Source organism: Nelumbo nucifera, chromosome 2 (assembly GCF_055504915.1).
Source record: "Nelumbo nucifera cultivar China Antique chromosome 2, China Antique-T2T, whole genome shotgun sequence".
Classification (NCBI taxonomy): Eukaryota; Viridiplantae; Streptophyta; class Magnoliopsida; order Proteales; family Nelumbonaceae; genus Nelumbo; species Nelumbo nucifera.
The window spans coordinates 27,879,656-27,951,519 of NC_142650.1; the positions used below are offsets into that span (position 1 = coordinate 27,879,656).

General features: G+C 36.4%; 5 protein-coding genes across 8 annotated transcripts; 2 read left to right on the top strand and 3 right to left on the bottom strand.

The window, feature by feature from the left end:
- Positions 1-5,700: 5,700 nt before the first annotated feature.
- Positions 5,701-11,070, top strand: LOC104586124 (Protein kinase superfamily protein). 2 transcript variants are annotated; one of them, XM_010243259.2, is made up of 6 exons: positions 5,701-5,824; positions 5,911-6,018; positions 6,798-7,171; positions 7,286-7,377; positions 7,527-8,000; positions 9,774-11,070. In XM_010243259.2, exons 3-6 carry the CDS (start codon positions 6,806-6,808, stop codon positions 10,732-10,734), a joined length of 1,893 nt encoding a protein of 630 aa, XP_010241561.1. In that variant the 5' UTR covers positions 5,701-5,824; positions 5,911-6,018; positions 6,798-6,805; the 3' UTR covers positions 10,735-11,070. The 2 variants fall into 2 exon arrangements, with proteins under 2 accessions (XP_010241561.1, XP_019056183.1); XM_019200638.2 differs by lacking the exon at positions 5,701-5,824 and having other exon boundaries at positions 5,878-6,018.
- Positions 11,071-22,014: 10,944 nt separating this feature from the next.
- LOC104586125 (uncharacterized) lies at positions 22,015-28,388 on the bottom strand. 2 transcript variants are annotated; one of them, XM_010243261.2, is made up of 5 exons: positions 27,820-28,388; positions 25,362-25,512; positions 23,485-23,705; positions 23,211-23,384; positions 22,015-22,390 (listed from the first exon to the last, which is right to left on the bottom strand). In XM_010243261.2, the coding sequence occupies exons 1-5, from the start codon at positions 28,039-28,041 to the stop codon at positions 22,304-22,306; spliced, it is 855 nt and encodes a 284-aa protein (XP_010241563.1). In that variant the 5' UTR covers positions 28,042-28,388; the 3' UTR covers positions 22,015-22,303. The 2 variants fall into 2 exon arrangements, with proteins under 2 accessions (XP_010241563.1, XP_088754888.1); XM_088898762.1 differs by having other exon boundaries at positions 23,485-23,708; positions 27,820-28,378.
- Positions 28,389-34,114: 5,726 nt separating this feature from the next.
- On the top strand, positions 34,115-40,127 carry LOC104586126 (uncharacterized). The gene is made up of 3 exons (XM_010243262.3): positions 34,115-34,387; positions 39,594-39,693; positions 39,763-40,127. The coding sequence occupies exons 2-3, from the start codon at positions 39,600-39,602 to the stop codon at positions 39,909-39,911; spliced, it is 243 nt and encodes an 80-aa protein (XP_010241564.1). The 5' UTR covers positions 34,115-34,387; positions 39,594-39,599; the 3' UTR covers positions 39,912-40,127.
- Positions 40,128-42,289: 2,162 nt separating this feature from the next.
- On the bottom strand, positions 42,290-47,946 carry LOC104586127 (adenine phosphoribosyltransferase 5-like). Of its 2 annotated transcripts, none has more exons than XM_010243264.3 (7): positions 47,596-47,946; positions 47,356-47,466; positions 45,961-46,053; positions 44,773-44,892; positions 44,573-44,631; positions 43,050-43,116; positions 42,290-42,567 (listed from the first exon to the last, which is right to left on the bottom strand). In XM_010243264.3, the coding sequence occupies exons 1-6, from the start codon at positions 47,684-47,686 to the stop codon at positions 43,051-43,053; spliced, it is 540 nt and encodes a 179-aa protein (XP_010241566.1). In that variant the 5' UTR covers positions 47,687-47,946; the 3' UTR covers positions 42,290-42,567; position 43,050. The 2 variants fall into 2 exon arrangements, with proteins under 2 accessions (XP_010241566.1, XP_010241565.1); XM_010243263.3 differs by having other exon boundaries at positions 44,773-44,922; positions 47,596-47,943.
- An 18,536-nt stretch (positions 47,947-66,482) lies between these two features.
- On the bottom strand, positions 66,483-68,321 carry LOC104586167 (seed dormancy control protein). Its single transcript, XM_088896964.1, has 4 exons — positions 68,246-68,321; positions 68,042-68,169; positions 67,159-67,657; positions 66,483-66,999 (listed from the first exon to the last, which is right to left on the bottom strand). The coding sequence occupies exons 1-4, from the start codon at positions 68,272-68,274 to the stop codon at positions 66,834-66,836; spliced, it is 822 nt and encodes a 273-aa protein (XP_088753090.1). The 5' UTR covers positions 68,275-68,321; the 3' UTR covers positions 66,483-66,833.
- Positions 68,322-71,864: the final 3,543 nt, after the last annotated feature.

Sequence of the window (71,864 nt, forward strand, 5' to 3'; positions counted from 1 at the left end):
CCTTCCAAGAAGTAGGGAAGGACCACCCTTCGGGGTTGCGGACCAAAAAATAATCTCGCTTCAAGGTGGGGATTTTCTTCGGGAGCACATGCAAGAGCTTGTAACCATGGCGGGGAGAGAAGTAGTAGAGACGCCTTTCCGGCGAGGCCCCGGGAGTGGCATTCTTTATATAGAGGATAGCGGAGAAGATGTCCAGACTCAAGGGAAGACAGTATTCCCAACACAAGGATATCGTCCCAACCAAGTTTCTGATGGCATTGGGATGGAGCTGGTCAATAGTGACATTGAAGTGGTTTAACACCTCCACTATCAAGGGGTGCAGGGGGAGACGCAGGCCAGCCTCGAGCTGCTCCTGGTAAATGACTATATCGTTGGAGCCATGCTCCCACGGAAAGTTACCAGTGGGGATGCAGTAGAGAAGGTCCCTAGGGAGGTGGAAATAGCTAATCAGAGACCTAAGTCTCCCCTTTGTCATGGAGGAATGACCGAAAGTATCGGGCTCCCTTCCCCGCGAAGTAGAAGCTCCTTCGCCGGAGACCTCCCTGGTCCCCGGACCCTGCTCCCAAGCTCCACCCGAGCTCGAGAGAGCATCACCATCCTAGTCACCGCCCTGGTGATGGACATGGTACGGGTATCCCGACATGACTGACAATAAGTAAGACTCATCGAAAGGGGACGGAATGAGATAAGTTGAGGAGCTCGAGTAGACTTGACAGGTGCGCGACCTCAGAATCCATGGATAGCAAGATGGCGTGAAGGGAAATGAGGACCAGAGGGCCCCCCCTATTTATAGCCCCCACGTCTCCGAATCGATAGCCTAGATCAAAGCAGATCCAACGGCTCGCAGGCGCACTGACCGCACACCTTCTGAAAACTGAAGGTGATTGGCGGCATGTCTCCCGCGATTAAGGCAATAAAGGCTGCACGACGCTCGAAATTAAGAGCCACTTCAACATATTTTGGGAATTCAAAAAGTCAGAAAAGTCAAGAAATCTCTCGATTCCAACGAATGCATTTAATGTGAGTAGTCAATCAAGTTTGAATTTCGGTCAAATTAGTCTATCACACTTCATGAACTCCTCGCACTAAGGCAATGCTCTCAGCTCAAGGAGTGGGGGCCAATTGATGGAGGACGATTTGACCCGACCTATGAAACAATGACACGTGGACGCTGACTCAGCATTGTAGCCTAGTGCGACCAAGTGACGGGCCCATAAAGCAGCTCGCTACATCGTAGCTCACAAAAGGAGAAGCTCGCCACAACGCGAGCTCCGGGTTCCCCGAGCTACCTTTGAAGGGATACTCCGAGGCAACTTTAGCTCGCGAGCTAGGGGAACTAACTTGCCCGAGCTCCCAAGCAGACAAGTCATTCCAAGGACCAATTCTGTTAAAGGTAATCCTGAAGTATTCCGAGCTTGCCACATAGTAGCTCGGGAATGAGCCGCATGGGCACTCCTCAAGAAGATTCTACCAGATAGGAACACACCAATTTGCCTATAGATACCCCGAGGTGAAGACACCTCGGGCTAGACAGCTCGGCTTAGCTTGCCACAGGTAGCTCGTCGCTTACAAGATAGCCCGGCACAGGGTAACTCGCGGAAGGGTAGCTCGGCATATCGCAGACGGATCTCTTGCCCGACCACCGTACCCGACAAATCTGGGGACAACAGCCATATCCCTCGTCAAACAGCGTCGTGCCTGCCACCTTTAGAGGGTGCCTTACACCCTGAGAGGCACGTACCCTGCGGTGACGGCCCCGCGTGTGCTACCTCAGCCCAGCCAGTAATGGCTGCGGCGGGTTGATAGTGGCGGTTATACCTGCCCTGTCAGAGGCCAGTGGACCTGATACAACGAATTTCTGTTATAAGGAGCTAGTATCAAGGAACGGAGGTATGATCTTCTACTCTCGCGCTATCTGCACTCTTAGCCTTCATCTTCTCCTTGCTTCTCCTACAGAATACTAACTTAAGCGTCGGAGTGTTCCTGCCGGGCAACCCCCCGGGGACTCCTCTTCTTCTCCATCTCAGGTACCTTCCAAGAGCCACGTAAATGCCAAATAAGAGTGACCGGATTGCACACCATCAGGTTCTTTCTTCTAGATACTTGGTAGTTGACAGAGAGGTATTGAGAAACTTTCTAGGTTCTGCCTAGATTTGATATTTTGGTTGTTTAAATTCTGGGTTTTTTTTTTCTTGCTAGATTAACTTAATAATGGTAGTTTCAAGGAACTCTGGGTGTGGGAATACGTCATCCAGAAACCAAACCAAAAGGAAGTAGGATGAAATTTGTCAAGGGTAGAGAGGGAGAAGGACGGTTCGGTTTTAGTTGGTACTTGGTAACAAAAATATTTACTTTTTGAGTCCACCTGAATGAACGGATGTTAATAGAGTTTGTTAATTTTTGAATTGATGAACATATATACACATGGGCAATTTTCGTGAAAGTGGTGTTGCTCGAGTGAGGGCAATTTTGGAAATTAAAAAATGATGCCCAAATGATTAATTAGGGGTAATTTTATAAATTTATACATTTTCCGTTTGGATTAGTGATGGAAGAGAGGTTTTTGTTAAATAAAAAAATTCAGGTAGATATTTATAAAAAATAAAACTAAAGGATAGCTTTTTATGATAATCAAAAATTTCAGAGAAGGTTTTATATTTTATTAGGGGTGTTCACGGTTCGGTTAACCGAACCATGGACCTTTTTTTATAAACTGAACCGGTGGTACCGGTTTTCAATTTTGTCAAACCAAAATCGAATTAGTACCACCGGTTTCGATTTTTGATTGGTTCGGCTCTTCAATTTTTCAGTTTTTTATATTTATAATATATATTACATAAATATATATATAATATTATATTATAAATAATAAATGATATACAATATATTATAAATATTTAAAAATATATAATATATAATATATTTATAAATATATCATTATAAATATAATATAAGTATATATATTTATATATAATAAATAGAAAATATATGACATATTAAAAAAATATATAAAATATACTTATAAATATATATACTGGTCAATTCAGTTAACTGTCGGTTTTTTTAGTTAACCAAAAACCAAACTGGTCCTTCAATTTTTTAAGAATTCCGAACTAAAACCGAACCAATCGGTTCAGTTAATTGAATTTTGTGATTCGATTTTCTCGATTCAGTTCGGTTTTTCGATTTTTTATAAACACCCCTATATTTTACCCTTGTAAGTTATTTATTACCATCAATGGATTAAACAAGCTATTATCATTTATCACATCATTTGAATGGATGAATTAGAGATGATGATGGGCTGGCCTAGGTTGAACTTATTAGGGAATATAGCCTAGTAGGAATGGATCTTGATTTTTTTATGGAATTTTCAGTTTCACGAATCTTGATTTGCGAAGATAGAGGATATAATTTGACTTATTACTAAGTTCAAATTTGTATTTGTGCTGAATTTGCATGTAAATAAATTGAACATTTTAATTTAAATTTAAGATTGCATTTGTTTGCAGTGTAAATGTGTATATATATATATATATATATATATATACAAAATTACTAAGTTCAATTGTGCTAACATTCGAAAAGAAACATTTGTGTATTAAAAAATAACAGTTATTACAACTTCTAAGAAATATTTGCATTCAAAACGATACAATTTTGCACTTAGGTTGCATTTGTGTTTGGGTAAATGTATTTGTTCGGACAAGTGTTTATTATGAAACACTTATTCAGATAAAAGCATTTATTGTTGTTCTTTTATTATCTAGGTAAAGGTGTACAGTGACTGATTTATTCCAAAAACTGACATTAGAAGGAATAATATCCTTCCATCACCTATTAACAATTTTTAGCATGCATGGACAAGTAATTTATCCAAGTTTGAGTGGAATATTACTTCCCCAGGTAAATGAATCACTCGGGAAATGTTCTTTTCAACAGAACTTACTAATACCGAAAAATGTATGCAGATTTATTTCTTTTGTGTGAGACCTACCAACTTATCCTTCCCTATTTCTTGGAAAACCAAGGTTTTAAAAACGAACTAGACAACAAACTGTTCAGGGGTCCTGGTTCCTGGGTTGAACGGTCCAACTGTTTGAACCGAACAAATGGCCTGTTTTGACAAAAAATAAAAAATGGCCAAAAACCGTTGGATGGTTCGAACGGTTTGACTACCTGAGTCAGTGGTTTATTGACCAAATCAATGGTTTTTGGTCAAAAGACAGTTCTAAGGTAAAACAGAACTGGTTAAGTGACTGCTTCCCGATTTTTCTGGTCCAACCATCCGGTCCGATCCAATTTTGAAAACGTTGCGAAAAACGAATGAGGCTACAATATAATTTGTGTTTTACTCATCAAAATCAAAAGCCCTTTAACTTCAAAGTAAAGCTAAACCAAGATTGCATTTTTCATGAACCTACATATTTATCGAACATATTTGTATTTACAATACAAATGCACCCTAAAGATGAGTCTCCCCACCATCCTATGCTTTGAATGCTTAGACCTTTGGTCAGTCCCAAATCGGCCAACATTAAACCTCTAGTGCTTAGGGATGATCATTTTCTAGCTGACTCGCATGCTCAACACAGCCCAGCCTACAAATATACGGGCTTAGTCTTGGATTTTGTGTTCAGGCCTTAGGCCCACAAATTTCCGGGCCGGGCCTGGGCCCTACAGAACCTCTGTGTTGAAAAACCCATGAACGGTTCTTTTTTATTGGAAAGATGAACGATTCTTACCATACCTCTTACGGGGGGGTTCAGGACTGAGACCTGTTCCCATAAACGTCCTGCAGCACATCCCAATCGTATATTGACAACATCTTCTAAGAAAAATGCTCTCAATACACGCTGAGATGTGCATGTGGGACGTTTTTGGGGCGCGTTCTGTTGGAGAGATGCGAACTCAATTTACATTACGTCATACGTTAGAAAAGAATTTCAATACAACTTGAACTCGTTAGAAAACACCAAAGAGATAGTGGAAGTGGACTGTGGACCCATCCGTCGGATCATGTCCATTGTCACGCTGATTTTTCTTTCTACTTTTCCTCAAATAAGGTAATAGCGGGCCCCATCCCCAATGTTTGGTTCTGATCGGCTGATCCACTCATCATCAACGCTTGGCAAAGTATTGGGCCCCAGACCTACGAGTCTTGTTCTAGTCTCCGACTCTCTGTAGCTCTGCCTTCCAGGAAAGAAACTGCTCTCAAAGTCTCAACGGAACAAACCAGCCGGTAACTTGAATCCGAAGTCCTAACTTCCAAAGCTTCGTAAATCGTAACAGCAACGCCTTCCCAATTTCCCATGGAGGGAGTACGTGTGTGTCTAAAGACTTGCCACGTGTCTACTGCGAACAACTTGCACGCCTTCCCATGAAAACTTGGGTGACGTGTAAGCAAATGGACAGCAAATCACTATTTGTGTACCGCGAGACTATTTAAACGGGTGGTTTCATGTTCTTGTCCAACACTCTAAGCAACCAAATCTTATCCGTTTTCAACGGCCGGATTTATAAACTAAAATGTCAACAGATATGGACAAAATGGACCACCGAGGCACACTTGGTCAATGAGTTGATTGGACGGTCTAGATTTGATGACCCAATAATAATAGTATAAGAACGGTAGTATCAGATGATATGATATTTCACCAAATAATTATATAATAATAATAGAATAAAAAGCATTTATTTCTGTTTTAATATAAAAGCAAATTATTTAACATTTTCGGTTTTTCTTTTTCTGTATATAGCAGTGGTCTGTACTTCTGATATCTTTCCTCTCTCTCAGATTCTTAACTGTGAATCGTTCTGAAGGGTCTTCTTCTTCTTCTTCCAGTTCTTTTTTTTTGTTTTTCTTGTTTTGGGTTAATCTATTGTTTGCTGAACCATTTGTTCTGGCAGGTTTAAGGCAGATGAATCCATAGAAAAGTAGTCTCTATATTTCAACTTGAATTCGTCGACATCTCTGATTATAATTGAAGCAGAGTTTCAGAACCTATCTCTGAATCGGTGAGTTTTACTACTTCTTCCAATCTAAAATTCGTTTTTTTTAATCTGCTTCATGCTTAATTTATTATGGTATCTACTGTTTTAGTTTTATTTTCATATTTTGGTACCTACTGTTTCTACCTTTTCTTCACAGTTCTTAGTATTTGGGGTAGATTAAGGATTGAAATTTTCTACCGTAGAGAATGAAATAATCGATCACCAAAAACGAACTGCTTGCTGCTTGGTAATTATGGTAGATAAATCTCTAGATGTTGAGCTCCACTCGCTGTGAGACCGAGATGATGTTGCAACGAGATGACCCAGAGAGTTATAGAGTTAAAGTTTCATATACTGGAGTTTGTTCTATCTAAAGCTAGGATATTTAATTCTAAAGGAGCATTGATTGTTGTAACTTCGTGATTTGAGGTAGCTTCTTTTCTCTATAGAAAGTTAGTTTTTGGGTGCCTGCACTGCCAAATTGATCAAAATATGACCCAAAAGTGGATAAGTGGTTCTGAAGAGGCAAAAATTAGTATTAGCAACCTCTGTGTTGATAAACACATATAGGAAATCAGACATTTTCTCTGGTTTCTGCTTTGATCAGTAAATTCTCCAGATAAGAAAAGCTAAAAAGTACTTGTTTAGTTTTTTCAAATTCAATTCCAAGGTTTATTGTTTCTCTCAAATAAATGAGAGTGGACAACATTCAAAGTTAGTTTTTTTCTTGGTGCCTCATGATATTTCCTGAAGCTTTGTTAGTGATATTCAGATTAGTTACATTGTTTGTTATGCTATTCCAGTAGGACAAATGGCTGGACAAATTGGTACCACTAAACCAGCAGTCTCTTTTGAGTATGAGCTTCTTGAGGAAGACACTGAACAAGTCAGAACTGTTGTAGCTACACCAAATCAGATTAGCCCATTGATTGACCCTGCAGCATTGAAACTAAAGCACAGGATTGGGCGAGGACCCTTTGGTGATGTTTGGTTAGCAACTCATCACCAGTCCACTGAAGAATATGACGAGTATCATGAAGTGGCTGTCAAAATGTTGCATCCAATCAAGGAGGATCACATGCAGGAATTTTTGAATAAATTTGAAGATTTGTTTTTTAGGTGCCAAGCATTAAAGGGTGTTTGTTGGCTTCATGGTATCTCTATTAAATGTGGAAGAGTAAGTGTTTTCTTTTAAATTGGTAATTTTCATTCATAAAAAAAAAATGGTAATTTTCGTGGGCCTACTTGCTGATAGAATTACATGATTGCTTTGTTTATAATATCTTGACAGATTTGCATTGCTATTAAGTTCTATGAGGGATCAGTTGGAGATAAAATGGCTCGTCTAAAAGGAAACAAGCTTCCTTTGCCTGATGTTTTGAGGTGATGTAGTGAATTGGACTCTGAGATACATGGAGGATATGGTCTTTTTCTTTTCCAATTCTTTTTCTGGACTTCCAAATTCCAACATATAAAATTGTTACTTATGGAAGGCCAGGTATACAGTCCTCAAATTATGCTAATGTCCACAGGTATGGGATTGAATTGGCTCAGGGAATTATGGAACTGCACTCGAAGGGAATCCTCGTTTTGAACCTGAAGCCTTGCAACTTCCTCCTTAATGAGCATGACCAAGCTGTTTTGGGAGATTTTGGGATTCCTTTTCTACTTCTTGGAATTCCATTACCCAGTTCAGATATGGTTCTCAGATTTGGAACTCCAAATTATATGGCTCCTGAGCAATGGCAACCAGAAGTAAGAGGCCCAATATCCTTTGAAGCCGATTCATGGGGGTTTGGATGCAGCATCCTGGAGATGTTAACTGGGACTCAACCCTGGTTTGGGAGATCAATAGATGAGATTTATCACTTAGTTGTAACAAAGCAAGAGAAACCGCATATTCCTACTGGTTTGCCTCCTGCAGTTGAGAATGTTATTAGTGGTTGCTTTGAGTATGACTTTCGAAGTCGGCCTTTGATGTCAGACATTTTACATGCGTTTAAAAGGTAGCTTTTAATTTTGTCATTCTATATTATAAATGATTCATGGTAAATTTATATTTTAAGGAAAGACACCCTGATACTGACACCACATGAAATATGCTAAAGGTTTTCCAGTTTTGAATCTACGCTACCTACGTCCCGGTAATAGTCATGTTAAACACTCAGTAGTAGGTGCCTTTTTGAAAGAGGAAAGGTAATGGACAGAAGTTGTTAATCAGATCTTGAATAGGATAAGTACTAGGGGAAAGGAAAAATGGATTCAATCAATGTTTTCAATCCACTATTCATCAAAAAATGTTTTCAATCCACTGTTAACCCAGAAGATCTGACAGGTTAACATGCTACCTGATGACAATTCTGGTTTGGTCCAACCTATAACCTGCTTAGTCAATGAACCATTGACATGGAAACTTGAATCGTTGACCCATTTAGTGGGTTACCGTTTTTATAATGATGATAATCATCTAAGTGTTTTCCCAACTGTATGGGGTTGGTTACTTTATATGATACTTTATCTCTTTTAATTTTACATTGTTTTATGAGATCATGAGTTCATCTATCGGCCCAAATGGTGGAACCACTGATCCATTGACCTGGAGGTAAAAGTGGTTCAGCCTCAGGGGTTGGGTTCTAGACAATGGATTCACTTGGTATAATGTGTGTGACATAGTCAGTGTGCTGGTAGTCTTCATGTAGCTGATCCCATATAGTTGGGACAAGGCTTGGATGATGATGATGAGTGTGTTGATAGGCAACCTAAGGAGAACATGCATTTCAGATTCTATAACTTCCATTTCTTTGTTGCTCCATATAGTCTTTCCTTCTTGTCTTCTTCACTACATATACAAGCTCCAATTGTTGCTAATTATGATGTCTTGATTTTCATTTAATTGGTTAACCTTGACAAAACTCTGCATCTTATTCTGGAGTTTCTCTTCAGTTACATGTTTATTTTTGTGCATGCACATTGGGGGGGTTTCTAAAAATAGGACCACCTTCTGAAAATGATTCTTCTTCATCTTGATTTAATCCCTTTTAACAGTGGGCAGTCCTTTTTTTTGTTGATATTCTGTTATTTCCTTCATGTTCTTCTCAAGTTAGAAGTTTTTTCTTTTTTATTTTTTATTTTTGATCAGTAATCAATATTCAATTCATTAAATTACTGAAGTTCCAGCATTACAAGTTGTATTCAAGGCCTTTGATAGTGGAGGTAACTACCTCTGTACAATAAAACTGCTATGAGAATAGATACTTTTTCCTGAAAGGAGAGATAGCCATGCGGCTTACAAAGAAGCTCTTTAGTCTGAGGGCTATAATTTAAAATATTGAAGTAACAGAAACATTTAGGGTGATTTAAGAACTTGGCTAGCATGAAAATTGCTGTAATATTCACATATTATGGTCCTATAGTATTCCTAGTTTTAGCATTGAGAATAGAGGCCCCCAATTTTTTTAAACACCCTCCTGCTCCACGTATTTCAATCAGGCCATCTTCTCATGGCAGTTATCGTCATATTTGATACTTTATTTTCACTAACTTTGTTATTTTTTCTTCTTTAGGCTCCCTTCTTCTCCTGTTTGCTTTTCATTTTACTGTATATTCCTAACTGATATATTAGAAGTTAGGAATGTTGCTGGACATACATGCAAAGCCCCCTACCTGTGCTTGCCCGGCACACACAAGTAGAACCCACTCATTGCAGGCCCACTGTTAGTAATATTTCATCCATTATGCGTGTATTTATTTTACATAGTAACTTGTGATCAAATCTGCAGCTCTCAGAGTGCAGTCTACACCGATGGCAGCTGGATTGGTCTTGGAAACAGGACACTGACAGATAAAACAGTTGTTAATGGTTGCACTGAGTGGTTCCTCTCAAAGGATCATCTCCAAGTAGGTGATACAGTGCGTTCCAGGAAGTCCTCAAACTCATGCAAACACGAAAGCATGCATATTCCAGAAGGAACAGTAGTTGGTTTGGAAACCGATACCGACAAAGATGGATTCATTTTGGTGAGAGTGCATGGAATCCATGATCCTCTGAGAGTTCACACATCAACAGTGGAGCGGGTCACCTCTGGCTTGGCAGCAGGGGACTGGGTAAGGGTGAAGGAGGAAGACAAGAAGCACTCACCTGTGGGCATTCTTCACTCCATCCAGCGAGATGGCAGTGTAGCAGTTGGCTTTATTGGACTAGAAACTCTTTTGAAGGGAAGGTTTTCAGAGCTTCAGATGGCTGAATCATACTGCGTGGGACAATTTGTGAGGCTCAAGGCAAGTGTGTTCAGCCCCAGGTTTGAGTGGCCTCGCAAAAGGGGAGGGGAATGGGCCACTGGGAGGATTTCACGGGTTCTACCAAATGGATGCCTTGTAGTTGGCTTTCCAGGCAGACTGGTGTTCAACAATTCGTGCAACAGCTTCTTAGCAGACCCAGCACAGGTGGAAGTGGTGTCTTTCGAAACAAGCCCTGGGGTGGTAAAGAAGTATCAACACCTTGAGGACTTTCACTGGGCTGTTAGGCCACTTGTAATTGCACTAGGTCTGTTTACAGCCATGAAACTAGGCTTCTTTGTTGGCAAGAGCTTGGGGAGAGGCAGGGGGAAGAAGGGTCGGGGGACTTTGATACAAGGTGATGGCCAACATTTGGATGGCCAGACAGGGGGCAACACTGCATGGATTCCTTCTTCAGTGGCAAATATGCTTTTCAGGGAAGGAGTTGCTACGACTGCTAGGTAGTCCAGTATTTCCTCGGGTCCTGGTTTGCAAATTTGCTGAGGCGCTCAGAGAATTGATCCAGTGAACAAGTTTGCTATTTCAAGGCCTATGTACAATTTTACTGTATATGTGGTAGGAAGCTGGAACACTGATAGAGTGGCTACCCACCTTTAAGTACAAAAGTATGGTTATTTGTACATAAATCTAAAGACAGGTGATTATACATGGTTATTTACAGACTGGTGCTATAACTTGTATGTGGTTGCTGTATATTCTTTCTCTGAAGGATCTGCACACCCTTGTAACAAAGAAACTAATCAATTTCTATGAACAAGTTGTGGTTGAAGGTTGACGGCAGATTCTATAGGTGATCTCTCTCTCTTTCTCTCTCTCTCTGTCTCTCTCTCTCTCTCCATCATCAGAGTAGTTTAGTCATTGGTGGTAAGCAAAAGGTGTTATATGTATGGTAAACGGTCTTAAATTGATGGCCTGAAAGACCCATTTTATTGTGTTCTTCAATAAGCTTTTAGATTTAAATGGATAAGCGTATATCATACAATCAGAGCAGTAGCTTTCTGAACAATTGCGTGTCTTTGGTATTTATCAGACCCCAAAATTTATGCAACGCTGGGCATCAAAGCTAGTTGGTTGCTTTTTTGACATCTCTGAATTTACATGGTTTCAAGGTGTGTTTGGTTTGATGGCCTTTATGGGAAGAAATGCATATCAAGCGCCCCCAAATTTGCTGTGATCTCATCTATATAGTACATCTTTTAAATCATCCCTCAAAGCACTGCTCTTGGAGAGAGAAGATATACAGGGATGAAATTATGGACTTCCTCAAATATTTTGTGATACGCCATATCACATTTGTAAATAGAAGTCTGAATGATCTAGCTGATAGGCTAGCTTATAAAGTCTGTAAGGAGGGAATGGATTTGCAATATCAATTACCTTCTCAAGGTTTGGATGTAAATATTTTCAGAAATATCCTTCAATGAAGTTTTCTTTGGTTTATTTTTGCTTACAAAAGAAAAAAAAAAAAAAAAGAAAGAAAAGTCCTTAAGGCTGTGCTTGGTTTGAAGGAAAAAGGTAGGGAAAGGAAGGGACACCTGTACAAACCTTGTATAAAGTTTCCCTACTTATTCCTTTCTTTGTCTTTTCTTTCAAACCAAACACAGCCTAAGTGTGAGGCTGCCAAGATTGGCACCCCACAGAGCATGCCCCAGGTGTGCTCCACAGCACATCCCGACCATATATCAAGAACATCTGTCCATAACAAGTATGTGAGATGTTTCCAATGCACGTTGAAATGTGCATGTGGGGTGCGTTCTGTGGACTCCGGATCTACTGCCCATGTCTATTCACAACACACTACCCTCATGAATTGGGAACATCTCCCCCTACAATAACACTATGTAGGAGGATGAGATGTTCTCCTTGTGTGGCTGCAATGTTTAATATCCTACTTTCAGTTTTGTTAAAATTATTTTATCAAAATGAAGTTCTAAGTTGTTACTATAATTGTTTCAGTTCTGGGTATCTTTTATATATATATATATATATATATATATATATATATACACACACACACGAAAGGGGTGGTCTCCCATTTCGCCAAATGGCAGTAATTAGTGATTATAATTACTGATTATTACAGTAATTTAATAAATACTGTTATTAAATATATAATTAGTGATTATATACTCCCCTTTTAATTACTGTCATTACCGATTATAATACTGTTATCTATTTATTTTGACCCGGTTTTAATAATTACTGATTATTACAGTAATTTAATAACTATATAATTAGTGATTATAATTAATAATTATTGTTAATAAACAGATATTACTTTAATTTTACTTTAAATTAAAATTATAAATACTGTTAATAAATTTAGTAACCCAGTTTTAATAATTACTGATTATTACTGTAATTTAATAAATATATAATTAGTTATTATAATTAATAATTACTGTTATTATAAATATTGTTAATAAATAGATATTTACTTTAACTTTACTTTAAATTAAAATTATAAATACTGTTAATAAATTTAGTAACTATTGTTATATTAAAAATAATTAAAAATGTTATTAAAAGTATTGTTATTGATTATTTAATAAAATATTATAATTACTGACTATTACTGATAAATACTTAATTTAATTTAATATTGGTAATTATTAATTTAATTAATATTGTTAATAAATCCTATTCATAAATTTAATAATTACTGTTATGTTAAAAATAAATAAAGAATATTATTAAAACTATCATTACTAACTATTTAATAAAATAGTATAATTACTTACTATTATTGATAAATGTTGTTAATAATTAAATATTTAATAAATAATGTTAACAAAAATCAGCAAAAATAGTGTTATTGAATTTCTTTGGTTTAAATTTTTGGGTTTTGTGCTTTGAAGATTGTTATATAATGTTAGTTAAAAATGATATTTGCATTTAGCTTAATGAATTGCTTCAAGGTTCTAAATATCGACACGGGCCGATACGCTCTATGTTGGTGCTTTTTTTATGTTTTACTTATTTTTTGGAAATTGGTTCAAGGCCTGGTTACCCTTTGAACCAGTGGCTGACCCAAAATAACCCCTATAGGGGTGTATCGGGAAGCCATTGACACAATATGTATTGGCCATATGGGCCGATATGTGCGATACTTTGAACCTTGAATTGCTTTGGTTTACATTTATAGATTTTGTGCTTTGAAGATTGCTACATATTGTAAGTTAAAAATATTGCTATTTGATTTTTTTTTTGAAATTTGATAATTGTTATACCTATAATTGTCAAATAATTATAAAAATTATCAAATATAAATTAAAAGAAATTACCATTATTAGACATAAACTACCAATATTTATAAAAAATTTACTAAAAATAAATCAAAAGAAATTATCACAAATTAGAAGACTTTAGGATGATAATTATTTGAAATTTTCATATATTATAATCCTAAATACATTAAAATGATTTGCCAAAAATTATCATAAATTAGTAGAAATGTCCAAAATAGCCACTAAATTACATAAAATTGATAAATTACTATAATTTACCAATAAACTATCATATAATAAATATAATATATTAGTATATATTTACCAATAAATTAGTATATAATAGAAATTACCAGAAATTAGTAGAAATTATATAATAGGGCTAATTTCCACTAATTACCAGAAATTACCAAGAATTACATAAATTATTATATAATAGAAATTACCAGAAATTAGTAGAACTTAGGATGATAATTACTTCAAATTATTAAATAATATGAACCTAAATAAATTACAATAATTTGTCAAAAATATTATGCTGATTACTAATTAGGTTGGGAGTTGGGACCGGTACACTCTGGGTCAAGCCAGATCCGACCCATTGACATCTCTAACTCAAACTCAGGATGGGCCGGGCTAGGCCAGACCTATTTATCTTATGCTCCCCATCGGTCCATCCCTGCGCTATACCCTGCCCTAAAGTAAAGCAGAGCAAAGCTGTGATTTTAATAGTTGAGGACTTTGGTTGGTTGAGTCCTACTACACTACTACTACTACTCTGGATCAAGAAACAAGAAGTCAAGAATGCGGTAAAGACTTGATTACTTAACTTGAACGACAAGTTAAAAGGATGAGATCCAGACTTGGATTGCTTATATATATATATATATAGTTGCAGGGGTTGGGTTTCTGTCATCGGTTTCATGTGTTTTTGGAATGAGGAAGGAAGTGGGGCGAGTGTAGACTGAGCAAGAAGATGACGCATGTATGCAGCCGGTCTCATCAGTGTTTAAGGCCTTTGAAGCCTCTGTGGAGCAGCACTAGTGTCCATCACTCCATCCAATCCACAGATGCTTCAAAGGTCTTAACGTTGATGAAGATTCTGCTTCTACCTTCCATTCTGATGAGGGCAGATTTGGCCCTCCAATGATATTGTAATACATGGTACTTCAGAACAATTAGGTGACACCCGGAACCACTTAGGCAACAATTTGTCTTAGTCAAGTTGATGGTGTCCCACCTGACGACCTGACCCGGGTGTGAATTGGCGGCCTGGCAGCCTGGCCCTGGCGCGACTTGGTGGCCTGGCACAGGCGCCGACCTAGCGATCTACGAGACATGTTCGTCGATAAATTTAGTATGCATATCCTAACACTCCCACGATCCTTGGAAGTTGGCTCACGTGTCGAACGATCCGGAGGGTGGTCAACGTGCATGGCGGTTGCCTCAGGGAATCTTAGACCACTTAGACGACTTCTTGGAAATCTCAGATGCGGTGCGTGAAGCCCACGTCAAACTATGCCTATATAAATGCACCAACCCCAATGACATGGGGGGGGGGGCAAGTAAGCATATTCTAGCTCTCATACTTTGTGATTTTTAGCTTGCAGTCTACTATGATAGTACTGACTTAAGCATCGAAGCGACCTCGCCGGGTTAGCCACCCCGGGTTCTCTGACATTGATTCCTTGCAGGTCTCTAAAGAACTACGAAGCTCAACAATCAATCCAGCTCGCCACAAGGCAGCTCGGCCCTCTGGTCAGCTCGGCAACTAATAGGCAGCTAGTCCCTCTGGTCAGCTCATCACCTAACCTGCCTAGCTCGGCCCAGTCAGTTCGGCACCTAACCTACCCAGCTCGGCCCAGTCAGTTCGGCACCTAACCTGCCCAGCTCGGCCCAATTAACTCGGCACCTAATCTTCCCCCAGCTCAGCTTGGTCAGCTCGGCATCCAGGTCCTCATCCAGCAAAAGTTCATTTCAGCCTCTGAATCATCGGCCACTTGAAAGCAGACCTAATAACAATGTACTTAACACAAAAAATTGATACATCACTAAAAATTGATTCATCACATTCTTTTTTCTTACCGCTTACCATATTCTCTATTGATTCCATTCCGACCGGTAAGAACATCTTTCTATATTATTACTGTTAGATTTTCTTTTTCCGAGAAATACATCATATGTTTTTATGCATATTTGGACCGATTTGATCACCTCAGAGAACTGGATAAATTTTTCAAGAAGTAGGCTGGTTGGAGTGAATTAATGGCGGAATTTATATCCTGCTGGAACTAGTACTAGTAGCATCACAACTAGTTGCAATTATTTTTTTTCCTCATTGACATGCATTAACAATTCAAATCTCCAACTTTCTTTATATATAAAATTTGTCCTGCTTTTATCTATAACTAGTTACAATGGAAAGATTGATTTTATGATTGCCGAAACAACATAAGACCAGGACTAAGATGAATTGTTTATTCACCTTTTCGGTGTTGCATTGATTTTAATATTTGAGCACTTGTATGAGCTTCATACCAAACAATCTAATGACCACCAGATGTGCCCAGTTATTCTTTTCAAGCAATTTAATGCAAGAGAACAGCCATTTATCCATTTGATCCAAGGGTTAATGGATCTCAGTCTTTCTACCCTTGTCCAAAATCAATCGACAGACGAAGGCCGTTACAATTTGGGGCTAGAATTCATTGAACTAATTGGAAGAGACATTATGGAAGCTGCGAATTAGACACCCGGTCCGGCCAGGCCCACAGAAGGAGCACTCAATTCTACTCATACTTTAATCTACTGCGCCCCATTGTGGTGTAAACTGTAAAGTTGTCACAAAGATAATGATAAGAGTCCTATTCAAATTAAATTATTTATAAATCCACAAGAAAGAAAGAACCAATTAAAACAAAGCGGTCAACAAATTTTTTTTTTATTTTTTTATTTTTTTGTTCTATCTCAATTTTCAACAAACAATGAGATATACTTTCTCAATAACCTAAATCATGGTTTTCAAAACCGGGTCGGATCGGATGGTCGGACCAGGAACTGGTCAGGTGACCGGTTCCATTTTCCCCAAAAACCAGATTTCCACCCAAAACTGTTGAATTTGGTCAGCGAACCGCTGAACTGGGTGGTTAACCGTTCGAACGGTTTTGACCGTTTTTTTCTTTCTTTTTATTTTTTGTTAGAACGGGCCGAGCGTTCAGTTCAAACGGTTAGATCGTTCGACCCGGTAACCGGACCCCTAACCGGTTCGATCACCGGGTCGGTTTTAAAAACCATGACCTAAATAATCTCTTCTCCTAAAATTTCTCCTAAACTACCTCCCCCACTTTCTCCAAAATTATCTCTAATTTCTATTTATCCTTTAAATTATCCCTAATTCCTATTTATCTCCAAAATGATCTCTAATTTAGTAGGGAGTTTCTCTTCTAAATTATCTTTTTCCTATTTATCCTCTCCCCTACTTTTTATCTATATCTATCTAAAGAAAGTTTGGATTAAAAATTTTAATTATTTAAATATTCTAATAAATTTATATAATAACTTTAAAATACTATTAAAAACACAAAAAATATTTTATATTTTTACAAAATATATCACGAAATCATGTACTAACAATTTAAATTATGTTTTTCCAGATTATTAATTTAAATGTTTTTTAAATATTTAATAATATGTAATAAACTTGTATAAATAAAATTCAAATAACAAAAAATAAATATTTTATAGATTATTTAAATATTTAAATAACTAAATATTTATTATAATTAAAATTTTAATAGTTAAAATAACAAAATTATGTAATAAATTTAAAAAGTTTATTCAAAGTAGAAAAATAATTATAACATAATATTGAAATTAATAATAATTTAATATATTGCAAAATTAATAATGAGATTATGTAATAGTATAAATTAAGATTTTATGGATAATTAAATTCAATAAATAATTAATATTTTACATATTATTTACGTATTTAAATAACTAAATATTTTAAGTAACAAAATAATTAACATAACTAGATTTTAAATGATTAAAATAAATAAATTATGTAATAAATTTAAAAATATATATAAAAAAAGTAGAAAAACAATTATAACATAATAATTTAATATTTTTACATAAAATTGTAAATAAATAATTTCACCTATATCAAGTAATAATTCGAGAAAATAAATTTCAAAAAAATAATATTTATTAATAATAATTTTAAACTCTTAATCTGTATTTATTATATAATTATATATACTAAAATTAATATTTATTGTCTTTTGTGATAAATATATTTTCAATTATTATGTATAAATTTATTTTGTTTTGTTATTTGACAGAAAACTTTCAATAATTATTGGAGATTAGATTACTATTATTGAAATTTTTAAATTTAATTTATTGTACGTATTGTATTTATTGTATTTTTGTTATAAGTTATTGATTAATATTTATTAGAGATTAAACTATCATTTGAGATTATACTATTTATTGACTAAGTTAATATATTTTTGGTACTTACTATATTTTTGTAATTTATGTATTTATTGTATTCCTTTATTATCAATTTATTTTCAATAATTGTGTATTTTTGCTATAATTTTTCAATAATTATTGGAGATTAAACTATTGTTATTTATCAGAGATAAGACTATTAATTTAACTAAAATAATGAATGTTCATGAGTTGGTTCGGTTTGGTCGTAGGCTATTTGGCCAACCAAATTGACCAAGTTAGGTTAGGGAGTTGGTCACCTGAAACCGACTAATCTTTTTGAAAACCGACCCACTCAAGTTGTATCGATTTGGGTCGATTTTTTGGTTTGGTCAGTCTATTCAAAAGATTTGAACTTAAAAATTTAATTTAATTTTAAAAATTACAGTGCAATTATTAAAAAATAAATTTCAAAATTATATTTATGATATAAAACATTTTAGACTAAGAAATATGGGAAAATTCCCACTTTTCCATATTAAAAATTATATTTAAAATATAAGATATTAATATACATCCAAGGTGAGGTCGTTTGATTTTGGTCGATCTACAAATGGCCAATGTGAAACTGATCCAACTTGGTCGAATTGGAAAGTTTTTGAACGAAAGCCAACTTAAAATACTAGAAAACCGACCAATTCGGGTCGAGTTAATCGGGTTGGTCGATTTAATTAGTTTGATAAATAAACCTAAGTGAAATTAATTATTGTTATTTTTGTATTATAAAAATTTTATTAAAAGTAGTATATAAAATATGAATAATTATTAATTATTTAAAAAGTAGAAAATATAAAACAATAGTATATTGTCATGTGTTTCTATTAGGGTCATTTATTAAAACACACTTTTAGGGATGGCAATTTTCCCCGTGCTCGACAAGGACCTAACTTCCCCGACCTGATGGGGATTGTTTTGGCGGGGCGGGGGTGGGGACAGGGATTAATAGGAATCCCCGGTCGAGGTTGGGGTCGGGGTCGAGGTCAAGAATGGGGATTGAGGTCCCCACCCTACCCCGACCCAGATTATATATATTATCAAAACATATTTAAAACATTATTTATAATTTAAAATTTTTATTTATTTTAAATAAATTTATTTAAAAAATACTATTATCTGAAAACATTTTGGGGATTTGGGTCCCCATAGGGAACCCATCCCCGTCGAGGATCGGGGATGGGGGTTAATTTCAGAATCGGGGTTAGGGACGGGGAATATGACCCTCGCCCCGTTGCCATTCCTAGACACCTTATAGTTTTACATATTTACTTAAACCTACCTTATAGTTTTCATTTTACTAAAACATCCCATATATTTTACAACTTATTTACTTAATCATCCTTTCATTAAAGAGTCTTTGTTTTGCCAATAGGCCCATGACTTTTTATTCCAAAAATACCCTTAACATTTTTTTGTATAAAAAACAAAATTGTCCAAATATAGCCAATAGAGTGGTTGCCCGTGTCTTATTAAGGGCAAAAATGATATTTATATTTTTATTTTCTTCTGCTTAAATTTATTTAAATGAACAATAGGGTCAACATTGTCATTTTCCACTGTCATCTAATGGAAGATTGGTTAAATCCATTGCAAATTATAAGTGGTGTTTTAGTAAAATGCTAACTATATGGTAGATTTTTAGTAAATCCATGAAAGTATAAGGGTTATTTTAATATATGACCCTTTCTATTATTTAGCTTTCTCTTAATAAATCCTGTTCACCGCATGTGTCCCTGCTAGTATATATATTAAAACAAAGCGATCAAGAAATTTTCTCTTTTTTTTATTTTTTTATTTTTTTATTCCATGTCATTTTCAAAACAACCAATGAGATGCACCTTCCCAATAATCTAAATAATCTCTTCTCTTAAAATTTCTCCTAAACTACCATCCCCACTTTCTCCAAAATTATCTCTAATTCCCATTTATCTTCTAAATTATCTCTAATTCCTATTTATCTCCAAAATTATCTCTAATTTAGTAGAGAGTTTCTCTCCTAAATTATCTATAATACTCTCCCCTAATTTTTATCTATATATATCTAGAGAAAGTTTTGATTAAAAATTTAATAATTATTTAAATATTATAACAAAATTATATAATAAATTTAAAATATTTATTAAAAATACAAAAAAATAATTTTATATTGTTACAAAATATATCACGAAATAATGTACTAACAATTTAAATTTTGTTTTTCTGGATTATCAATTTAAATGTTATTCAAATATTTAATAATATGTAATAGCTTTAAATAAATAAAATTCAAATAAAAAAATTAAATATTTTATAGATCATTTAAATATTTAAATTACTAAATATTTATCATAACTATATTTTAAATAGTTAAAATAAAAAAAAATATGTAATAAATTTTAAAATTTTTTTCAAAGTAGAAAAATATTTATAACATAATATTGAAATTAATAATAATTTAATATTTTACAAAATTAATGATGAAATTATGTAATAATAGTACAAATTATGATTTTATGGATAAATAATTTCAATAAATAATTAATATTTTAAAATTTAAATACTTTACATATTATTTAAGTATTTAAATAATAATTTAATATTTTTACATAGTATTGTAAATAACTAATTTCACTTATATGAAGTAATCATTGGAGAAAATAGCATTCAAAAAAAATAATATCTATTAATAATAATTTTAAACTCTTAATCTATATTTATTATATATTTATTTTATTTTAGTACTTATTTATTGTTTTTTGTGATAAGTGTATTTTCAATGATTATGTATAAATTTATTTTATTTTGTTATCTAACAGAAAACTTTCAATAATAATTGAAGATTAAATTACTATTATTGAAAATTTTAAATTTATTAATATTTATTAGAGATTAAACTATTGTTTGAGATTATACAATTTATTGGCTAAGTTAATATATTTTTAGTACTTATTGTATTTTTTTTATTATCAATATATTTTCAATAATTGTGTATTTTTGCTATAAATTTTGAATAATTATTGGAGATTAAACTATTATTATTTATCAAAGATGAGGCTATTAATTTAGATGAAATTATAAATGTTCATGAGTTGGTTCAGTTTGGTCATAGGTTATTTGGCCAACCAAATTAACCTGGTCAGGTTGGGGAGTTGGTCAATTGAAATCGACTGACCTTTTGTAAAAATCGACCCACTGAAGTTGTATCAATTTGGGTCGATTATTTGGTTTGGTCAGTCAGTTCAAAAGATTTAAATATAAAAATTAAATTAAATTTTAAAAATTATAGTACAATTATTAAAAAATAAATTTAAAAATTAGATTTATAATATAAAACTTTTTAGACATAAAAAATATAGAAAATTTCCCATTTTTCCATATTAAAAATTATATTTAAAATATAAAATGTTAATATATATCCATGGATAGGTCATTTGATTTTGATTGGTTTACAAATGGCCAAAGTGAAATTGATCCAACTTGATCAAATTGGAAAATTTTTGAACCAAAGCCAAACTAAAATACTAGAAAACCAACTAAAATCGAGTTGATTAGATTGATCAGTTTGATGAATAAACCTAACTGAAATTAAGTATTATTATTTTTGTATTATAAAAAATTTATTAAAAATAATATATAAAATATCAATAATTATTAATTATTTAAAAAATTAAAAATATAAAATAATTGTATAAAAACTACCTTTAACACTTTTTTTTGCACTAAAAACAAAATTAACCAAATATAACTAATAGAATAATTGCCCTTGTCTTATAAAAGGCAAAAATGATATTCTATTTTTATTTTTTAATTAAATTTATATAAATGAATATTAAAGTCAAAACTGTCATTTTCGCTATCATTTAATGAATAATTGATTAAATCCATTACAAATTATAAGTCATATTTTAATAAAATTTTAATTATAAAATAAATATTAATAAATCCATAAAACTATATGAAGTATTTTAGTAAATGACCCTTTCTATTATTGTGCTTTCCTTGATATATATGCCACACAATATGCTGACTTCTAATTGTGTGTTAAAATTGTATTTTCCTTCATTTTCTTTGTTTTTTTACCAAAAAAATAAACAAACATTTTTATACAAAGCTAAAATCCAATTGAGAATGTAAAAATATGAACTTTTTATAACCTGCCTTCACATAAAACCTAAAAGCAGCATCAAATAGCAATGACCACTACGCCTATTTTTTAATACAAATGGATATTCACACACTTGATCCTTTCCCAAACAATAAAACGTTAACTAAAATTAGGAACCGGAATTCTTCCAGGTTCTATTTCTTTATTAAAATACGTCGGGATGGAAACGCCCTGGAATGGAACTGCTCTGCTGAGCCTGCCTCAGATGCATTGTCAACGCATAGTTATTTATCTGCCATGACAAGGAAACAACCCTAGATGTCATAAATCAGCAATAAAGGTAGCCAGGGAACATGCACACATATGAAAATGCAAGAATGCAGTAAGGGGGAACATTTTCCCCCTTCCACCTTTTGAATTCTCTTACAAAGGCTTGTGAGTAGGGGTGTCAATGGACCAGTAAGACATTGGATTGGACCTAGTCCGTCCCTAATGAATTTATATTGGTTTGAGCCAATATCTGATCCATTGATAGAAAGATAAGAACACAGGTGTCAATGGACCAGGTTTAAGTTGGAACCAATCTAAATTAACATGAATTTGAACAGATTGGACGATTCAGTCTCAGACATTGAACTGGACCGGTCCAAAATGGTACAAAATATTCATTGGACTGGATTGGACCAGGTCCATTTGTAATGGACTCGCATTGGACAGGATCGGATTGGACCAAATCCAGGTTTAAGTAGATATTTGATGTGACAAGTCAGGAAAGCAACGCAGAACACCCAGGTAATGGAGTCATGGGCATGGAACAAATATCGAATTAATACTATTGCCTTTTTTTTTTAATTTTTTCTTGTTTTTATCAAGCATGAGAGGGATGCCTTCTATCATCCCTAACTTTAAAAACCCTCCGATCTGGCGTTGGTGGTCATGGGCCCATGACCACCAACGCAGATATTTTGATCCTTGACCATTGGCTGGTCTACAAGTTGTCTCAAATAGAAGACCTATGACCAGCCTCTCTTGTATTTGATTCAGGACTTCTGGAGGAACTATAAATCATAAAATTCCAAGATAATCATTCTAATTTGATTGAATATCCTGACCTCAAGCGTCTTTAACTGCTCCTGGCACTGACACACCAGCTGCTTCAGATGCTGCAACTCCTGGTTTCGATCATCGAACTCTTTCTGACGTTCATGCTGGATAGCCACTGCTCGCTTGAGAATGTTGTTCTCTCGAATCAATACTTCCATCTGTTCCTTCACCATCATATTTTCCTAACAACAGCACACTATATAAGTACAATATGCCTTGGAAAATAAAGTAAAGCATTTAACAGCAAAAGTTTTGAAAGGTATGGACACGACAAATAACTACCTTTTGAAAACTTTGTACTGCCTCAGAACCCACACGGGCATATATATTCTTCTCCAAAACCTCAAGCACTCTAGAGGCCCGGGCCCGGGCATCATCTATATTAGAAGCACTCATCATTTCTTTAACAAACAGCTCCACCCACTCAGCGCCATCCATTAGGAGGTTGTTTGAAGGCAGTGGCTCCTCAGAAGATACAATATCTTCAGCAGTACTCAATACACCTGCTAAATTATATTATTCCTCGGTCAAAAGTAAAAAAATGCAAATCCTAAACAGTGAATGCATTAAATGATCTGGTTCTAATATTTAAAGGCACTTTGAAGAAGAAGCTCATCGCATCAGTTTCAATATCCAAAAAACCTAGGTCACCAAAATCCTTATGTTTGCAGATTTAACTCAACTACTAGATTATATTTCTTAGAGTCTAATTCTTCCTATAAGACGTTCCTCTTTCAAGCTTTGCAAGCATCAAAATAAGGAAAGGAAATAATGGAAAGGCTAAAGGGAGTAATTTGGATGAACAGGAGTAGGACAACCATTCATCTTGGTTCTTGGTCATTATATAAGATGCAGGTCAGTATAAGTGTTCATACCTTAAAGGATTCCCAAGTTGAGAACAAATACTCCTGATCAATTGCAAGTTGAATTACCATGATTTAATAGTTAACATCAACTTTTAATATGATTTTTTTTTATTAACCAGATCAAGGAGAATGAATTTACTCAAGTACTCTGGATATACAATCATCATCTAAGCACTTCATAAATGAGGACTAAACAGGTTAAGGATTGTTAACAAGGTTTATCTCAAAATTTCCCATAAAGATTCTTCTGGATATAGTTTAGACACATCAACTTCTTTCATTAACCAGGTCATGGAGAATCAATTTACTCAAGTATTCTGGATATACAATCATCTAACCACCACATAGATGAGATGAGAACTAAACAGGTTAAGGATTGTAAACAAGGTTTATCTCGAAGCTTCCCATAAAGATCCTTCTGTAATCCTGGCAAATATGCATATTGTTAAACACGCCTTACAAAGATACTATTTGGACAGAAATATATTGATTAGCATTGTTTTCTATAGTTTCTTCATCTTGCTCTGAAACTTTCAATGCACAAATTTGAATGGGAGACTGAGGCATACTGATTAATTTAATGATATCTTGCATTGCTAGGATATCTGACATCATATTTTTTTAGTAAATAACCTATGATACCTGGATACCTGTACAAGTGTGTGTCATCATGTCAGATACTTCAACTTCAAGTATAAATTTTGTATCCAATACCATATCCTCACCACATTTGAGTAACATAGTAATTAATATGTTGAAAAGATCACTAAAAGTTTCTTATCTAAGTAAAGCACCTCAAATATGAGACATTCCTTTTCTCATTTGAAATTAAATTGAAAACATGTAGGTGGCAAAATAGCTACCAGATAACAATTGCAAAATAAGATCTTAATGGGAATTTTACGTGCTTGGTCAAATTCCTTCAGATCATGGATGATAAAAATCAATTGAAAGTTAGAAACAAAAGGGCCAGAAAATCAAAATAGTTCAACTGAAAACCATAACAACAACAAATGAACTCAATGAATCCATCACCGTACACTTAGGGTGAAAATTTTTTTGTTCTTCCTAACTTGATAAAAACCCCATTAAGAAAAACTTTTGTTTTCCATATAAGCACAAATGGGGCTAAATAGGCAAATAAATGTCAAAGTCTCCTCACACTTGATTGTTACAAACCAAAAACCAATGTCCAGCAGGGAAGTGTAAAAGATTTATGTAGAAGAAAAGCCTACAATCAAAAAATTATGTTCAATTGAGATACTTAATTATACCAAACTATCATTTGCATACCTTGTGGTGATAATTGAGCATTTTCAATATTTCCATCAGGCTCAGCAGCAGCACCCAAATTGCCATCCCCGGACTCTAAATGAAGTTCATGCAGACTCCTGATAGCAGAATCTAGATCATTTCCACATTGCTCCAGTGCTTTTTCAAGAAGCTGTAAATGGATATTAAATGATTAGTTATTCAAACCAAGCACCCAAATATTTGCAGACTAGCACAGTAAATTCGCATGTCATATATTCTCTCCATGAGTTCATGACAATTCCATTTTCAAAGAAAGAAAAGAAGAACTAAATCATGCTACCTAACACAGAGAAAGCCTTCAGAAAAGTGATATCACCCTTGTAATTATCTCACATTTTCCAAACTACAGGGACATTTCCCTTTTCTCACAAAACGACAACATTCAAAAACAATATTTGTCTACCGAAAGATCTTAAAGGATTAAACCACCAGAATTTTTTTTCTCAAGAGACTAACAGCTAGATGAAAGGCAAGAAAATACTTAGAACATAATTGCTGTTATTATCATTAATTCATCACCATGAAGATTGAGAAATTTCAAAACATTGAGAAGGTTCTTTTTTACCCTCATAAAAGTTCAGTATATTTAACATAACATAGCTAAATCTAATCAGTGCAGTTGAAGAATCAATTAGGTATCTAATATGTAATTGCCTAGGCATTTTGGAGCCCTTTCAATTAGGCAACCAACTACAAGTATATTGTGGATGTAAGCATCTTAATGGAGGGAAATAGTTAATTACACTATGTTCATGTATTGATGCGAGTATGTGTAACCCATTTCCAGCCAATAAGAGTGAATGCAAGGAAAAAGCTTGATGCTCATAGTTCTTATGTTTATAATAATGTGCTTTCCTTTAAACCGGAAAGATTATTAAAAAAACCTTGTCATTATTTATGAAAAAAAAAACAGAGTAAGTTGACATCTCATCATTTATTAATTTAAGTTGTAGTTTAATAGTTTATAATTAACAAGAAATTCCATAATGTTTATACATGGTTATATGCATGCCTTTTTTATAAAGCATATTTGTAAAATAAGTATACAATTATATATCCACTTTTTTTGATAAATTATATATCCACGTTTTCACCTAAACATCTACTCACCTTGCAGGCCAAAATAACAAAGCGCTACCTAGTTACCTTAACTACAGGAATCGAATCACAAAACAAAAATAAATAAATAAATAAATTGAGCCATCCCCAATCACAAAGCAGCTCCAGCTGCCAAGTCGGAAATCATCAAAACTTAACTTCATGAATCTTCTTGAGAAGAGAGAGAGCTCAAACTTATTTGAAAGAGTGAGGAAGACAATATTAGTTCTTCTTAACCCTCTTGATGCTACAACATCTAACAAACATTGGACCCCTCTAAAGCAAGAACCATTAAGAAACACCACATCCCCCTCCCCCTAAATACAAAAGGCACCAGGATATTAAACTTCAAACCTTCTATCCGTTCTCATCTTCAAGTGACTCATAGATAATAAGAGAAATTAACATTTCTGAAAGATATACCACAATTCCAAGATATAGTCCATTGTAATTGGACAACCAAAGCAATAAACAAGAAGGGAACAAGTATATTTATAGAACCAACTCTAATTTGCTACTCCCTAGCCTAGCGACCAATCACTTGATAATGAGGTGATCCACTGGTTGTATTTCTTCGCAGACATTGCCATCATTGGAGAAAGCACCCCCCCCGCTTCACCACTTTTTTTTATCAGCAACACAAAATTGATTCATTAGATTAAAAATAGAGATACAACAAAGAGTTGTGGGCACAAAAACAAAGTACACCCAGAAACTATTCACTAATTACAGCTTCACCACTTTCCTGAATAAAAACTAAAAAGGCGAGTTAACTTTCAAGCGCCATCACCCACATAAAGCCATCGCGAAGCAAACAGGCTTCCAAAGGGTCTTAATGTCTCCAGAATTGTTTTCCCTCAATAACTCTCTTAATTAAATTCATTTCTACGGGATAATTATCAGAAGAGCATGACAAACCTCAGAACCCTGGAAATATTAGCGCATCATGTCTAAACAGAGGTCTAAAAAGATCATAAGCACCAATTTTCTTCCTCAGGAAATCTAAATACAAGTAGAAGCAGCCAAGCAGGAGGAAAATTGCAAAAAAAACATTTTTATTGGATTTCAAAAAATATATATAAATATTTTCTATCATTTCTATCATACTGGGGGAAAACCCTTTTTTCGTCATCAACAATTCATACGAAAAATTTTAAACTTTAAACATTGAAAAGACCTTATAAGGCTCTTTTTTTCCTCGAAAATAATCAAACGCCGGAACGAACGCAATAAAAAATAAATCAAATAAAATAAAAAGCTACAAACCCCGAGCAATCAGAACTGACATTCAAAAAAAAAATGAATATAAAGAAAGATAGAGATTAAACAAATAAGCAACCTGATCATCCATGCCAGGGAAAATAGCTCTGAGATGATTGAGCAGAGGCGTAGAATCAGCCGACGAAGGAGACGACGACAAAGCAGCAGAGATGGGCCTAGGGGGAGAGAATCGAATCGGAGAAGTAGAAGAGGAGCAACGGATTCTCTTAGAAGAAGAAACAGGGGTCGTTGTTGGCAGGTCCTCAAAGAAAGATCTCTTGCCGCACACTATGGCAGACATGTTGCTATAGTCTGCTCGTCTTCTGAACTCGCAGCGAATCCTTCGCTCCCCCCCCCCTATAACCGTCTCCCCTCGTCCATGCAGATTCACAGTCGATGATCCCTCCCTCCTCTTCCTCCGACTTTTATTCTCAATCTTTGAATACCACGACGAAGACGATGACGATCGGGGAGGGTAGGGGGTGTTAGGGTTTCTGAGCAGCTGCTTCTTAACTCTTCTTCTTCGTTTGGTCCGTCGAGTTAAATGCGATTCAAAGCTTTTTGGTTCGTCAGAATCAAAGTTTGGTTTCTCAACTTTTTCTTCTCTCCAGGTTTTGCTTTCGCTTTCGCCCTCTGTCTCTCTCTCCTTGAACGGATGCCTTCCATATTTATAGGCGATAAACACCTAAGCGGTGCCTTGTCAGGGGTTAATTCGACTCGATAGTCAACTCAATACTGAGTTACTGAGAAACGTTTTAACTTGTCATCAATCTGGACTATTAGGTTTTGGTCAACAACAGAAATTCAATTGATTGGACGGCTTCGATTGATTATGAATTTCAAATAAATCTAGGTCTAATGCATAATGAGTAGAGATGGGTTTGGGCTTCTGGGCCCAAATTTGCCGCCTATCATTCTTTGTTTGGTGTAGATGCCAATACCTAATTGGGGTGTTTTTGTTCCGGTCCGGTCTAGATGGGCCGTGTAAGTCCAAATAAAGTATCATATATGGTTCGGTCCATTTTGGCGGTCTATACCATATTACCATATAATGAATACAAAATTTGTCTCATTTAAATTTGATGATGCACAATCTGGCCGGTCTTAGCTATCGATGATCTTGCCTCTAAACTGAGTAACAGGGACCTGAAACGGAAGGAGAAGAGAAGCTCCGGGGAGAACCCGGCGTAAGGGCTCCGAAGCTCAAGTTAGAATCCTTCAAAGGCAAGATAAACCAGATAGCGCGAAAGTTAGCATACCTCGTTCCTGGGGGGGTAGAAGCCTTTTATAACCACCTCGCGCACTCACTTCCAGGCCTCCGTCAGGTCGGGCATGATTACTTCTGAACTCCTGCCAGTTCGGGTGTCATTTCCTCTGGCCGAACAGAACCGCCACTGTTCCTTTTGTCGGAGTCGTCTTTGCGGCTAGTGACGACGGTTGCAGGTGGCGGTGGCAGGAAGCCGTTTGAAATGCGGCTGTCAGGCGTCAGATCCCAAATCAGTCAGGTGCGTCGCCCTTGGATACGGACGTCCTTGGTGTCTGGTACGTTTGGCTGGCCTGGTGCTTTGGAAGTGAAGTGTTGGAGTGGCGAGCGAGGTGTCTTGAGTTCGGTTTGGAGTGTTTCGAGCTACCGTGGGCCAGCTCGGGTCAGCTTTGTGAGGCTTGGGGCCCAGTATAGTTCGGGCTCCTTGCAGGGAGCTCGGGTTCTCAGTAGGGAGCTCGCTCTTAATAGGGAGCTCGCTCTTAACAGGGAGCTCGGGCTCATAGTAGGGATCTCGCTCTTAATAGAGAGCTCGGACTCCTAGTAGGGAGCTTGTTCTTAATAGGGAGCTTGGACCCTTTACAGGGAGCTTGCTCTTAACAGGGAGCTCGGGCTCCTAGTAGGGAGCTCGGACTTAGGGAGCTCGGACCTTTAACAGGGAGCTCGGGCTCCTAGTAGGGAGCTTGGACTTAGGGAGCTCGGGTTCTTAGGGAGCTCGCTCTTAATAAGGAGCTCGGGCTCCTAGTAGGGAGCTTGCTCTTAATAGGGAGCTCGCACCCTTAACAGGAAGCTCGCTCTCAACAAGGAGCTCGGACTAAGTACAGCGGTCTGGAGTTCGGGTTCGGTAGTGAGCTTGGACTTGCTTCCGATGTTCGCTTTGGGCGCTCTACTGTCCCGAGCTGCTTGCCTTTGCCACGTGTCGGGTGATCGCGAGGTCGGGCCAAATTTCCCTTCATCAAAATTCATTGGTAATACAAATTTTGCATCTCAAGAATTAATGCAAAATTTGTCCCCACTCTCATGTAGTGGGGTAGCTAACCCGGCCATTTCCTATTTGTCCCCACTCTCATCCTCTTGCCCTCCATGTCCTATTTTATTTCCCACAAACAAATAAGATAAAAGCAAAATAAACCAGAATTTGCATTCAACCATTTACACTCGTTTGCATTTACACCACTACAAGCAAATTAAGCCTAATGCAAAACCTTATATTTTGTATTATTTTCTATGTATTTGCATTATATATATTTATATTTGTACTCTTTCCAAACTGAGCTTAGTAAAAAAAAGTAATTGGATAAGTGTTTTAAAATTAAGACTATGAGGCTGAATGCCTCCATGTTGCAATCAATGGTTTAACCAACCATGTCAAACTATGACATGTCAGCATATATACATAGATACAAACATATATGTATATATTCTACACATAATATATGTATCATTTTATGTTTAATTTATATTTATATTTTATTTTTATTTTTTATTTATAAAAATGTTAAATTTTGGGATTTGAGACCAAAAAAGGGAGATCGTTGGAATGCATATATCTTGAAAAGTTACTCCAAATCGATATAAAGATTAGCTAAACCATACAATTGAGTGCAAAGCTATGGCCTCAAAAAGTTTGAACATATATTGGGTACGCAACCTGTGACCTAGTGAATGGATTAAACAGATCAATGGCTCTATCACCAAGGTCAGACAGTTTAAGACCATGTCAACGATTTTTTATTAAACCTCAGGTTTAGGGAAACTAAACCAAAATAAATAGTCAGATTATGACCATATCAACGATTTTTTATCAAACCCCTGATTTAGGGAAACTAAACTAATGGAGCGCAATCCGGCCGGTCCTAGCTGTCAACGATCTTGCCTCTGGCTGAAGCGAAAGGTGCCTGAAACGGAGAAGAAAGCGAGTAATCTCCGGGGAGGAACCCGGTGAGAGTGCTCCGAAGCTCAAGTTAGTATTTCCTCAAAGGCAAGATAAAAAACCAGATGGCGCAAAGGTATCACCTACCCCCTTCTTGGGGGGAAGAAAACCTTTTATAACCACTTCGCGCACTCACTCCCAAGCTCTTGTCAGGCCGGGTATCATTACCTCTACACTTCTGCCAGTTCGGGTGTCATCACCTCTGCTGGGGCAGACAACCGCCACTACTCTCTTTGTCGGAGCCGTTTCTGTGACTGGAGGTGGCGGTGGCAGGGGACCGTTGAAGTGTGGTTGTCAAGCGTCAGACCCTAAGTCAGTCAGGTGCGCCGCCTCAGGATACAGACTCCTTTGGTGTCAGGTCAGGTACGGTTGTTTAGTTCGGCGGCCTGGAGACAAAGTGTTGGATTGGTGTGCGAGGTGAAGTCTTGAGTTCGGACAGAGGTGTGGCCCAAACTACCCTGGGGTGGGCCAGTTCGGGTTATTGCCCTTTGCGCTCCTCGTAAGGCTCGGGGTCAAAGGGAGAGTTCGGTCTCCTTTTGGGGAGCTCGGACCGCTGGTTCCTCCTCTCGGAGCTCGCGCCTTGAACGTACTGCCGTGCCGAGTTGTTACTTCTGCCACGTGTTGAGTGGTCAAGAGGTCGGGCCAAATCCTCCTTCATCATAAACCAAAATAAATAGCAGGTAGTTCAAACAATTTCAACCATTTGAGTCAAGGACAAGTTGAAAGCACTAGTATCAAGTTTTTTTTTTTTTTTGGTAGATGAAGGAAATACTTATATCATAGGTAAGAAAATATGATCTAATACAAGAGGAAGCTGTATCAAGTTAGGTTCTATGAAAATTCAAAGTATATGTAAATTTTGTATCTGATTTAAATTTACACGAGTGTTTGTAAATATGATTTGAACCCTTGTCTATGCATAATTTGCACCTTTTGTTTCATTTGCATGGATAGAATTGCAAATATTGCACTTCAAAAACTAATGTAAAACTTGCACCGCCTTCCTCCGGTTGAAAAAGTAGAACCACATCAATTTACGTCCCATTCTACTCATTTCGTACAAACAACCTTCCTTATATATTCATTTACCCTCATATAAGGTGGGGATCACATCATTTTCTTTCAATTGTATTCCTCCAAAACAAACAAAAGAAACTATGTATAACCTAAAACAAAAATAGAGCACAATTTAAGTGAACTTATTTGCACGAGTACAGAAATTTGCATGGTAAACAAACAAAAATTAAGATTTAATACTATTTTCAAATATCAAAAAACCGTTATGGGGTGTTTAACAACATGGTTGGTCTTGTTTTTGTTGCTTCGAACCTTTAAGGTAGGATATGGTACTAGGCTAAACCTGACCCTTCCCAACCCACATATTGTTGGAAGGCATATGAACTTATGTACTATATGCTGACTATAATAATATTTTGAATTTTATGTAAAGGATAATTAATAGTTTACGTATTTTTACATGTTTAATTAAATAATTGTGAATTTTGATGTTTGTCCATGCTATTTTATTTGTTTATTTCTTATATATAACAAGAAACAATAAAAAATTAGATGCAGGTTGCCAAGTTCTAGACTCAACCTGCCAATCTGATCCACCCCACACTCTCTATGGGAGGGTGGTCAGGAAGGGTTTTGCATTTTCATATGCAAAGAGGATTTGGATTCTCAAAATCTAACATGCTATGAGTTTTGGGAAGGGTACGGATTGGGAGGTTTAGAGAGACGGGTGGAGTCTAGAATTTACAAAACTCTCCATGAACTTGCCCTATTGCCATCCCTATATGCCAAGGTGGGGAAAGTGCCAATGAATAGGTATAAGTGCATAAGAGAGCCATACCCTCTCTCCCTTTGCATATGATTATTGAATGTAAGCTGAGAGACTCAATAACATCTTCCCATATTGTCCGAGCTAGCACCTTGTGGTCAAACATCACTCTAACATTTTTTTTTTTTGAAAACACCCTTAGGCAAATCTATTCAACAAATTACTCAGTTACGTCATATTCCAGTTGGGAATCAAGAAGCCATGAGGTAGAGACCAAGTTACACAAGAAGAACAGGAAATTTCTATTATTCCCTTCGAGGTCTGTAAAATGTCGATAGTATCCTTAGAGATGCACCACGTGGCATCTTCTCATTGGCATGGGAGATTTGATTGTATCAAATTTGTAAACAAAAACAACTGTCACATCAGTTTTTGCTAATGCAACAGTTGTTTTTATTTTCAAATACAAAACCAACCATGTTATCAAACACCCCGTTAGTTGCTACTTGTCAAAAAAAAAAGAGGAAATATTGAAGATAAAGCTAATGTGATAGATTTAACGATGATTCATTTAGAAAAAAACAACTAGCGTGCGAGGCCTTGCTATGCATATGCAGGGCGAGTGTTATATGGAAAGCTATGGGCGCAATCTTGGATGATTCTTGATTGAATATTTGGGAGATTAAAAATGAAGGAAAAAATTAATATAAGTAATTAAAAAACTAATTGAATTTCTAGCATCTATTAGCATATGATTCAAAAAAAAAAATACTGATAATGTATCTGTTCATTAATGGAAAACTAAATACAGTTTTAAAATCTGATGCTTAAACCCTTTAAAATTGATAAATCAATATGCTCTTTTCTACTCAAGAGAGAAACACCAAGAGGAAGAAAGCAGCACAATTGGAAATCGATATCACTCATCAAATGCTATCTAAGATCTATAATCTAACATTGCAACTAATAACATATCCATAATGTCCTTCAATACTACAACAACAAATCATTAAAATATCTTTATTACAACATCTCTTCCCTACCCAAAGTAGAGAAAAAAAGTGATCAAGTTCTAAGAACCATTCAAGCACTTCATTGATTAAAAGGAAGAGAAAAAGTTGTATTTCAGTCGTTTCTTATGGGAAATGAACATTGTACGTTTTTGTAATATGTCAAAAAAAAAAAAAAAATTTGCAATGTAACATGCAACACTCATCCTCACTTAATTTGCTTACATGGGTTAAAGCTATAAGAAAAACTTTTCAGCCATTTCAACAGGTTTTAAGAGGCTCCATTTTTTTACATATTGCCCTTTCTCACCTCATTTTCTTATTCTCCAGGTTTTGCAGGAATCGTGGCAGATGTGAACATCAACCACTCTCACTGAATTGGGATCTTCTCCTCACACACATCCCACCCTGCATTGGGAACGGTGAGATGTGTATGTGAGGTCGGTGTACGGCGCCGTGAGTGAGGAGCATATACGGCTTCCCACTCAGTACTCTCAGTCATATTTTTACACGTGTTAAAGCCGCAGCCACGTAGCTATATTTATGGAAGAAATTTGTGATATTTTAAAAAGAAAAAAAAAAAAGTAGGGTTTCACTGTGGTTTTTCATCGAATTTCTTCCGTAGCCAAGAAGCTTGGGAATCCCATTGATCCAAACTTGGTAAGGAACTTTCTTCCTTCTTCTTCTCTGCAAACGGATAAGGCGACGCAACCCTCTTTCATTTTATTTTGCAACCAGAAGTGGCTCCGGCCCTTTCATTTTTCTTTTCGTTTCTGCTAATGGAAACTGGGTCCTGAGCTGTTCCTTTGTTTCCTTTAGCAAAGGCTTTGAAGCGGAGAGATTAGGGATTGGACTTCTCTCTTCGACTCTTCCTATATCATTTGTCTTTTCACTTTATGTTTTGATTTAAAATTTCTGTAATTCCTACTGTATCTTTTGAGCTTCCAATTGACTTAGCTGTTCAATTCTTATGATATAAGAAACTCAAGTCAAGTCTTATTGGAATCCAATTAAGCAGATTGAAAGAAAAATCATAATATACTAAACATGTAATTGTATCAAATTTTGGTTCTAGGTATACCATTCTGAATTTGACCCGTTTACAGCTTATCCCCCTAATTCCCCCTCCCCCAACCCAAACACGAGATAAAAAAATGTAGACATATAGATTGTCCTTTATTCTAGGTTTCTTGTGGGGCCAAATGGCCCTGCTATGTCAGTAGTTTGTAATTGGCTGCTGGATGTATTTTTCTTTTGGATTTATCTATCGTTAAAATCTACATCAATGGGTTCTTGTGTTGTGTTTAAGCCATGTCTTAAGACTCCCCCCCCTCTGACTGTGGGTGGCATTTTTTTGTTGCTTCAATTGGGCAACTCCTTGTAGATGTATTCCATTTTATTAAACTAGTGCAAGGGCATGTGCTATGCACGCGTGCAAGTAAAGGGTAAAGATATGTTATCAGATTTAATTTTTATGAACTGCACAAAAACCACAGCAAGTATCCCCTTTATATATTATAGATAGATGCACTCGTATACACAGACATATACACACACACTATAGCCAGTTACCCTTTTTTTTATGAATGAATATAATATATTAAACCAGAAATATGAGGCAATACAGGAGACCCTAGAGGAGGCACGAGTTGTTACCTCTTCCAGCAAGTATTACATCAATTTAAAAACAGAAATAACCAGAAATAGAATTACAGAGCAGTCCAAAATAAACATTCCCTACAAGCCCCTTGCTTAGCTAGCCCATCCGCTAAGGTATTTGTTGGTCTTCCCACCCAAAGAGAGGTAACAGTCATGTTTCTTATGAGCCAGTTGACTTTCCTTAACAGGTCTCTGTGTCGCCACATAGTTGAAGTTGGGTCTGTCAGCCATCCCACAACAATCTTAGAGTCCCCTTCAACGACCAAGTGCTGAACTCCTAATTGTTCTGTAATCTGAATACCTTGTACCGCCGTTAACATCTCTGCTCTATTTGAGTCTCCTATTCCCACGGGGCCTGAAAACAATTCTAATATTTTGCTCTCCTTATCTCTCAGCACCCCTCCTATCCCCTATGGGCCTGGGTTTCCTTGGCCGCTTCCATCAAAGTTCAGCATTGCCCATCCTTTAGGCGGAGGCATCCACACTACAGATTCCCTGTCCTTCCTTGTATGGCTGTTAGCCACCACTATCCAGTTTCTCAAAAAATCATCAAAGGAGAATGTATGAAATAAGTCCATAGTTCTTAACCAATGAATGGCCCTAGTCAAGATACTGTCCTCAACAGCCTGAATGCTTTTTTCCTTTTCCTTGAATACCCTTGCATTCCTTTCTTCCCAGATTGTCCACAAGGCAGCTTCTCTAATACATCTCCACATTATTTTTCCTTTTTTTGTAAGCCACACAAAAAAGGAAGGATCAAACAACTGACTTAAAGTTGTGGACAGATTCCACCTGCATTCCAAACAAAGAGAAAATCCAACTCGAAATAGCATCAAAAAAGGAACAAGATGCAGGTAAGTGAGAGCAATCCTCACCACTAGCCTTGCAAAGTACGCACCAGTTAGGGGACAAACACAAAGAAGGCCTTTTCTTCTGCAAGCAGTCCAAGGTATTAATCTTCCTATAAAACACCTCCCAACAGAAAATAATAACTTTAGGTGGAACCGGTTTAGGCCATATCTCCTTGTTTGGAAAATCCCACTGTCCCTGGGAAGAGCAAAGAGATTTAAAAAAGGGAGCACAAATGAAGTAGCCTTTTGGGTGAGGAGATCATAATCTCACATCCAAGCTAAGAGGGTCCAGAAAGACACTGCCAAGAAGGGACAATAGACTTGAAACACTGTTAAGTTAATCATCCCTCAAGCATCTTCGAAAGCCAAAGTCCCAACTTAAGGAGTGGGGTGAAATAGGAGATGGGAGAAAATGATAGATTGTTTTTTCCAATAGAATAGAGAGATGGGAATTGGTCCTTAAGGGCAATAGTACCCACCCAAGTGTCTTCCCAAAATAAAACAGAGATGCCGGAATTGACATCATACCTGACAAAGTTGAGAAATTGAGGGAGGATACTCTGGATTGCTTTCCAAGGAGATGCCAACGTAGCTTGACGTGATACACCCGCATCCCATCCATTTTTCCAGTCTACCATGTATACTAGCTATCACTTCATGCCACAACCTCTCCCTTTCTCTAGGCCTTCTTCACAACCATTTTCCTAAAAGAGCTTTATTCTTGAGAGTTAACCTTCCTAGTCCCAAGCCACCTTCCTCTTTACTCCTACAAACCATTTCCTAGTTGATTAGGTGGCCTTTCTTTTCTTCCCCTGGCTCCTAAAGGAAATTTCTCATTAATCTCTCCAACTTCTTAGCTTCCCTATTAGGAATCTTGAAAACGGAGAGAAAATAGACCAGTAGGTTTGCTAGGGTAGCTCTCAATAAAGTCGCTCTACCCCCTATAGAGATGTAGTTCTTTTTCCAGGAAGTTAATCTTTTCTCAAACTTTTCCAACACTGGGGTTCAGAAACTACTCTCTTTTGGGTTAGCCCCTAGAAGGAGACCTAAGTACTACAATGGCCAAGAAGAGACGGAACAACCTAAACAATCTGCCACAGACTGAATAATACCCTCATATTAACACCTACCATACAACTCTTATCTAGGTTTATCTTCAAATTGGAGACCTCCTCAAAGTGTTGTAGCAATGCTCTGAGATTCCTCACTTTTTGCCTGTCACCCCCTTCATAAAATATTATGATATCATCAGCAAATTGTAGGTGGGTTATCCGGATATTGTTCCTTCCTATCCTCCAACCACTCACTTCCTCTTCCCTATCTACCTTAGTGATTAATCTATGGAAGACATCTGCAACTAAGGTGAAAAGAAACGGGGAGAGTGGGTCACCATGTCTAAGTCCTCTACAAGCTGGGAAAAAATCTTTGACCACCCCATTCATCAAGACTAAGTAATGATAGGAGCTAAAACAACCCTTTACCCAGTTGCACCATCTATCTCCAAACCCAAGGCATCCAAGGACCTCTAGTAAAAAACTCCAGTCCACAAGATCATAAGCCTTCTTTAAGTCTAACTTACATACAAAACCTTGATTCCCCGACTTTCTCATGTCCTCCACACATTCATTTGCTATTAGGATCTGATCTGTTATTTGCCTTCCCTACATGAAAGCACCTTGTGCTTGACTAATGATGGAGGTAGTACTACTCGAATTCTTAAAGACAACACTTTGGCCAGGATTTTATAGATGCTTGTTACTAAACTAATCGGCCTGTACTCCTTAGGGTCCTTTGCATCTATCTTCTTTGGGATTAGGGCTACGAAAGTGGCATTAACTCCAGGGCTTACCTTTTTCTTATTTGCAAACTCCTAAAACACCCGGATAAGATCTTCTTTAACCACATCCCAACAATCCTGATAAAAAGTCATTGTGAAGCCATCTGGACCGGGTGCTTTGGATCTATTGATATTTCTACTTTTATTTCATGAAAAATGTTTAGTGTTGTATAATATTGGCTTAAATAAGTAAAATTTATCAAAAAAACATTGGCTTAAATAAAAAAAGTCATTGAAATACTACTATACCACTAGGTTAGTGTTTTAAAAGTGCAAGGTGCAAAAAAGGTGCAGGGGTCAATTTGCACCTGAGGTGCAAGGCGCAAGGCGAGGTGCGCGCCTTTTTGAAGCAAGGCACAAAATTATAAAAAGAAATGCTAAAAAAATGTCAGAAAATTCAAAAAAATGCCAAAAAATTCAAAAAAAATATTACACAATATTAATAAAAATATAAACTTAAATTTTAAAATAATGTTTTAGAAAACCTATTATCTAAAATTAAAATACATAAACATAAGATGTAAAACATATTCAAATGAGAATTTAAAAATAAAATCAAACATATAAAACGTTTTCAAGCATTTAAAACCTCTAATCTCTTTTTTCACTCAATTGCATTACTTCACGTAGCTAATGTAACGTAAAACATATTACATTCCTGATTTTACAAGCCGCCTTTGTGCCACGCCCCTCGAGGCAAGCCCAAACAAGTCCATGTTAGGCCCAACCGCTATGTCCAAAAAAAGCAAAAAAGCATTAAATTTTCAGAAGGCACACGCCTAGGTGCACCAGGCGTACACCTTTTTAAAGGGCTGCACCTAGGACCTAGGCGAGGTGCATACCCTGAAATGCGCTTGCCTGTGGTTCTGAGGCGTGCCTTTTAGATCACTGCACTAAGGTATTCTTTTTATTGGATATGAATGTTTAAGAACCATGTTTCTTTTTTAGAGAGGTGTGGTTGGTGTAGTCGCTGCACTGGCATCTCCTTTTGCAGGCTATACAGGTTTTGTGTGTGTGTGTTATTTATTTATAGGTAACAAGTAGTAAAGTTCATTAATATAAACAGAATATATGTACATAATAGGACCCCAAGGGGAGGTGAATATACCTACCTCTCCACAATACAACCATTTATAGATAACCCAGTACAACTGTCCCCTATTGACCCCTTGTTTAGCTAGAGAATCAACCATACAGATTGTCTTCCTTTGCTAAAATTATTGGATTGGGACTGGGTACCAAACAAAAAAGAATATTCAAATGGGACCTTGGCTTTCTTTCTGTATTCTCCCTCTAAATTGCTAAGCCCCTGAGTGGTAAATTTGGTGCTTTTATTATTCATTCTAGGAATCCTTTTCTTGCTATGTTCCTTGTGGGCAAACTTCTACATTTCCATCTGTCCCCCCATTTTAGCACAATTTCCACTGTCTGCTATTTAATTTTGGTATATGATGAGCTTTTTGGAATTTGTTGAATAACTATTTTTTCTTTCATTGGGTCAATTTATAAATCGTTGCAGTGTGACATGGCGGCCAAGTACATTGTGGGTGCTGTTTTGGGATCTTTTGCAGTGGCATATGCACTGGATGATGCAATTGCTGACCAAAAGATTTTCGGAGGTAACTTTGCCTTATCTTATCGAACCTCTTGCTTCACAGTTGTTTAATATAACTGGGTTCTGAATCCAGGCACCACCCCCAAAACTGTTACTAGCAAGGACTGGTGGGAAGAAACTGATAAGAAGTTCCAAGCATGGCCTCGTACAGCAGGACCGCCGGTGGTGATGAACCCCATTCGCCGCCAGAATTTTATTGTCAAGTCCAGTTCTGTGTTCTAAATGACTGAATTTTTTTTATAGCACTGAATGGCTGAATCTTAAAGAAGCTAACCCTTTTCCTAGGATTATAAAGTTTTACCTTGATATCCTGTATCACAAATTCACAATTTCTCTGCTTGGACAGAACTTGTTTAGCCTCCAAGTTTTATTAGCATGGCTTTGCAAATTGCAAGTCATGATGATGACGAATTCATTCCTTTATCCCTGATGATGATATGAGCTGTTCTTAATTTTAGAATGTTAATCAATCTGTTATGACCCTTGTTTTTACAATCCACTAGATCGTTTTTGCCTGAAACCATGTGAATTCATATTTTATGGGGATGGGAGCATCTTGAAAATAGGTGCAAAGCTTCATAACATGTTGGATTCAAATTAAACTAGCCAGAGCAGATGATCGGAATAAATCCTGTGAGACTTTTGAGATCGAGTCTTGACTACTGAACAACTTTACTAATAAATACATGTTAGTAAAATGAATTGAACTCAAAATTCGGATCATCTTAATTGGATTGAATTTGAATTCAAATTTTGATCATGGTTCAAAGTAATATTGTGCATGATATGAATTTTAAATTAGTGATTCACTTAGATAAATGGTTTCAAAAAAAGTGGTCTAATTACTTAAACTCCATGTATTTAATGATTCAGTGACCCTAAGATAATGATGCCACGTCAAATTGGACATATAGCATGAACCTTTAATTGGACAATCAGGTACTTTTGCGCGTTGCCCTACATTTGTACAAGTATCTCGTGTGGCTTATATACTGATTGCTATTTCCATTCCTATGCCTTATGTATCAATACCTATCATATCTTTAAAGCGTCAGTATGGAAAACACTATAAAATCATTTGTATTGTATTTTTTTGTCATGCCGATTGCTGACCTTCTATCAGGGGCGTATCAGACCTGTATTTAGGCGTAACGAAGAGTATTAGCTGATACAGTATGATTTCCTGCAGGCAAAAAATAAATTAAAAATGTTTGAGAATAAAAGACTTTTAACTCTCCAAAAGCCTTCTGTTTCTCCCAAACTCACCAAACCATCCTTGTACATTTTTGAATTCTAAAATCTTAAAAAAATCCAAAACTCAAGATTTTAAAAAAATTTTCAACTTCATACAAAAATGCTTATTAGTAAAAAAATGTTAAAAACCACATTTGAAGCAAAACAAAAGGTATTTAAGGAAAATTGAGAAATGACAGTAATGAAAAAAATTTCCCAAAAAACATAAGCCTTCAAAAATTTGTAAAAACATTTAGTATACAACCCAGTATTTTCAAAACCAGACTAGACCAAACAGTCAGAAAAAACTAGAAATTGATCACCTGATTGGTTCCATTCCACCCCAAAACCATTTTTTAGCTAAAAACCACTGATTTGATAAGCAAACCAATGACCTGTATAGTTGAACATTGATTTTTTTTAATTTTTGTCAGAACGGGCTGCTCACTCAGATTAGATGGTCAGACCATTCAACCTGAGAACCAGACCCAGAACGGATTTTGTCCAATCCAATTTTAAAAACATTGGTACAACTTGTGACCCAATGATTGGATCAAACAGGCCAATGACTCAACCACATGGGTCAAGTAAATTTTGACCTATGGCTTTTGGCCAAAGATCAAGGGATGATGTTGATTTTCCGGAAACCATTGCCATGTAACGCTGGAGGGATGAAGGGTGAAATTTTTGTTTGGTTGGCTAATTTTGGTGATTTCAGGAAATTGGCCAAAACTCAAGAGTTCGGGTTCAATCAGCGCAAAGCCCATTCAAGCAGACTTTACTGACTTGCATTGAGAATATCTCCGTACCCAATGCAAGGTTAAAATATGCTGTTATAACGGTGGGGGCTCAGATTTGCCCTAATAGAAGCCGATCTCAAAAATCAATAGTTCTTGGCCATTCTTCGGAGAATTCCTGATTTCTAACTTAATGCAATTTTTTAAGGATGATGACATGGCACCCAAGGTGGCATTGAATGTAAAAATAACCCAGGCTTACAAGGCACAAATGATACCAAAGAAGAATCAGCAATTTTTAGGTGATTATGCATCGCTTCACTGTCGAATAACTCGAAATTCATACAAATCTCAAGCCCACTTGGGCGGTTAGGCCCTACTGGATCAGCCACAAAATACAGGGTCCAGCCACAGACTGGTTACGACAATAGATAGAAGTCAGAAGAGACCGAACAATCTATTCAGTGGTTGACACCCACAAGACTGGGAACACATTTTTGAGGAGCCGAATGCCCGAGAATCTATTTCTCCATACCCAATGAAAGCCCATAGATATGGGCTGTTGAAAATTTTCTGATTCAGGAATTTAGCTATTGAGATTACATCCAGCATAAATTACCCTACTCGATCTCCCATCAAGAATAACTTCATTCTATCTTGTTTTTTGTCTCAAAATGAGAATGTAATTTAAATGCCTAAAATGTTGCAAATCTCCTATAGAAATTTATTATGAAAATCAAAATTGTACAAAGGAGCATGCAAACACAAACCTCATACAAGAGGAAGAAAATTGAGATTTAAGCTTGTTTACAAGGCTCCATGACTAGCAACAGGAATCCAGCAGAGACTGGGACCATAGTCCGATCATAGCCCGTCCGTCCGCGGTGTATCCCCCAAACAGAATGCAACTGGAAAATGAAAACAGATAAACAATGAGGCCAATAAATGGGTCAACCAGACTAACAATAGAGAAAGCAACCAACATTTGGGAAGGGATAGTCCAGGAAACTATGTATTAAAACTAATGCTTTTGATGACTTCAACCTTTTAAAACTTTTCATAAAATAGTCTATATCTAGGTGAAATTGCATCAACCTTCTATATAATGCACATCTGCGCAAACATATATCATACATGGAGGAAGAAGATTGCTAGCAAAATGAGATCACCAATGACTTGCATAAGAAATCTTGAAATAACATTATCAGACAATGATTTAAACTCTTTGACTTTATGTTGTTATATGCATGACAAGAATGAACACCATCAATGATTAAATGATTTTCATTCCAAACAGTTGAGGTAAAAAATAAAACAGAAATCAATTACCACATAAGTAGGCAATAAAACAAGGTCCAAACCATATTTTCAACAGAAAATGGAGTGATACCTCAACAACAAAGTTCACGGGGCTCAACAAGGATGTACAATGGCTTTCCATTTAGCCTGCGTTCTCCCTGCATAACATGCAACTTCGATAAGCAACACAGCTTAAGCATATAAGAATGACTTTAAAGAACCCAATTATGCAGCCTCACAGAAGAGAAGTTATAGTACTAAATCTAAATTTCCAAATGGACAACAAATGGATCCTCTCTATTCTTTTCTCAACGGAAACAAAATAAAAGTCACTGGAACAAGAAACAAGAACACCAAGATATCAACTGACAAACCAACACCCCTACAACAAACATACCAATAGAACAGAATCGCCAACCATTAATAATATGTTCAGTTAAATGATATGATATAACGAAAGAAAATCCAAGACACAAAATCCAACTTTAAGACAAAGCTGCAGCTTCTCTTAAGTAAAGCTCTTCCAAGGATCGTGGCTATAATATTCACCAATCAGATGAACAGTCAAGACATCTACTACTGATCCTTTTTCATTGGTATTCACTATTCACCTACTACAAATCCTACCCACATCAAAGAATCAGAGTTCAACCCTTGAGCAAAGTACATGTCTCTGTCCAACAAACAAAAGCTCCATACACCTCAGAAGAGTAGGCTATAAATTGCTCTTCCAATTCCTCTTAATTACCTTCCAATATCAGATGGCTCAGAATCCAAATAAAAGGTCCAAATAATATGACTTCTCAAGTTTAATCCTGCAACCACAGTCTAAAATAGCCTAACCTATCACAACACCCTGCCCGAAGGACACACGAGGGAGATAAACAATTACTAACTGGAGGCTATCAAAAATTGGAAAAGGGTCAAACTATAATTATTTTCAATGACCAAAGAAGTTACCTCCTCTCCAGATTCTGTATGTTCTAAAAATTGATAAAACATGAATGTGGTCAATGCAAGAAAAACACATTGTCATTTAACAGAACACCAGGCAGTTGAAAGACCACGGCAGGTTGACATTTCAGGTAGGAGAATGCAGTCAGTCTCTTGGATCTCAAAATCAAACAAAATTAACACCCATCAACTAATCCACAAAGATGAATCTTAAACCAATGATAAACTAATGGAAGATTCATTAAGACAAAGTTTCTTACTTAAGTGGAGAATGACTGCATGTCACATGAATAACATTTGGAACAGCCATTATTCAACCAAATAAAATAAACAAAGATCAAGTCTACACCTTCAATCAAATGGCAACATGGACAAACAAATGCAAATTTGGAACATCAAGAGTTCTAGTAATTACATCATCGAAAGCAAGAACCCAAAATGAGAGAGAGAGAGAGAGAGAGAGAGAGAGAGAGAGATGGAAGGCTACAAAATAATGGGAATGGAAACAAAGCATAAGGCATTTCAGCTGACATTCTATGAATACCAATACTCAATTCAACAGGTGAAAACAAATGCAATTTGGTAACAAGAAAAATAAATGAAAATATTTGAGATAACAAGTGAAACAGATGAGCTAAGTTTACAATGTTCAACCGTTACCTTATTCTCTGGCAATCCAATAACACATGCACATTCAACCACTTCAGCCCCCACACGTTCTAGTAAAACAGCAATCCATTGAGATGAAAATAATTAGCAAGAGATGATGAAAGAAAATGATATTTCACTAAATAACAATAAAGAAAAACAGAATCAAGCACAATGTCTGCAACAACAAACAACACCACCGAAAATCTTACCAAGAAGCCTTATTGCCGCTGAAAGGGTACCACCAGTAGCTACTAAATCATCAATGACTAGTGCTCTCTCGCCAGGTTGAACAGCTCCAACATGCATCTCCAGGCAATCAGTTCCATACTCTAATACATAAGATTCAGATATTACTTCACCTACAGATAGAAATTTCGAAAGGGTCAACGAAGTAATCTTCAATCTTAAAATGCAAGGAAAATCAAATGATGACAACAGTAGACTGCTTTCAAATATCACAGACACTTCACAGAGAGAAGAACACATACACAAGGCCAAGGCAAGCATCAGGTTTAGATAGAAAAGATAAGCATTGTTAAAACCCGTCAGCAATAAAAGAAAGGATTACAACACACAATTGATGAAGGAGTAGTAGGAGAAGTATATTAACTCAAGGATGAATATGAGGCCCAATGTCAGAAACAGAGGCAAATATGAAAAGGCCACAGCAGCAAATCTGTGCAATATTAACGAAATACCAAAACATGTATCAGCATCTACAAATTACAAATAAAATAGACAAATACTGGCATCATGAGCAGGAACAACACGGAACTTTGAACCAAAGGAGGACAAATTAAAACATGGGATTTCGTGCAAAAAGACAAGAGTCTGGCTCGGGCACAATTTTCTGTCTTGTGGTTTATGAGCTCCTCTATGAACTGAGCCTGTGACGATAGGACTCATCTTTAAAACAATACGGATGAGAAAATAAGTGAACGAAAAACAGCAAACCTTACACCGTCGTTCAATAGAAAAACCATATAAAATGAAGATAATATTTTACTGTCCACCATTAATGTCAGTTTAATGCAGATGCCTTATCAACTGTGCCTTTAACGGAACTCCTATTTAAGGAGAAAAATTCATATGAAGAGAGAAGTAAATCAAACATGTTCAATAGGACAATACATGCCAAAACTTAACATTTACAGACCACCTATGACTCTGTCTCCTACAGCAGATTCTTTTGTATTAAAATCTATTAATTTCCCAAAAAAAATAACAAGTTTCTTCCTTTGAACATATAGAAAGGACATCCATCACCACCAGAAGTGGAGTCAGGAAAAACAACTTGGAAAGCAAGCCTGTAAATTATAAAGGATACATGGGTCTCTGCTCTATGAAAGCATGTAGTGGGTGAGCCATGGTTCAACATCAATGCAAGACATATTTACCTGGCAACTTTCTCGGTTTGCGTAGAGGAACAAACTTTGCACCAATAGCTAAGGCAATGGAAGGGCCAAACATGAATCCCCTAGCTTCCACTCCTACAATTAGATTTGAACAGTGCCAGCAGGTAGTCAAAAACAGAAGTAATTGAATTACCATCAAAATGATTATAGTTGCCACAACATTTTCTAACTAAAATACATCTAATATTCACCGCTGTGTACATGAAACCCCTTGGGATTGGATTCAAACAGAGGCACAAACAAAGAACCGATGTTGCATTGATACATGTAATGGTTGCGAAAATCAGACATGATTACAGAGTGAAGATTTCAGGGAAGTCTGAAAACATGATTGATAGACTAGTATTTGAAAAATTAACTTCACATGAAAAAGTAAACAACAAAAAGAAATTCTAAAAAGTTAAAAGAGCCCAAGCAACTCGAGACACGGAGGAATTATCTAGACGGCCCGTCCAGGAGAGCTCTTTGAATGGGCCCAACGCCAAGTACCAGGTGACGTCCCAGGAGACCCGAGTAATCTTGTGCCTGTGGTGAAATTGTGAAAACTCAAGTACGACCCACTTTTACAAAAACAAAAAAAGTTTTTATTTGAAGAGAAAAAAAAAGATTATAATATAATATGAAGGAAAGAGAACGAAAAAACGTTGTTCTAAATTATCTAACTGCGCTGTCATTCAGGCGGAAATAAAGGGATGACGTGGCTATTAAAAAAGCCAGTTCATCCCTCCACGTGGCAAAAATGGGACGTCCAGAAAATAGCCCAGGACCAACCTCCCTAAAACTTGTAAAGAATTAAACTTTCCACATATAGAACCAGAAGCGATGAAGGCTTCTGAAATATTACCAGAAAAAGTATTTTGAACTTCGAGTCGGAATCGTTCAAAGAACTCAGATTAAGTCTCTGACTCATAATTTTTTTATAATTTAATAATAATAATAAAGGTGGTGGAGGAACCGAATTCAGTCTGCATGTTTCTATTTTGATTAAAAACGGAGAGAGAGAGAGAGAGAGAGAGAGAGAGAGATCGATGGTTCAGTGGGGTGTAAAACACGAAGTAGATTGGAAATTTCTTGAGATACGTTGTTTAGCGAATGCCAAGAAAAAGATAAGGCAAACCAGGGCAAAGAACAAACATGCAATTCCAGTTCTGATCAGTCCATGGATTAAAAATATTTCTTTTAAAATAAATAACACTCACCAAATCCAATGTACCCACATTTCAAGCCACCCACAACAATTTTCAAATAAAAGACTCAAATCTATCACAGAACCCACAGCTCTTTGCAGTGGGGGAGGGAGACCCCAACGACCAAAGACAGAGAAGACAGAATATGTTTGTGTATGAGAGAGAGAGAGAGAGGAGGAGAGAAGAATACCGGCGACAACGGAGATATCCATGTCCCTGTAACGATCTACAAATATGTCAACAGTATCCTTGAACGCCTTGTGATCGAGTAGCAAGGTTGTTATATCCTGAAACATGATTCCTGAAACACAAGGCAACAATGAGAAACAAGAAAAAAATAATAAAATGAGAAAACAGAGCTGCTGCCGATTTACAGCTCAAAGGCATACACAATAGAAACAAAGAAACACAACAAAACCCAATCGGAAACCTGGTTTTGGAAAGTGAGGAACCACTCGAATCGCTTCAGAGATGGCCTGCAGCCTTGGGTCTCCCCGAAGTCCGTTCTCTTCTGCAAACATTTCTCTCTCTCTCTCTCTCTCCCCCTCCCTCCCTCCTCCTCTCTGTCTGTCTCTCTCTCCCCCCTCTCTCCTCTCTGTCTCTCTTCTCTCTCTTTCTCTCTCGCTATGGGCTCTCGCTCGTGAATTTTTCAGGTTTTCCCTCCAAACTTGAAACTCCCTCAGTCGAAATCCAATTTATCTCATGTGAGCGAGAAGAAGAGAATGAGTATTTTGAGTACTTTTAAAAACTATACTTTTGTTGGGGAAGCCATTGCTGCAGAAGATCTGAGTGCTCAGTGCTTATAAATCCTCTTTTTCCAATTTTCTATTTCTGAATTTTCAGACCGAGAATATATCAAGTACATCGAGATCTATCGAATTTTGTTGCTACAGATTCCATATAAAGAAAGTCTCGGACTTTTATGCCGATCCGAGCCATTCATAGCAAAGAATAGGCAATCCGATGCTATTATCGACGAGGTCCCCCTGCACGGAATGGGCCCCACTGGCTTGATGCTTCAGATTCGGAAGAATCCACAGTAACTGTATGATGGAGATACGGAGTATCAAATGGGTGTACAATAGCATCGAAGCTATAACATCTTTCGCCTTTTCAGAAAAACGAGGTAAGGGCATTTCCGACATTTGACCGAATTACGGCTGTTGGATGACAGAGAAAATCCAATGGCAGAAGATCCGGGATTTTTTGGTGGGACCCAGCTTCGTCTTCCTCTGTAGCCCCGCTGACGTGGCATATAATAATGCCTATATCTGTATAGGCCTCACCCAGGGTTACGCAGCGGCGTCCCAGTTAAACGTTTGTACACGTGGCAAACATACAATGTCATGGTTACGTTCTCAGGAGCGGATCTTTTCCAGACCATTGGATCCGCCTGGAAAGGATCAAAGGAGTGTCTCATCAGAAGGTGATCCCAATCCCACGGTAGAATTCTATAGCTGATATGAAGCTTATCTTGTGAGATCCTTTGCCTGTTTCTAACAAAACCGTGGGCTTCATCGCTGGGTTCTGCTGATTGACGTCAGATTGGAATCTATGTCATCGCCCACCGATTACCGTGCCAACGTGTAGTACGCGACATTAATATCGGCGCTACTTACCGTGCCAACCGTAAATCCATGGGAATTGCTTATATGTATAAACCGGGACCCACAAAAGATTTAGATCGTCTCGTTTGAAGTTGGTGCAATAACGTAACAAACATTCCTAGATGTTGAGTGGGTCCCGTCCCCTGGACCACATGTACGATGTCGATCAAAGCACCATAAATAGTGGACCGTGATGGTGGTAGCGCAGTGGGTACCACATTTAAATTTAGTGAGCGTGGCAATAGATGCCACATTGAATAAGACAGTCCATCGCGGGCCCACCCGTATAATAGAGGGAGCGTAGTTTTCCTGTGTCACGCTACCCATCGGATAACTACAGCCATGTTGCTTTCGTATTTATGGACTGATTACAATGAAACCTTGTCGATCAAGCGGTCAGGATCTTCCATCTGAACCTGCTGAATGGATAGTCACTGTCATGAGATCTCGACCGTATTCACCAAATTATAGTGAGCAGTCAAGTCTTGACACTTGGCTTTGTTTTGTATGTTCGGGTGTCCAAACTCCAAACCCCAAAGAGTCTCGGCCCGCTGACACCAACGGTTGAACCGGGGCGGCCCAGAGGCTTCCGTTGGTTTATTCAGACAACTGTTCAGTTAATCCTGTTTGGATTACTTCACATTTTAGCGCACAAATGTTGAAACCTATCCAAACGGAACCTTAAGTTAACCTCACATGTTTTTATTTTTAAGTTTTAATACCCCACATGGCAATAACTATTAACTTCACTTCGTTTTACCCTCTAATAATAATAGTAATAAATTAATATTTTAGTTTCTTTCTTTTAAAAGTAAACTAGTTAATAGAATAATGAGATTTGTTAATTGTTATTCTTTGTTTTATTATGTTTTCCTGTTTAATAATATTTTAATGCTAAATGGGTGTGCATTAGCAATAATCAGTTTTTTGTCCAAACAAGCATTTAAATATCAAATTAATAGTTTTTTTTTTTTTTTTTTTTATGTTAGCTATACTTCTACAAGAACAATAAAAGAACTACTCAAACCCTGTCATCATTGCCTTTACAATTTACATACGGCCATGTAAAGGGTTTTTGTGTCTTTCCACGTCAGGGTGGCTTGATAATTATATTACCTACCCTACACGGACAATAAAAATGGCAATGGGTGTTTGGTGGAGGAATTCATTCCTCCAATAATAGTTTTTGCTTTGAATCATTGGTGTTGTATGGGAAAATATGTTTGGGTGAATAATGCTAAGTTAACAGCAATGGTTTTTTATGTGTTTCCTATTCAGTACCATGTCATAAATGACTTTTAGAATTACTCCCCTTTTCTAGGGAGTCATGTTTTTTACCTATGAGTAGCATTACAAGTCATGTTTTAACCTTAGAAATTCATCAGTGGCCAATTCGTTTTTTTATTGATTTTGATGAATCAGCTCCAATGGATATTGCATTAAATAGATTGGTTTAACGAAATAAAATTGATGTAATAGTTGGGAAAAAACCTTAGATGATAATGATCAATTATAATATTTGTTTAAGTAGTATTAGATTAGATTGGATTGGGGAGAGATTCATGGCATCCCGTCAAATATTGTGCTTAAAAAGTTTAAGTTGTTAGGTGAGGTTATTGAATTGGTTTTTATTTAAGTTGTTAAATTTCAATTGATTGTAATGGGTGGTAATGATTGAACAATAGACCATTTAGTCGAATAGATGAAAAGAAACCATTCAACCTACAACCTACAACCTTAACCTTAAGCTGTTAGTGTTAGGTGAGACCCTTAAATAGGTAGCAGTTTGTCACCACCAATATGCATACACCCACAACCAAAACATACAAAAGAAAACACCATAAACAAATATAAACTTATCTTTTAGCTCAGTTGATAATGTGGGTGTTTGCCATCGATAGCGTTTTTTGAGAAAACAACGCCATGTAGGTGTCAAATCAAAGAAAGTGGTACTTCAAACAACGCCTTCTTGTTTGGTACCATTTTTACAGAAAAAAAAAACATTGCTCTAGACCATGCTTTGGAAATCAGGAAAATGTGGTCTAGAACAATGCTATATTCAATGTTTTCTAAGAAAATGATGGATTGCTGCCAGCATCTGTACCAAACAAAGAGCGTATTGTTTTCTCAAAAAACGCCTATATGGCAGCACCGGTTCTAATCAAAAAATAATTAAGAGAAAAAAAAAGTGCTTACAACTCCACATTCCCAACACCATTTTTATGAGAAAACAATGTGAGGTTCTCAGCACTGATGCCAAACACCTACTAGTCTCTGGTTGGTTATATTTAATAGTATTATCACTAGGGTTGAGGGGTTATGGGTAAGGGCCTAATCTTATTGTATAGCTGCATGAATCATTAAAAATATATATTGAAAAGAAACTTACCAAACATCTCAACTATTTTGCCAAACTAAAAGTATAGCACATGTAAAAGCCATTTTGCTGAACTTCTATACAAATTTTCCTAAGGTTGCATTTGGTTGCAGTGCAATTTTATTTGCGCTAGTACAAATGCATGGAAGTGCAAATTGAAAAAATGTAAATTCTCAATTAATTTCGTTTTGTGTTTTACTTTATTTTGTTTCATGTCTTAATTTACTTCATTTGTATTGGAATCAAATAAAGTAAGTTAAAATTTAAAACAAAAATATATTAGAATTTACACTCAGATTATTTGCATGACCATAGTTTTGCATCAGTACAAAGTTATATGCATTGCAACCAAATACGGCCTAAGGCTCAGTTTGAAAAGAACACAAATGCAAATACGTACAATATAATAACTACATACAAAATAATATAAAATACAAGATTTTACACTCTACATATTTGTATTTATACTCCTCCTGAACTGAGCCAAATATTTTATATGTATTTGTATTTGTATTCCCAAAAGATTGGGAATACTCTTGCTGCTATAGTTCATGTGAAAACCATTTTGCTGCTAGAGTTCTGAACTGATGATAATGTTAGTTCTGGTTATGTAATTTTGTCTAGATTATGAATTAAGCCGGGGCTGGTTCTTGCTGTTACCAACCTAGATAATAATAGAGTTAATTACTTAAATGTACTTTCAATTTCATTCTTCCCTACCAATCCGACCTCTCAACCAAGGAGTCCACTTAATTGATTGATCTCTCGTGCATTTTAACCCTGAAAGTTTTAATGGATTCTCAGGCCTCAACACCCTTAGATAATAAAGTTCTGAAGTCAAAGGGAAGCTCAGAGCAGTAGCTGCAACCTTGCAACCCAAGCACCTACTACTACGAGAACGACTGAGCGAGGGAGGCTCTACCTTCCGGCCCCTTTGCGTACGACGTCAACCTTTCTTAATTTTTTGCTTATTTTTTCCTTTTCATTCTTTCAAGTTTTAATTTATATGTTTCTTTAGCGAAGCCCAAAAAAAAGAAAGTCTTTTTCTTTTAATTTTTTCCTGAATTCTTGTTTATGGTGTTTCTCGTTTTCTCTTGTTCCCCTATTGAGGGTTCGAAGAACATGAACATTTAAGACAACATTTTTGGGTTTTCATTTACAAAAACATTGGGAGCAAGGTATTAACAGTGGTCCTAGATATGTTATGTGGGGTGATTCAACAAAATATGTATACATAGATTTTGACAGTTCTGGCCACATCTAAATAGTTTCCTAATTATACAGGGTATATAAATAATTAACCCATAATAGTATATACTGATTTCATTTGTTTATGCAAATTTCCTTATATTCTTGTTTAAAAGGGTCAATTTATAACCAATTTGTAAGATGGTTATGTTTAGAAACACATACTTCATTAACATATCATATGTTTAGCATTTTTCTGTAATTTTATTAAGGTTATAGAAAATCATAGTTTTTAAGTTGTTATCATAATTGGTAATTAAAAGTGTCAAGACTAAAGTGTAATGGGTCAGACCCGATTGTCCCAATTAAATAGCTGGTTCAGTTCTAGGTCTCTTTTATTGCCCTGATTAATAATCAGAATGGGATTGGTATACCTTGTCCCAAACCAGACCCAGGCCATAGACAGCCTTAACTTCCTCCACTAGTTATATCGAGTCGTGCTGTCCATGGCTTGGCACGAACTTGGACCGGGTTGGCATGGGCCGTGCTGGGCCTGAGGTTTTAGGTTCATGGGCCAGCACGATACGGCACGATCGATCAAGATGTGCATGTCTGCGGCACGGCCCATATATATTTTATACATATATTTATATAATATTATATAAATTATAATTATATAATAATATATAGTATATAATATATTAATAAAATAAATATTTTTTAAATTTTATAATACTAATTTATTTAATTATTGTATATATAAGCAATTGTATACACAAATTCATATAAAATTAAATTTTTAAGTTTTTTGTCATTTTTTAAATAAATAACATTGGCCTGATGCACAGCCCCCGACCAGGCCCAAGGCTCGGCCCACGGGCTTGCATGGGCCTATGCCGTGGGTCATACTGAGCCGACTCCCAAATCTTTCACCGGGGAGGGTGGCACAGCTCGTGGGCCAACACAGCACGGCCCACACTTTGCACAGGCCGCCCGCCCGGCACGACCCACTTTATACCTCTATTTGAAAGTAAGACCATATTAGGTATGAGATTCAAAGTATTGATCATATCTTTTAGGTTTTTAGGACCCCACTTTTTTTAATAAAAAACATATTTAAAAAAAAAACAAAAAAGTAATAAAACTATAAAAGTGCATAGTTTTAAGTATCAATACTTTGAACCTTGATTGGGTATAGGATGGTGAAAATTGAATCCTCAACAAGTTTGGGCCATCTATAAAATAAAAGAAATAAAAGAAATGAAAAGCTTGGACTGAATAATGTGTTTGAGTAAAAAAAGAAATAGCGAAAGGAAGAATTTGCACAGGTTTAAATACAATTTCTTTCAAACCAAATACAGCCTAAGATTGTGGCAAGGCAAACCAAGGGGAATGATGGTTTGTGAATGGTAAAATCTTGGGCAGACAAACATGACAATGTAGATTCTTTATTTATTTATTTATTTTTGGTAAATGTTATGCAGCGTTGACCCCATAGGGGCAGGGTGCTGTATTGTAGACCCAATTAAAAGGGTTAGTGGTGATAGGGATGCATGCACAAGTACTAGCATTTCCAATGTATTTTCTCAGAGTGGTCATTTCATGTAAGAATATACCAAACAATATGTCTATACTGAGACTACCCCTCTGATCAAGACCCAAAATAGCCACGACTAACATAGAGTAATGGCTTTTTTTTCCAGTTTTCCCCATGTTCTTTCCTCTTCCTTTTTTAACTTTTTGCATCTCCAATCATGCCCCACCATATCAAATCAAGGTTTTTGATCAATTAAAAAATATTTATATTGATTTAGATAATTTTAAACAATTTTTAAAGGGAAGGAGCAATAAGGAAATATAATTTCATTTATATTGGTCAGAACTAAAAAGTTTCAAAAGTTCAAGCTATTAAAAATAGGAAAAATTCTAGATTGGTTCTCTGTATTTTAGAGATTGTGTCAAGTCAGTCCCCAAACTTCCTGCAGTACCTTGAACTTACAAATTGTGTCCAATAGGTCCTATCTGTTAATTAGTGTTAATAGATAAGTGAAATGGTAGAAATATCCATTAGGTGTCATCTAATTTTCTTTATCTGCCACTTGCACATGAACCAATTCAAGAGCTGAATAGATTGAAATGGTAGTGCTTCATATGGGATGACTGTGGTGGAGAATTGTCACATTTGTTAATGTTGAGTTCTTTTGTACATCCGGGAAGTGGGACGTTCAACAGTTGATCGGTGTTTGGTCTCATAACCCTTATTCTCCTTTCCTCTTTTAAACTTAGACGAAATGGGTAAATTGGTAAAAAGAATACCATAAAGGATAATTTTACTATTTTGAAATTATTTAATGCCCACATAATATCATGTGGCGGTATTGACTGATAATAGGGACTTATTAGACACAATTTGAAAGTTCAGAATACTGTAGAGATACATTTTAAAAATTCGGGGAATCACTTGACACAACCCCCAAAGTAGAGGGTACTGATAAGGAATATTCCGTTAAAAATTTTGCAAACCAATTGACATATGGGTGGTTGAATTACTAAACCATTCAACCTTAACAATGGTTTTTTTGGGCCATTTTTATCTCGATTTTATTTTTCTATATTTTTAAGTTTTAAAAACATCATAAGCTGCTTTTTGAATTGCTTTTTGGTTGACACCTTACACACCCAACCTTGATCTATTGCCACCTCTAAATACCATAGTCATTCGTAATAGAAACTAGCTTAATACATAGCATGGTCTTCTAGACCCACTCCATTTTGTTACCCACTTTTTATCAAACCATGTATGTCTACGTGTCTAGTATTGTCAAAATGTCATTTTGAGCTTTTAAAATCACAGTTTGCTTAGAAAACTTGAAAACAATGCTTGAGTAGAGATTGCTCACATACATTGGATGTGGCATATAATGTTCTAAAATCAATGTAATGATATGTATGTTGACCATTTAGGTCAATAGAGATTATAGTGGTTGTGAATTTTCAAATGTGAACCTAAGTGCCACCTATTAAAAAATTGTCTTTAGTGTGAATATGTGACATTGACACAAAATAGTGGTGTTTGTTTATGTGGCTATCCTTTTTTTTTTTCCTGATATTTGGTAATACGTTCGAATCAAACCCTCTCTTCAAATTTGGTGATAGTAGAATTCGATCATTTTTGCTAGCTAACATACCAATTGAGTCACCTCTTCGTTGACGAACCCCATATAGCTGAATCATGTTGTTTACAATTCTACCTATAACAAGTAGCTAGGGTGAGAATATGGGTCAGGTTGGGTTGAATGTTGGTCAAATTTAACCCCATCCGCTAACATCCGAATGGACCACACCCATTAATAATCCACATTTCAAACATGTACATGAGTTGCAAACCAATAAAATAATCAGCCCACTTCATATTATTTCAACATTTAAATCTAAAAATATCTTTTGATTTCTCATATATTGGATTGATTCAGGCCAATATAGATCCTATCATGATATATCACGTCAGGCTGATGCTACATATTATTGTCGGACTAGCTAGCATCTTCTTTTGTCTTGTGGAGGATTGTTATATCATAGAGTTGATAGAGTTGGGACAAAGTTATTTTGAGTTGAATCTTTTGGGGTGGGGTTTGGAACTTTCTCACATAATAGTCCATCTTTTGTGAGGATCCGCAAATTGTTTTTGCTTAGAATGTGTTTGATTTGATAAAAAGGAGGAGAAAAGCATATAGTTAAAGAAAAGTTGTTAACAAAATTTGCAAAGTTTTGCGATTCTCTATTATTTTCTATTAAACCAAATATAGTAGTGTAGTATTACAATAGGAAAACATTATTAATGCCCCATTCTATTTTCATTAAGTTACTTATCCAGGTAAATTCACTTATTTGGGTAAGTGCTTTTCAGAAAAGACTTACCCGAATAAGTGCATAACCCATGTTCTTTTATTTCCCATGTAAATGAGGCAATGATAATTTTAGCTATAAAAATTTCATTTATTAAAAGGGGTATTTTTGTCCCATTCATGTATTGGCAACTTTCCTATAAATTGAAAAGTTAATTTATCCACCTAGAAGCAATGTTTAAAATTTCAATATGATACACCCGATATAAGGCGTATCATATTGTATCTTTCAAAAACAGATACGGGATACGCATGAAAACCAGACATTTTGTCTTTTTTTCATGTGTATCGAACCGTACCGGGGCGTATTAACAAAAAAGATACAGCCAAAAACTGAAAAAAAAGGGGAAAGTAAGCTTCTTTTCCCCGAAATAAGCCTTCTTTCACCCTCAAATGACTCTAAAACTCCAAATCTCATTCCTAGAATGCTATATTTGTAAAAAGTTGAAAGAAACAAGTGTGAATCGTTAACTTTTTTGAAAATTTTTTTAAATTTTGAAAAAATATGGCAAAAATAGGTAAGTTTTTTCAAATTTTTATAATATCTTGTGATTTCTTTTTTTTTTTCTTGAATGTTTAAGTTTATGTTGATCTACATTTCTTACATTCAAAATCATATTTTTTTCGGAAAAGCACGGATTTGCCCAATGCAGATTTCTGATTTACACTATAGGGCTATAAACATTGAAATGGACCAATATCCACACTCTATGTGCCCACGCCTACCTGTGAATTGGCATCAATTCCGAGCTGGCACCTACCCTGACCGTATATTGAACCTACAAATTCTGACACTGGAGGTATTGGTCATTCTCCCTATTTTTTTGTGTTATTAATAAATTTATGGAAATTTCATGAAGATATTTGGGGAAAATATAAAATAATAAAAAATCTGAAAATATAATTTTTCTCTACCTATAAAGACTAAATATGTTTTAGACCTATGGATTTATCTATCATATCCATAGAGCAATTGAAAATTTCTTTGTTATTATTTGTTGATTTTTATATTTCTAGAATTAAAAAATAAATAATAATTAATTATATTTTATCATTTGATCACAATAATTGAATATATTATAATTCTATGGATGATCTATCATATTGACAGACCAATTGAAATTTCTTATTTAATAATTTTTTATTTTTATATTTTTAGAATTAAAAAATAAATAAATAAATAATTATATTTTATCATTTGATCACAATGATTGAATATATTATAATTCTATAGATGATCTATAATATCCATAAAGCAATTGAAATTTCTTCTTTAATAACTATTTTTTTGAATATATTATATAATGTTTATTTATTTTTTATAATTTTTGGAAACAAATAATAAATAATTATTGATTATATTTTCACTTAGAAGTTGTGCCAATGCAATGTTTTATGGTTGGATAGGAGAGTTGGGTTTTTCCCATCCCATAAAACATTAAAACTTAAGAATTATAATTAAGCATAGGATTTTTAATGAAATTATAATTAACTACAATATATTTTGTCATAAACCATTAAAATATATTGTAGGTCTTATATTTAGTGTTATTAATTTAATGTATATACACCTCATTGAGGTCTTATATTTAGTGTTATTGATGTATATTTTATAATTTATTAAAGTATTTATAGTGCTTCCAAGCATATCTATGCATATTTTAGTTTTTCTCTGATATGCATACGTATCTCGATATGTATCTTAAAATTGTCTTTCTGATACACTTGGTGTTTCTGATACTTTGAACCTTGCATAGGAGATGGTTATCATTTACCCGAATAAATGATACTTAGGAAAATAAACTTTCACTAGTCCCCACATAAATCTGAAAAATGAATATGGGTTTCTTGATCAATGGGAATCAAAATCCCATTGACCAACTTTCCCCCGTCTCAAAATCTAAAAAAAGAACGCCCCTAAAAAGGAATAAAAAGTAACAGTAGAGATATATTATATATTATACTTTGGGCATAGCTCCAATGTGACTCTTTTAATTTATCTTTTGATATCGCAATTGTGGCTTTAACACCAATAGGGAAGAAATGCTATATGCTAGACCTGTAGTTGGCAATAGTTAGTGGGATTAGAATAGTGGAGATGCATGTGAAGGTGATTGGGTTAGAGTAGACTATGTAGAGATGTTACTTTTTTCTTGGTTTGAACCGATCGATTCTTTCCTAACCACCTAGGTCACTGCATAATGACTTTTCATAATTGTGCAGATTTGTTCATGCAATCAGCAGATTTTGATCTATAAAAGTTAAAGTTGTGATGTGTTGATTGTTATCACCTAATTAAGAAGGCCACATGGAACACTCATATATACATATATAGTTAAATGACTCATCAAATTGGCCTTTAGCAATCAATTGAAAGGCCTACCAAACATGAAAATTTTTAGTGCGCACATGGTACGTAGAAGATTCATGCATGTTTATACCATTCTGGATTCATCTTTGATGATCTTTGCCTTTTATTGCCAAGCCAGGGGGTACAACAAATCTATCGAGTACCACTACAAATCTTGTAACATGTGATTCTTAATCATATCACATGTTCATGTTTACCTAGGTTTTATTAATTACTACTAATACAAATAAATACCCCATGCTCCAAAAATAAAATTATTATTGGTGTGTATCGCTATGATATGTATCGGATTTAGTATAAGCACCCATGTTCAATGTTAATACTGATGAACATGACCCAATCTCCACACCTGAAGTAGCTTTTTGTGTGTATGAGCCTTTTTGACTCTCAGAATGCTATCCACACCGCATCCGTAAATAGGGAACATCTCGTTATTCATGGAGAGCTAGCTCTGGGTAGATTGGGCAGTAGATGTAGCTGTTGTCACGCATATCTATACTTTGTGAACCATGACAACAACAATACAGAAAGGACATTTAAGTTCTTAACTATCACCTCCTATTGGCATAAATTCGAAACAAAGGTTTAATACAATCAACTTCTCACCTAAAAATGTCTAAATCCCAAGATGGTATAGGAGGAGTCTAATGATCAGAAACCTGGCTCACACTGATGTTCATGTGAATCTGCCTTTGAATTTTTTTTAGGCCGAAGTAGTGAAAGAATGAAGATTAGAAACTATGTCATGTAATGGTCCGATAGGCACATTTACCGGTTCACAAAAGCTTTGGCTGTCTAAATTTGACAGCTGGAAAGGGATGTATCAATACTTTAAGCCTGCTGCAACTTATTATCGGACCCAAAAAATTGGACTGAAAACCGAAAAGCTGGAAGTTGGAGCTATCCTCTATTTGGTTGACCCGGTCTAATGAAAGAAGTTAACAGTACGTGAATCCTTTTACCAAAAATTACGTGAATTATAATCTATAAATGACATATTAGGCTTGGACCCGAGGAGATAGTCCCATATTAACCCAGGTTGACAATTAATTGCAGTCCTAGCATGGCCCATGAAATGCAAATAAACTACTTTTGCCACAGACGGTATCTTAGTGCTTCGATCAAATAGTAAAATCAAAACTTTTGATTTATTGATATGGTCCCGCCTTGATTTTTGTTTTCTTTTTTCTTTGCAAAAAAAAGGAGATCTTCTTCAATTGTTCATAAAAAAAGTTACATGAGATGGAAGATCGCCTAGAGTCGTATTGTATATATAGCGTGGGCAGTTTGGTTGTGTTGTACAAAGCTTATAGATAAAAAGTCAGCAATGAGATGCCTACGATGCGATGTAGTTGTTCCACCCAATGCTTAGCTGGACGATCCGCATTTACAAGGTGTATTAGTTCTGTACTATCAGAAAATACCAGAAGATGCCTGATGTTGTGGGAAATTGCAGCTTTGAGGCCCATTAGAAGCGCTCGTATTTCGGCATTATAGCTATTGATGATGACCCAGCATCAACTTCCTTTTGCAATTTGTAGTCTTTCAGTGGGGTTCTTGGTGATGAATCCTCGTCCTGCGCTTCCTGTAGCTGGATTAAATGAGTCGTCAATATACATGGAGAGGGTAAGTGAGTTGATTGGATTGTAGAATGAGAATAATGGTGGGATTGAGATCTGATGCTGGGTGATGCATTTTGAACACAGTGTTGGAGAGCCTTTTGCACGACCAGGAGTGGATCGGTGTTGGTGCCTTGAAAGAGTAACTTGTTACGTGCTTTCCAAATAAAGTAGCTGATCAAACTAAATTTGCTTAAACTTGACAGAGCTTCTTCTTTACCCAACTGGTTTTGCATTGTTTTGTACCATTCTGATATGATGATGTGAACTGGTTGGGTTGTAAGACAAGCTGCCAATCTGAGAAAGAATAAATGAAATGTTGTCTCTTCTCTCTCCTTGCAGAAACTGAATACCTGATCAGAACGGCTCAACCATTTATGACTTTTATCTTTCGTGAGCAATCCGTCCCAAAATAATTGGAAACGGTAGGGAACTTTAAAGTTTCCACAGTAAATTCCAGTTAAAATGTGTGGTTGAGCTTGAACTTTCTGCACGATTAAAGAATTGATAGGCTGATCTTACTGAGAAAACTCCGGAATTGTTGTGCTTCCATATCTCATATATCCTCAGATTGATTGGGTTGAGGTGTAATTGCTTGGATGTGAGCAATGATTTCCTCATCAAAAAGCTCTTGAAGCTTTGTGAGATTCCAACTGTGGTCGGGATTTAGCAGTTCTGCCACTTTCATGTATGAGCTATTATTTGTGTTGTTATGCGGGAGAGCAGTACGAGGAATATGGCCAGGTATGGATGGAATCCAAGGATTGGCTACTGCTGAAATATTTGAGAGCCATCTTTGATGGTCCAGAGTGTTTGAGACCGTCGGTAAGCATGTTTCCACCAACACGAGCTCTTGTGTCCTTTCTTGGCCGCGAAGACCATGTTTGTTTGTTCATTTCAGCACTTGTTCTAAATCCCAAGCCCCCCTTGGGTTTTTGGACGACAGAGTTTTTGCCATGAAATAGTGTGTTGGGTAGGATTACTTGGGTTGGGTTGGACCACCAAAATGTTCTGCTTGATTTGTCCAGTTTGAAGCTCACCCAACTTGGTACAATAGTAGTTGACATGGCATAGGTAGGGATTGACTGCAGAACCCATTTGATGAGAGTTGTTCTTCCTGCTTGTGATAAGAGCTTAGCGCTCCATGCATTTTCTTCTCACACATACTGAAGGTCCCGCCTTGAATTAAGCACTATGTTGGTGGGGCCACCATAATAAACCTAAGGCCATGATTTTCGGTTTTAGCTCAGCAAATGTGCTACAATAGTGTGGGTGTGGTAGCTCTTCGCTAAAAAAAGGTAAATTAGGCTCCATTTTGTTCACACGAATAGGGGTCTAGAATCGGAATTGGAATGGGCTATTCCGATTGGGAACATCTACCAGAGTGCTCCTTACACTAACCTCAGAGCATCTATCAGCCACACATTGGGAACATCTCTCATACTTGTGTGTTATTATTCATAGGAAATGTTCCCATTACACGGCGAGATGCGGCTATGAGGAGAATATCCCGATTCCAATGATGCATGGTGACGATGATGCCTCCCCAAACAACTCCATTCCTTTGTTCACTGTTCTGAGTTATCTCTCGTCTCTTCCTTGCTTTTTCTTTTGATTCCTTGGAGGATTTCTTGTTCTTCTCTGATTTGTTCTTGTTGCCATTCCCATTTTTCTTTTGTTTTGGTAATTTAAAAGTTGGGATGCAACACGAGGACTTCCCATGAGGTCATCCATCCTAGTATTGCTCTCTCCAATGTTTTCAAACCGTTGTTGACTCAGACGGTTAGATTGTTCGGCCCAAAAACTATCTAGACAACCGGTTCCGTTTCACCCTTAACTTGTTCTCGGGTCAGAGAACTGCTGACCCAGGCAGTTGAAACATCGACCCGTTCAACTTGGGCGGCGGTTTGCATTTTTATAGGATGAAAGAGATCGAGAAATGGGGAGAGACTAAGACTCAAATATGAGATTAGATCCCAGGAACAAATATATATATGATCTCATATATATATATATATATATATACAAAGAGAGAGAGAGAGAAGAAATATTGCAGATATGAGATGTGAGATCTCAGTTCTTAGATTTCATATTTGAGATCTTAGAAAGATCCGAAGTTGCCGGCGCCGTTGCGTTTTTTGTAGACGCCGCTGCCATCATCGCCATTGTCGCTGGTGAACATAGGATGCTCCTCCTCCCCTTCCTCCTTCTTCCTTCCTCCTCCTCCTCCTTCCCTCCTTCCTTCATTAAGGATATAAAGCCGTAATTTTTCAATCTAATCAAACCACTTGAACCGTTTGACTCGGATGGTCGAACTACTCACTCGAAAATTGATGGCCAATGCGATTTCGTTTCCGGGTCAGTTTTTAAAACCTTGACTATTTCCCAATCACGCTTAAACTTTGAAGTTCTAATGGGATCCAATGCATTAGTGCTGATATGATCACACTCTCCATCCTAGTACTACTCTTGCCATTCTCATTTTTCTTTCATTTGAAAAAATTGCAACAAATGCCCATGAAGCAACAACAAGTAGACAGACATGTGGGGATGTTAGGGGTCGGTTCTACCCCACCGACCAAATTGAACCAAACTGATTATTTCAGTTCTGGTTGTGTGATTTAGTCCTGATTAATAATTCGGACGATTTTGATTCTTACTTGTTTTTAACTGATTCAGATCTGAACTAGTTATCTTCTTAATAATATATAAACGTTTCCTAATTTTCTTGTAATTTTATTAATTTTGTCAAATAAATTTGAGAGAATATATAATATAATTTTGATTAAAACACTTAATTTATTAATATACAAATAATTTACTATTTTACTTTCATTTTTGTTAAGGTTATATTATCAACAATCAAATTTTAAGTTGTTATTTACATGAATAATAATTATAATTGTTAGTATAATCAAGGTCACATGATTATCCCAATTAATAATTTGGATGTTTTGGGTCTATGATTTTGTCCTGATTAATAATTGATTTGGCACTAGTAAAGACTGTCCCGAATGAGACCCAATGATAAGCCTAGAGACATGTTAAAATGGCTCATTGGGCCATGACTTGCCACAATATAGATTTGATTTGAGGACTAAACCGAGCCCTAAAGATCTCCTTGAGAGTTTGGGACCGCTAGAGTTGAGTTAGCTACTCCCATGTTTCACTCGTAATTTTGTAGAGGTAAAACTTCAGCAGACCCTGCCCGAGCCCAAATTGACCCATCCCAAAATTATAGACAGGCTGGAATTGGGCTCAAGAAAGTCGGGCATTTTTTATTTTTTGGGCCAGGTCGGGGCCTAGTTCTTAGGTTGCCCAAACTCGGTTCAAGTCCAATCCAATTACACACATACATACATACATACATACATACATACATACATACATACATACATACATACATACATACACACATAGGGGTGAGCAAAAAAATCGAAAAACCAAGCCAACCGAAATCGAATTGAAAAATTGGTTAACCAAACTGATCGATTGGATTTCAGTTCGGTGTTTTTAAAAAATTGAAGTTACCGGTTCGGTTTCAGTTAACCAATATAGAAAACCGATGGTTAACTGAACCGACCGATATACATATATTTCTATATATTTTATATACATTTATGTATATTATATATATTTTATTTTATTTATATATTTCAAATTAATAAATATGCATTATATATAAATATATATTTATAAGTTTTATCATATATTTATTATATACTTTTATAATATATATTATAAAAATTAAAAAATTGAAAAACCGACAAACTAAACCAATGGTTAACCAAACCGGTCAACCGATTAACCGACTCACTTTGGTTAGGTTTCGTTACCAGTTTTCCAAAAACCGGTAGTACCGGTTCGGTTAACCGAACCGTGATATATATATATATATATGTATGTATACTTTTAGAATGGGTTCATTAATCAACCCGAGCCCGGCTTGGACCCAAGCCCAACCCAAATGCATCAAAGGTCCGGCCGGGTTCAGGCCTTAAGCCCAAATTTTAGGGCCGGGCCTGGGTTGACCATAAACCCGGCCCAACCCACTAACGTGCACCCCAAATTTTAGGGTCTAGACTCTCAATTTGATGGGCCTTCATTCAGTCTCTTGGGGAGCAATCTACCCAACGTTCTCATTCAGTTATTTTCGTTCCTGGAAATAGGGAAGTTAACGTTGGGTGCTGCTGTTATAAATATTGCTGCTGTTATAAATATTGCTCTCAGCCATATGAAGATGCAAGAAAAATACATTGCATTTTGGATGGACTAAAAGCCTCTTGTGCGGGTCTATTCAGATTAAGCAGTCTCCAGTTGTCTCTTGCTTCTGTGAGCGTATGTCTCAGGATCATAGAGATTCCTGCCATCGAAGATTACAGGTATTTGATCATGGTCCTTCATCATCAACGTTAAGACCTTGAAAGCTTCTGTGGGTGGAGTGGTGGATACTACTGCTGCTCCAAAGAGGCTTCCGAGGCCTTAACACTGATGAAACCTGCTGCATGCATGGGTCATCTTCTTGCCCACTTCACACTTGCTTATTCCAAAAATTGATAACAATCCAACTCCAGAACGCATCCTTTTAACTTATCGTTTTAAGTTAAATAATAAACTGTTTACTGCATTCTTGACTTCTTGTTTCTTGATCCAGAGTAGTAGTAGGACTCAACCAACCAAAGTCCTTCCTTACCTATTAAAACTCTGCTTAATTTGCTTTACGGCAGGGTATGGCTGTCTAAATTCAAACAGCCTAGGCTGTCAAGAAAGCTCTCCCTATATGGCATGTTAGTTCACACAGACTCTTTGTACGCATTGTTGGGCAAACTGTGTCAGGAAGGAAGCATATGGAGAGCAATGTTGACAGCCCAAACTATATTTAACGTGGATAGCCAAAGCTTTCTCTATATGATCCACACATTCAGAAGTCCTCTTCCCACTATTTTTTTTCATTTGTCGATTGATTAGGTTTGGGCCATATGACCCACATGGGGAAGCAACACATGATACCAACCCTAGCTCAATATGGATTGGAGGTAATTGGTCCAAAATGACGACTCTATTAATTTGGCTTGTTGTGTCTAACCCATTAAGGATGCAATTTGGGTCGGGTTGGATTGTTTATTTTATTTTATTTTTATTTTTAATGAGTATGCTAATATTAACCTCCCAAATATCATTTTCGCTTATATTTAAATTAATTTACATTATTAAGAGTTTGTAGAAGACTTTAAACCTGGTTTGAAGGGGGTTTGCGTGGGTATGGTCAGTCGGTTTGTGCCATGGTTGCAACTCAACTATTATCGGACCTAAAAAATTGGACTTAGAACTGAAAATCTGGAACTTGGATAAATGGAGCAATCTACTTCTTCTTGTTTTCCTTTGAGAGGCGTGTCCATCAACATCTTGTGTAAGAGAAGAATAGTTGATAATTGATACTAAAAGAGATAAATACAGTCTCTGCTAAGTCGATCAAAGTATTGGCTAGAGAAAAAAAAAAAAAAAAACCTTGAACTGCAAAGGAGAAAGATGACTCATTAAGTGGCAATGGTTTCAGGAGGTATAGAGATTTGTTTATTTCATTGTTAGTTGACCATGTTTAGTAGATTGATTCAATGGAGAATCAAACCTACTCTTTTATTGATCCTACTGTCACTCGTGTTTATGAACAATGTGGAATTTTGATTTGAAATTCTTACTTGGTTCTGTGCAAATTATGAAATTTTATCTATCTCTAATTAATCCAAATCTTACTGAGAACTAAAGAGGGGCTTTAAGTCCTTGTCTACCAGAGACTGTTACTGACCAGAGCTTGTCTCTTCTATAATTCAGGTATCATGGCTATTGACCCTCAATAAGATTTTTACTGAAAAATTCTGATAGGAGTTAGGTGACAAGCTAGTGATCTAGCAGATTTCTAGGCCAGTGGTATTGTGAGGAATTCGTTGTATTAGGGCTTGACCTTTTCGCAATATTGTGACTTAAAAGTTGTTGGTCAAGGTTTAATGAGCATCTGTATTAGCTATTCATGGATATTAGAGGATACAATCCATCTGAAAGAAAGGTAAAGTTTCAAAATTGTTGGTTTAATTTGATGATTATTTAGAACTTCTAAGAACCTAACAGGCAAAATCACAAAATTTTGTAGTGGCTATTCGATTTCTTCTTAGCTTTTTGACATTTGTATCGTGGGAAGCTTGGGAACTGAGATGAACTGAACCCCAGTACTACTGATACTGATATATTATGATACATTACTTCCCTTCTTTGTTTGCTTTAAGCATTGGGAATCAGAGTTGGCTCTTCTTTTGCATTAAATTGCTCCTCTGGCAACTTCCTATTACTCCGTTTCAGTGCAATTGTGTGAAATTCTGCCTTCATGTGCACATTTTCGTGAACTAGACACATCTCTTTGGTTATTACATTTCACCAAGATAGTCAAAATACATCAAATCTGCAAAATCTGAACTAATACTCAGTGGCAATTTCCAAGTTGCATGTCACCAATGAACAAATAATCAGTTCTATACTTTTTCTTTTTGAATTCTCCGCATTTCCTTTTGCTTTGGATCCTCTCTTTGCAAATTAATGCTTGCTAATATTATATACCCAAGGCCTTGATGGTCAAGGAGACAGGACCTCTCCGGAGTCTCTGTTGGGTAGCAAACCGGTGGACTGAATCTTGAATCCCAGCGAAGGCCACCAAAAACTGAGCAGCATCTGTCTGGTTCAACAGCTTCTTCACCACCAATTCCAGTGCTTTGTACCTGTTACACATTTTCCATCAGTGATCAGTCTTCTTCTGGGTCCATGAAAATGGAATCCATCCATCCATCCCCTACTGAAAATTTGAGAATTACCCATGGCAGAATGCTTGAAATGAAAACCTTTATTGGTGAAGTAAAACAGGGAAGAGAGAAAGAGACCTGAGACGCTGAGCCTTTGTGATAACTCGGTTGATCTTCTTAAACTCAAACTGCACAGACGCCAAGGCAGTACCCTTGTTGTTAGCTTTTGGGCCAATGAAAGGGAGGTGGAGGATGCAGTTGGCCTGGATCTCTGCCATCTCTTCGTCCAGCACAGCCTCCTCAATGCGTGTTTCATGAATCAGCCGTGACAACACTCTCCCGCTGAATGAAGAAGAAGAGGAAGAGGAGAGTAATCGGAGCAGGAAGAGAATGGCGGAGGGACGCCAATCGCCAAGCCATGTAAGGGAGGCCATCTCCAAGGGAGGTGTCCATTTGGGCATGAGGTGGTGGGCTACCTCCTTGAGCCTGGAGGGAACCATGGCTCTGTTGTAGTGGGCGTCGAATCGTCTCAACTGTTCGTCTATCAACTCCTCCAGTGCCCACCTTGCCTTGAGCCGCTTCTCCAACCGTGCCGCTCGTATCCTCTGCTCTTGCCTCCACTGCCCGTATTTCTCCCCTGACATGGCACACACCATTCATCAGAAAGATATATATATATATATATATATATAGAGAGAGAGAGAGAGAGAGAGAGAGAGAGAGAGAGAGAGACAGAGTGAATAATTCATTGGGTAGCTTTAAATTTCTTAATAAAGAACGAATTTCCAGTCAAGAAAGGATTAAGTTCTTGGTTTTCCGGCCTAGAAAGATTAACATTTTCCGGCAAGAAAAGTGAGGGATTGTGGTGGGGAAAGAAAAGAAAGAAGGAAAAAAGAAGACTATATGTGGGTTTAATTGTTTGGGTGGAAATCTTTGCAGCAGAGAACTGAGAGGGAAAGGAGGTGAAGAAAGAAAGAAAGAGGCTGAGAAGGAACGTGGATGGATGTTTACAGTTGAATACCTCGTTTGGAGACGTCGCACTTAGAGAGGCTCATACACTTAAACCGCTCTGCTATATCATCTATTCCATCTGCTTCTTCTTCAACTTCTATTCTTTCTTCATCGTCTTCACTCCCTTGATGAAATTTCCTGCAAAACAAATCCGATTAACGATTACTCTTCAGGTTCAGGAAAACACAACGAAAAAGAAAGGAAGAGATCGTACATGAGAGGTTGTGACTCTGCTCTCTTCATTGCGCTTCTTCTTCTTCGTTCTTCTCTCGCTTTGTCACCCGAAAAACCGTAAAATGGTGAATGGAAGAGGTGAGGAGCGGGAAAACATATATATTAGAAACCGAGACGTGAAGGGATAATTTGGTCACTTGCAAAATCTGAATCCGCAAGAATATACCGTCACAGTGAGGTGCCTGTAATTAGCCTGGAAAATCGGGTCGGATCGGTAGAAGGCCCAAACACTAAATATTCAGATTTGGGTTGACTCACGGGTAATACGGATCAATGGATCAACCGCATGGGTGAGCTAGTTTTTGACCAAATCAACGTTTTCTTACAAAAAAACATCTTTATCTATCCAATTCACATGGGTCGAGTAATTCAAAATTTCGGATATCGGATCAATTCCAGTTTGAAAAGAGGTGACCCACGGCCCAATCGAACCCAAATTCTTTTCGGGTCAGGTCGGGTCAAGTTGCCTTATAGTTCGGTTTGTTAGATAGGACTAGGAGACCCTAGCCCTCTTTTTTAGGGTTGGGTCAAGTCGCGTTTGTGCCTTTGTGGGTTGGGTCGATTTTTTCAGGTCCATTTGTAATTGTACTTGATCAAACTTTAATTATTTTCGGGTCGGGTCAGGGGCGTACTCCTTCCGGTTTGTATTGCTAGATAGAGACCCTAACCCATTTTTCTATTACTAGGACAGGTTGGATTCGCGGGCTGGGTCAAAATTTTCCATGTCCATTTGTAATTGTAATCGATCAAATACAGGTCTGTTTGGATTTTTGCGGAGACCAAACATCCTAAATTGCTTATTTTTCAAAAAAAAAAAAAAAAACATGAAGAATGCTCAAAGGAAAAAACTTTTAATTCTCATACATGAGGTTTAGTTACTTCAAAATTAAATCATCAAAATATAAAAATAAAAATAAAAACTCTCTTATCTTAATTGTTTCTAATAAAATTTAAATCCATTATTGCTTGACCTTTATAACGGTGACAATAGTTCCGAATTTAGTAATATGTGGGAACTTTGGGTACTCACAAATCAAAAAGAAGTTTTATTAGGCTTTGCAATATCTAGTAAGAAACTATGAGTGGCTGGTTGAGATTGAAATGAATCTGACTTCTAATTTCAGAGTTAGAAAGCACAAACAAGCAATCTTGTATATTAAATTACTAACCATAGTAAGCAAGATAAATAATTATGGTCCTACACTCCTTAGTCCGAATCTCCTACTCACATGGCACTACAACTATTGTAACATGTAAATACAGAAGAGATTGGAACTCTACACTCCTACCCCTCACTCAAATATACTCTCTTGGCATAAATTCCAATATTAAAAGCTTTTAATGTTTGGTAAGGTAGACAGAATGGATGGTCCTTTATAAGTTGAAATGTTGAACGAATAAGAATGATTTGGGCATGCCACATTTGGGTAATTTATTTTGATATGGGCACACCATGACTGGTTTAATCTGATATGGGCACACCACATTTTGCATCCTATTATGTGCATAGGGTATTGATGGAAACATGAAGAATACTTTATTATTTGGGTTAGGGCTGCAAATAGATGATAGGTAAACCCAAATTTGATTTATTGATATTCGAGATTGAACGGGATCTTATCTATTGGAGGCCTTCTCTTTCAGGCAAATAACAGTCTTTTTTTTTTAAGAAAGAGTATCAAAAGGTTAATGGTAATTTCCACTACCATTGATATTTGAAGAGTGGTTATTTCCACTCCAAAATAGAAACTTTTTTTTTTCAGGCATGTGTCCACTCACTCTCAAAAAAATTAAAGAAAAAAAAATGAACTTCAAATGGTAATCACCTCTACTCTCAAAAAGGTTAATGGTAATTAACTTCACTAAAAAAACTCATGTCAAATAATGTCATAGGATCCATAAAATGGGTTATTGTTTATAAGCAAATTTTGATTTCAACTCTTAAATTAAATAACAAATCTACATCTAAAAAGTATCAAATAAAAAACTAACCTAAATTTACAATATAAATAATGGCAATCAAACAAAATTGATTAGAATACAAATTCCATACTTAGTACAAGATGGTCATGGTCATTCTCTGGTACATATTGTGATAATTTATATGGAGTGTGAACTACTAAAAAATTAATTTGAAGAGAAAGCTAAAAGAGTGCTATCAGGATCTAAAATCTGGAATGGCAATGGGGGTGGGGATCACATTCCCCATCCACGACCCTGATTTAGAGATAAATCCTCGTCCCCGAGCTTGATCTTTGCCAGAGATAAAAATTGTCCTCCATCCCCAATCCCCAACAGAGGTGGATTCTCCATGGGACCCGAATCCTCAAAATTTTTAATCAACATAATTTTTGAAAAATAAAATTACTTAAAATAAAAGAAAACTTTAAAATATAAATAATATTTTAAACATATTTTGATATATCATTGGGGTTGGGGTAGGGTACGGACTTCATTCCCCATCCCCAACCTCGACCCCAGCCCCAATCGGGGATTCCTATTAATCCCCATCCCCATCCCTACCCTAACAAAACAATCCCCATCCTCAACCCCATTAGGTTGAGGAGGTCGGGCATTGGCGATCAATGATAGAGACAATTGCCATCCCTAGTCCAAGAACTAGAACCAACCAACCTACTTCTCTTCAAGTTTATTTCTTGAAAACAATAACTAATAATATGTTTTTATCCCATCTTAGCCATCGATAGAAAGTGAACTAGACATTATCATTAGGCGTGTCAACAATATTTGAAAATCCGATTTCAAATTCGAGATGCAGCATAATCGAAGTGAATTCGGATAGATCAAATGTCGTAATTGGTCAAATTAGGATATCCTATTCATACCGGTTAGCTAATCGAATTTGAACTCAGATATGACTTGATTCAATTCAATAAATATTTGAATTCGATCAATTATTTAATTCTTATATTGCAAAATGAGGAGGTTGAGTGCAAGACTCTTAATCGGCCGCTTCTATGATAGCTCCAATGGATGACTCTTTAAAACACTAATGATTCCAAGAGAGGAACAAGGCTGAAATGTTCCATAACAAAAGAACCACTAAGGAATTAGTGAGTTGAGTTGGTTGGCAAATTAATTAGTTACAATAAAGAGGAAAGGTTGAAGGAGTCACTCTATTCGTACTCTATAACATAATTTGTCACACCTAAAGTGTTGATTGAAGTCCAACAAACATTACCATGAACACTAATCTCACCTCGATGCTCAGGCTGTCCATTTATTCTTGTAATTTTGAATCTTGTGGGGTATTGTTGGAGGGAGATTCAAAATTTGCAGAATCTCACCTCCTTCCTCTTTGCTTTTGCTTTTTGTCTTTTCTCTCTTCTCTCTTGCATGTGGGTGAAAAGCTCTTGTTCCACATTGCTTGGGAAAGATATGACTTGATTATAATAGTAGACTTGCTTCCTCTATGCGTAGGGATCCATAGGAGGAAAGCACTATATACCACTACATGCATGTGAGGGGGGGGGGGGGGGGGGGGGAGGGGGGTTCTTCCTACACAAGTGCACGTTGATCTGAGCCGTGTTGGGTCAAGTCGGGTCACGGGTGTGGGTGTGTACGCGCGTGCCACACCA

Excerpts from the sequence above, each read along its gene's own strand:
- LOC104586124 (XM_010243259.2), top strand. The coding sequence starts at position 6,806 with ATGGCTGGACAAATTGGTACCACTAAACCAGCAGTCTCTTTTGAGTAT. Across the intron at positions 7,378-7,526 it reads CCTTTGCCTGATGTTTTGAG|GTATGGGATTGAATTGGCTC; the intron begins GTGATGTAGTGA and ends TAATGTCCACAG. Across the intron at positions 8,001-9,773 it reads ATTTTACATGCGTTTAAAAG|CTCTCAGAGTGCAGTCTACA; the intron begins GTAGCTTTTAAT and ends TCAAATCTGCAG.
- LOC104586125 (XM_088898762.1), bottom strand. The coding sequence starts at position 28,041 with ATGTCTGCCATAGTGTGCGGCAAGAGATCTTTCTTTGAGGACCTGCCA. Across the intron at positions 25,513-27,819 it reads TCCCTGGCATGGATGATCAG|CTTCTTGAAAAAGCACTGGA; the intron begins GTTGCTTATTTG and ends ATCCATTTACAG. Across the intron at positions 22,391-23,210 it reads AGCAGTTAAAGACGCTTGAG|ATAAATAACTATGCGTTGAC; the intron begins GTCAGGATATTC and ends TTGTCATGGCAG.
- LOC104586126 (XM_010243262.3), top strand. The coding sequence starts at position 39,600 with ATGGCGGCCAAGTACATTGTGGGTGCTGTTTTGGGATCTTTTGCAGTG. Across the intron at positions 39,694-39,762 it reads TGACCAAAAGATTTTCGGAG|GCACCACCCCCAAAACTGTT; the intron begins GTAACTTTGCCT and ends TTCTGAATCCAG.
- LOC104586127 (XM_010243263.3), bottom strand. The coding sequence starts at position 47,686 with ATGTTTGCAGAAGAGAACGGACTTCGGGGAGACCCAAGGCTGCAGGCC. Across the intron at positions 44,923-45,960 it reads CAAACCGAGAAAGTTGCCAG|GTGAAGTAATATCTGAATCT; the intron begins GTAAATATGTCT and ends TTCTATCTGTAG. Across the intron at positions 43,117-44,572 it reads TTGGATTGCCAGAGAATAAG|GGAGAACGCAGGCTAAATGG; the intron begins GTAACGGTTGAA and ends CATGTTATGCAG.
- LOC104586167 (XM_088896964.1), bottom strand. The coding sequence starts at position 68,274 with ATGAAGAGAGCAGAGTCACAACCTCTCAT. Across the intron at positions 68,170-68,245 it reads GCAGAGTCACAACCTCTCAT|GAAATTTCATCAAGGGAGTG; the intron begins GTACGATCTCTT and ends TTTGTTTTGCAG. Across the intron at positions 67,000-67,158 it reads ACAAAGGCTCAGCGTCTCAG|GTACAAAGCACTGGAATTGG; the intron begins GTCTCTTTCTCT and ends AATGTGTAACAG.